The sequence below is a fragment of the Rhea pennata genome, chromosome 1, assembly GCF_028389875.1.
Source record: "Rhea pennata isolate bPtePen1 chromosome 1, bPtePen1.pri, whole genome shotgun sequence".
NCBI lineage: Eukaryota > Metazoa > Chordata > Aves > Rheiformes > Rheidae > Rhea > Rhea pennata.
In genome coordinates this window covers 95,764,449-95,835,846 of record NC_084663.1, presented here as the reverse complement: position 1 = coordinate 95,835,846, position 71,398 = coordinate 95,764,449, and the positions used below count along the sequence as shown (strand labels likewise).

General features: G+C 43.4%; 2 protein-coding genes across 8 annotated transcripts; both read right to left on the bottom strand.

Annotated features, from left to right (window-relative positions):
• Positions 1 to 27,874: 27,874 nt before the first annotated feature.
• On the bottom strand, positions 27,875 to 36,678 carry NFKBIZ (NFKB inhibitor zeta). 5 transcript variants are annotated; one of them, XM_062596559.1, is made up of 12 exons: positions 36,353 to 36,678; positions 35,235 to 35,377; positions 34,337 to 34,373; positions 34,142 to 34,248; positions 33,275 to 34,038; positions 32,724 to 32,829; positions 32,257 to 32,403; positions 31,852 to 31,915; positions 31,030 to 31,199; positions 30,269 to 30,379; positions 29,988 to 30,155; positions 27,875 to 29,317 (listed from the first exon to the last, which is right to left on the bottom strand). In XM_062596559.1, the coding sequence occupies exons 1-12, from the start codon at positions 36,576 to 36,578 to the stop codon at positions 29,264 to 29,266; spliced, it is 2,097 nt and encodes a 698-aa protein (XP_062452543.1). In that variant the 5' UTR covers positions 36,579 to 36,678; the 3' UTR covers positions 27,875 to 29,263. The 5 variants fall into 5 exon arrangements, with proteins under 5 accessions (XP_062452543.1, XP_062452558.1, XP_062452550.1 ...); XM_062596574.1 differs by having other exon boundaries at positions 34,142 to 34,245; XM_062596566.1 differs by having other exon boundaries at positions 35,235 to 35,374.
• A 13,091-nt stretch (positions 36,679 to 49,769) lies between these two features.
• Positions 49,770 to 71,111, bottom strand: NXPE3 (neurexophilin and PC-esterase domain family member 3). 3 transcript variants are annotated; one of them, XR_009957913.1, is made up of 8 exons: positions 71,030 to 71,111; positions 68,452 to 68,707; positions 67,552 to 67,761; positions 59,731 to 60,491; positions 58,245 to 58,318; positions 55,063 to 55,269; positions 53,377 to 54,130; positions 49,770 to 49,805 (listed from the first exon to the last, which is right to left on the bottom strand). XR_009957913.1 is itself a non-coding variant. In XM_062572299.1 (7 exons), exons 3-7 carry the CDS (start codon positions 67,642 to 67,644, stop codon positions 53,580 to 53,582), a joined length of 1,686 nt encoding a protein of 561 aa, XP_062428283.1. In that variant the 5' UTR covers positions 67,645 to 67,761; positions 68,452 to 68,707; positions 71,030 to 71,111; the 3' UTR covers positions 52,248 to 53,579. The 3 variants fall into 3 exon arrangements, 2 of the variants coding, with proteins under 2 accessions (XP_062428283.1, XP_062428295.1); XM_062572299.1 differs by lacking the exon at positions 49,770 to 49,805 and having other exon boundaries at positions 52,248 to 54,130; XM_062572311.1 differs by lacking the exons at positions 49,770 to 49,805; positions 71,030 to 71,111 and having other exon boundaries at positions 52,248 to 54,130; positions 68,686 to 68,708.
• Positions 71,112 to 71,398: the final 287 nt, after the last annotated feature.

Sequence of the window (71,398 nt, the reverse complement as noted above, 5' to 3'; positions counted from 1 at the left end):
GATGCTGTTCCAGTAGCTCCAGGAAGCACACCTGCCCTGGGATCGGCATGGCAATTTCTGTGGTTTGGCCACTGAGGGTGCTTTTATATTGTTTTTAAATGTTACCATTAAAAACAAACAGCTTTTTTTTCCCTCTTTTCCCTCCACTTCATTTGTGGTGCAAAAGCTTAGAGAGGACTGAATAGCCATACCAGTGAAAAAGCCATACAGAAAATCTTCTCGGGGTTGTACTCAAACCTTCTGCAGCCATTCAAGGTCCTTAACCCCCTGGCAGCTTTCCCCCAGGTCCCCTTCCCTGGCTGCCTGCCTGCCTGTGTCTCGGCACCGGCCCCGACGCGACAAACGTGGCCGCTACGGTGGTGCTGCTGCTGCAGCCTGCAGCCAGGCTCCAAGGGGACCTCAGTAGCCTCCGCCCTTGTGTTGCTGATCACAGGGATTACCCAGCCAGTGCTACATCAGCTTGATAGCCCCTGTGAGCTCTGCTGGTTCCCCACCACCACCCCATTTCTGCCTCGTCTTACCCACAGGACAGCTGAGGCACAGCCACCGGCTTGCTCAGCAGCACAAAATCATGCTGGGTAAGAGGCCAAGGCTGGGGTTTAGTCCATCCCATCATTAATCCCCAGGACACGTCTTGTGCTGTGACCATTGCAGGAATAACATCAGGTGATATTTGCTCTAAATGCCCAAATCAAAGGGCGCTCAGCAAAAACACTTATAAAAACATATAAAGCTGCCTTAACTTCCAGACTGCTGTCAAGCAGTCGCTGCAGCAGCTTCCCACAGGCATTGCCAGCGGTACAGAGTCTAGTCCCAGGTCACCATACGAGTGCACAATTCACGCTCAGTTTGGTAGGAGCTGCCTGAGCCAGGCCAGGCACCTGAATGCCAAGGAGAGTATTTAAGTGAGTAAGCATGATTTTCACAGAGTTTGGGATAAGAAAAGTGTGTAGAGTCAGCCTGTGTAAGACAAGCGCCAGAAACACACTTTCTACATTTAATAGGGGTGGAAGGGGAAAAAAAAAAAAAAAAAAAAAAAAAAAAAAAAAAACACAAAGGTTAAATCAGAACGAGGGCCACCGGAAAGAGCATTTCCCCCAAAAAGACATGGAGTGCACCTTGCCCTATAGCCTGCCTCCAGCAGGCACACAAGCACCAGGGGAACCTGCTGCAGCCCGACCTGCCACCAGGATATTAAGAGCAATAATAGTCGAGCAGGTCGTTGCTGCCAGGGAGCCAGCAGCGAGGCTGAAATTGGACCCTGGGATTTGCGTCATCCCTAAACAATTAGCAACCGCTTCAGGTAACTCCGGCCATAGGCCAACGCTTTTGAAAATGTCTGTGGCCGGATGAGGTCTGTCACATCCCTGATGTCAACACACGGGCTCTGCCACGGACTCTGCACTGTCACGTAAGGGTGGCCGGCCGGCCGCCGGGCCGGCAGAGAAAACCTGCTCCCAGATATGGAGCTGCTCGGGTTAATGATAAGACCGACTCCTGAATGCACGGAAGGGGACGTCCTGCCAGCTCGCTTCCCGCCAGCGTGCAAAGTTTGCATTGCAGGGGAGGGTTTCCACGTTTAAAGGCTTATAAAGGTATTAAGCACAGCCATAGACCAAATGCCCATAGCTTGCTGGTGTGCTTGTTGTTCAGTAAAAATTGTGACACAGGTGAGGCTCCCGCAGCCAGGCTAATTTTTAGCCAATTGCTAATTAAACCTATCGAAAAGCCGTTTCTTGAAATCCAGAGAAAAATAATATAGCAAAAGTGGTGCCATTATAGCAAAGAATGTCTTGTCCCCAGTCCAAAGAGAAACACTTTTATTACGTGGTGCAAACTGGCTAATGCAAGTAACATCTGTGGAACACCATGCCTCCCTCTATCCAGCTCAGCATCTCCCAGATCTTTAACCATTGGCTTGTTAGTTGAGCTCACAGGCAAAATACTCGCCAGCTTTTATGGCTTTTGGATTATATCTATAACGGTTTTCAGAACCTGGTATCTGTTCCCTTGTTTACAAACAAAATTAGGGGAAAAAAAATCCTCTTAAAACAGTAAGAAATGCAAAGGAAGACAAGTACAACACAGCTGGAAGGGAGACAGACCATTTAGTAACACTGCTATTATCCAGTAATCACTCCCAGAAAAAAGTAATTATTTTTAATGTGCACGTATTTATTCTAGATTCCTCATATATGTATCCTTAGATGTTTTCTGCGATGTAATCCATTGCTGCTGCAATAGTCTGGAGCTGAATGGAGCTGTGCCTATGATGGTTTGGTTTCCACCTGTTTTCAGGCAAAAAGCCTTCTCTCCATTACGCATATCCCTCTTTCAAGAGCCAAAAGAAGAAGACAAACCGTTTGTGAAAACAATTTGTTTTCATTGCTTCGCCATCCCCCGATTGTATTGTCATAACGTTCAGATCCAGTTCCAAAGGACATCAAAACTGTAGAAAATTGCCAGAATGGAAGACTGTGCCAAGCCGACTTCATTATCCGTAAGCTGCATATACAAATAGATATTTGCTTTATTAGATAGCAGTGGTGTGTTATAAGGAGGTAAAACTATTTCTATGCCACATTTGGAAGTTTTGGTGGGAGGAGAGGAAAGGAAGAGGGCAGAGAAGCTGTTGGACAGCAGTGTTACTGCCCTTCTTGAGAGGCCTCTGTATCGCTATGGTCCTTCTCGTGTCACAGAAGCCTGTGTTTGGGGAACTTGGAGCATAAATCTAGTTAACCTACAACCAGAAGAAAAACTGTGCAGTCTAATGGTAGTCCTCACCTGCCAGCTCAGTCTCACAAGATACTGCATGCCCAAACACACCAGCATCCCTCGCAGTAGCACTGAAGTGACATGATAAAAGCTATTACAAAGCAAACGGGAGGACTGAAGTCCACAGCAGCCCTGTCGTTACACTGGAGACCATCACATACATCCTTGGGACATGAAATAAGGCATATACAGGAATTAGAGAATATCTGTCAAAGTGTGAAGTCTATACTTAATGGAAGGAGGTAAGATGAGCTGCACAGGAAGTTCTGTCTGAATATAATAAAAAGCTTCTTTACCGCAAGGGAGACTGAGCACTGGACCAGGTTGCCTGGAGAGGTTGTGAAGTTTCCATCCTTGGAGACAGACATGGTCCTGGCCAATATGCTTGAGGCTACCCTGCTTGAGCAGGGGAGTTGGACTAGCTGATCTCTAAAGGCCCCTTCCCACCTCAATTGCTCTGTGATTCTGGAATAAGGGGGAAATGGATACCAAGTAAAAAGACCTCTTCAGTAGCATATAATGAAATCCCTTTGACGCAAACATAAAGCCCTATAAAGAAATACAAACCAGGCATTGCACATGCATTTCCAAACCAGCATAGGTATTTTTACTTCTCATTCTGCATGTATGCACCCATACCTGCAGAATAGGTGTTCAGCTGTCTTGATTTTGAAAGTCAAGATATCCTCAGCATCTTGTCCTTTCACATACAGCATGGTTTGGTCAGGTAAGCAGCAGTGTGCACACCTTGCTTCTCAGGAGTCTCCGGCATGTCTGTTTTCTATAATGAACAATAAGCCCTTTTTTATTCCGTTCAGGCAAATCGAGGGAGCATGATAATCTACATGCTCCTAATGCTTCTGTGTATTTTCACTGCTTGCTCTAAGCCTGAAGCCAGGGTCATTCTGGGCAAATATTTTTCTATGTGAGGATTTTTTTTTCCATTCTAAGTTTATAAGTCATTAGCAAACCATGTCTTAGTTGGGAATGAAGCCCTGCGGAAATGAAGAAGTATTTGAAATGCCGGGAAAAGGAAGTGTCTAATCAGAAGAAAATCTCTCAAAATAAAATACAAAAGCAAATGCTGAGCAACTGGTTAGTTTAAGCTAACCAAAGTATCAGTGGAGTATTCGGTGCTTCCTCTTCCTCTAGATAAGGTTTCATATTGATACCAGAGAGATAGTCCTTTAAAAATTGCTTCTTCTCAATATTATTTTCAGCTTCTAGCCCAGAGAAGGTGGTAGAATTGAAAAAGGAAGACAGAGTTTTAGATATACCCATAATCTCTCATTTCAGTTTTCTACTTCTGTGGGCTGTTCTCCTGTGAGGACACACTGGTTGGAGGGCTTTACTTCTAAAGGTAACCTCAGAGTCCCCCCAGAACAACTGTGAAGAGTTCTTTGAAGTTACACTCGCAACAAGCTGCCTTCATGCTTGCCAAAAAAGATTTGCAGTTAAACACTTTCTATGAATGCCTAGCGCCCAGGTTTACTTTTATTAGTCACACTAAAGACATTGCCACACCTAAGCAGATCTACAGGTCCTCCGCAGATTCCGGAGAGCAGCGCGAATCACTTGTCTCAGAGAAAAGAGGAGGAAATTGCACTATACAGGAAACTTTTCTTACATCTGCCAGTGAGCTGGGGTCTTAAGCACTGAAACATGAACACCTGTAATAAAAGCCTCTCTAACATAACTAAAGATGGTCACAGGGGATATAATTATGTGGGTTTTTTTTCAAATATAATAAATTTTGCAAGTTCATCTGAGGAATCCGTCACCACAAGCATTTTTTAATACAAGACTGGCAGCGCTCCTGCGCAGGCTCCAGCGTCCCACACCGCGCACAGGGGCCGACACCAAGGAAATGTGCCTGGGAACCATGGGCTGAGTCATTCCTCCTCATATTCGGGCAAAACTTCCTGTGGTTCAGTTTCTGCCCATTGCTTCTTGTCCTGTTGCGTGGCACTTGCCCACCTGCACCCACCCTCTCTTCACCAGGTCACGAGTGTGTCGGGGCTCAGCTCCCTGAGCACGGCCACAGCATCGTCCTCCCTGCAGCTTCCAGTCCTTGGGTTGCACCTTAGCTCCTGGCAAGCATTCATCTAACATTAATTCCTTCAGCTGGCACCTAACTCCTCCACGTTGCACTCAGGAGCTATTCCTGGTGTGCAGCAAGGCAACCAGAAGTGCCAGCACACGCACACCCCTGCCAGGCTGCAGTTTTGGTTGTGGCAGAGGCAACATCCATTGGCATCATTGCAGGTTTTTTGACTACTTGTTAATATTGTGTACAGATATATATATATATGTATTTCAATAAAGTGTGTTTTTTACAGGCTCTACAAAAAGCTATACAGGGCGAGCTTGCCCTGCTGGCACTGACAGGTATGAAGTACAACCAGGAGCCCAGCCTGAGCCCTGCTCTCCACCCCAGCAAGCATCACAGAATCACAGAATGGTTGAGGTTGGAAGGGGCCTCTGGAGATCATCTAGTCCAACCCTGCCTGCTCAAGCAGGGTCACCTAGAGCATGTTGCACAGGATCGTATCCAGGTGGGCCTTGAGTATCTCCAGAGAAGGAGACTCCACAAGAAATTCCTCCTCATATTCGGGCAAAACTTCCTGTGGTTCAGTTTCTGCCCATTGCTTCTTGTCCTGTTGCGTGGCACTACATGTCCCCATACTCCTCGCTCCCTTAAGGTATTTGTATAGATTGATAAGATCCCCTCTCAATCTTCTCTTCTCCAGGCTAAACAGGCCCAGCTCTTGCAGCCTCTCCTCATAGGGCAGATGCTCTAGCCCCCTAATCATCTTCATTGCGCTACGCTGGAGTCTCTGCAGTAGTTCCACGTCTCTCAAGCAGCTCACCACTATCACATGACAGGCACAGGAGTTAGGCAGAACTACCCAAAATCCTTCATGATTTTTTCCCAGCATCACCAGATCTGTTATTACTAGTTGTTTGTGGAGTTCCATGCTTACAGGAGCTGGTATATGAGATCAAAGGGATCCTTCTGGGGCAACCGCCAGTGCTGGCGTGGAACAGCCGCACTATTTAAGGCTCCTTTTAAACCCCACAGTCCATAAATGGATCTAAATGGCCCCCTTCACTTCTGCGTTTTGTCACCACAAAGCCATTTAGTCCTTACTTATTTTTTCACAGAACATGTCCCCTTCCCGGATTGATTTAGGCTATTTGGCAAACATCTCACAAAGCTTTCACAGCCCCTGCAGAGGACAACTGTCAAATCCCTCAGAGATGAAGTCCATTCAGTGTCTGTCTTCTTTTTATTTTTCTGTGCTGGCTTCTGTGGGACTGTAAGATGGCCCATGGCCCCGGGGAGAGCTTGTTTCATCAGTGTCATCTAGGCCTCTTTCCATTCCCCAGAGGAGCTGCTCTCTCCTGCACACAGAGGCAATTCTAGTTGTTCATTAACGGCGGGTTTCCAGCAAAGGAAAATTCTTCTGAAGCTCTGCAAAGCTCTATGAAATGATCTTTTGCTAAAATGTTGTACTACCTTCAGCCTCCTACAATCTGCTGGGTCAGGACCCTTGCACTGGGCACTTTTTACCTCCTCCATATGGCGACCTTCAAGTCTCCAATGGACTGCCTGAAACCAGGAGATGCCACACGCATCCACAGCCACTGCAGAAAAACAGAACTGCTGGCAGAGACACTGCTATGAAATGGATCCCCACATCTCAACAGCCTCCCATGCAAAGATGATTTCCCAACCATTTTAGGGTGCTGCACACTTCAGAGAATGTCTGTTTCAAGGCAAGACTGTGTTATGGTAGGTACTGGTGCTGCCTTCCAGCCCCAGAAAGGAAATATCAGAAATGATAAAGGCTGGCACGGTTGAAACGATGAGGGTTGCACACGCCTCTGGGAGAACAGGAGAGTAATGTGGGGGAAACTCACTTTCCTCCATTTCCAGAAACAACGGCAGGTTTCTTTGGACTGAAGGGGTCAGCTACCTCTCTGAGCCACCTGAGGAGAGAAATGTGGCAGGAAAGGTCAAGAGATAAGCTAAAGCCTGCAGTAGGAGCTGGTGCCAGCAGGATGTGAGTCAGGGAGCGGGTCCGAGCAGGAGCCCTGGCCTGACTGGGGAGGCAGAGCTGGGGGGACAAAGCGGTTGGAAGCAGAGATCACTCTGGGGAGATTTAACAGTTAGTTGCACCACAGCATCAAACCAGCTCAAGCACCTTCCCTGAGTAGCCGGCAACGTCATCGTAGACCTGTGGTAGGAGAGGGAAGAGCCTCCAGCAGTTATTGCTGGGAGTGCAGCACAGGCATGAGCAAAGAGGCTGCTTCCCACAACACAGACGCCCAGCTTTTTACTGGCATTGGTGAATTGAAGTTGTGTGTTTCCTAATGCTCCTTATTTACCAAGGAAACCAGAACCACAGCTATGTGAGAAGGTTATATTCTACTACAGAAAAAAAGGCAGAAACATGAAAAAATAACCAAAAAAAAAACACCCAAGCAAACAACATACATAAGTCAAAAATAGCACACTTGGTCTTCAGAGAAGGAACCACAGAGGACTAAGTTTAAAAATTAGTATTTTTTGATTCAGCAAATAAACCAGCAGTTTATTCCACTGCAATCCAAAACCTTTATCAAGCAGTATATGTCACCCAGAAGACCAATCTCACGCCAAGAATTAACTATATAGATGTGAATAAATACGTACGTGCACCTGTATAAAAACACTCACATTACCCAAGTTACGTGTATAACTAGGATTTATATAGTGGTATAATATTTCTGGCTCTCAATTTCTTTTCTGTTCCAGCTGTAATACAGAACTATTTAACTGATTGCATGTCATTTCACCTGAATAACTGATAGAAACATCCACCATAGAGTGCAGACAGGGTTTATTCATAATTCATACAAATGCATGTGTTTTGACTTTTTCCCCTGGTAGGATCCCATATGTTGTCCAGCTGCAAGAGCAGACAGAAGATATCAGTTTGTAAATGGATGAGTAGCGAGTCAATAGTCTATAAACTCCCAAAGCTAACCAAGAATTCTTCTGAATAGGCAGAAATCAGCTAAACTTGCGCCAAGCAGAGAATTATTAAAAAGCATAGGTTTAATTCATCTCCCAAAGCCAGCTGAATGCTCACCACTGATTTGCTTTAAAGCAGGAGAGCAAGATCAAACCGCCAGCACTCTGACATTTGCATGACCATCCAGCAACGCTGATTTTAACAGGGCGGAAAGAACCTGGCACAAGATACCGTCTGAATCACTCGAAATGCAAGTTCGCCCCGCGAGACATAGCTCGAGCGCGCACGGCACCGGCAGCCCGTGATTCAAAATTACATCTCCATCGCCAGTTATTCCAAAAGCACCGTGCGCAGCCATGATGCACAGTCCATGGCAGAGTCGGCGTTGCAACACCGGGATATGGCCTGCTGTTTCACTGGCACGGCAGCTATCACTGCTCAGACATCGCCCCAAAGCCTCGAGCTGACCTGCGTGTGGCAGCTGCACCAAAATTTTCCTGAAAGAGGAAGTTGGGTTGACTAAGCAGAACTTCCACGGCAGGGCTCTGGGTGAGACCCGGAGGAAGGTGTTCCCAAATCCTTAGAAAGCTGTGCTAGATACAATGCCAGCAGTCCCAAGAATGACGGGTTTCTCATACTGTGTAAGTAGATGGAGGCAGGGAAATACCCGGTCTAGCAACAGGAGCATCACCCACCTACTAGGAGAAAGGTGAGTCACCTCTTCCACCCTTTATAAACAAAATATTTGAAGCCTCTGTTTATTGGTAAATTGTGGCAAGTGTTCTTAGCGGTTCCTTCTTTTCACATGCTCCCTAGCTCAGACAAGTTCCTCAGACGTCATTCTCCAAGGTAAAGAAGTGCCAGTGGGGAGCTCGTGAGCTCCTTGATGGGAAGAACCAGGCTCCCCGAAGTAAGCGCGGTTTTTCACAGGAGAGCGACTGCATTGAAAAGTCACCTTTTCACCATGGGCTGCGTCTCCATGCTCTGCAAGGTGAGTCAGAGTTTACTAGATGCCTCCGATGACTGTGATACCCCTAGAAACAAGCCAGGCACATGCCAAGTTCTCAGTCAAGGTGTTCACCCCGTCCCAGCATTGATTACTTATAGTCAGGCGTTGAACTTCGGAGAGCCGGAGAGGGGTCGAGGTCACCCTGCCCACCAGCCACCTGGAAAAAGCACTTCCAGGAAACACGACAAGGGAAAGGGAACCCACCAGACTCTTCTTGCAGTAAAAAAATGGAAATTTCTCCACTTAGCATTTTAATATTCCAGCAGCAATTCCAGCTCTAGGCAAAGTCTCCCAAAACTGGGAGATGCTGGTCCCCAAGCACCCGGTAGTGGCAAAACCTGCACGCAGCAGCTGGACACCCGCCGCTGGGTCACAAGACAGCCCACCTCCCGCATCGCTTGCATGTAACGACCTGATTGACACAGCAATAGGTACATCCTGTGTAAGCAGCCACACATTTTAAACTGCATCACGTTGGAAGCACCTCCCCTTCTACGGCCTCCAGATACTTTTCAACCTTGCAATGTGGAGCGCAAAAGTGACCATGAAAAGCGTGCCATTAAAATGTGTTAGACCCCAATTTGCTCTTTGCACAACACTAGGGAATTATAACAGCACGTCACCACGATTTCCTCATGGAATTGTTGTTCAGGCCTCAAATGAGAGACGCGGGAGGTTTGGTAACAAGCTCTCCCATTTTCTTCACCCTGCTTGTGTGGCATTGTACATTTATATTTAAACAAAAAATCCTAGTTAAAATGACTTCCCCTCAGAGTTTCCAAAGGGGGAAAGGCTTGAAAGTGGGACATGGGAATAGCCCCCAAACAGAGGAAAAGAGCAGCACTCTAGATAACGTTGTTCTTCCAAGCCCCTCGGTTCAAGTCAAGCTGAATGTTGGGTTGACAAGGCCAGCACTCTCCATGCGAGCAAAAAGCCTGATGAAACCAGTCAGTCTCCATTTATATATTGAGGTGAGAAGAAAGACGGGGCAGAAAGAACACATGCCTGTGTGTAAAGTCAGATCTGTCTTAAGAAGCTAAGAAACTCTAAGGTTTCTTCATCTTCCACCTCACCTTTCTTTTCTCAGGTGCTTCTTTGGAGGACACATACACCAGGGCGTTATCCACATCCATGGCCATGCTGGGGACACCCCAAAATGAATACAGCCTTCAGTCAGTTTACACCAGCAAGGAGAAGCTAGAAAAACCCTCCCAACCCATGTGGGAACCAGGCCTTCAGTTGGGTGTTTCAGGCAGCACAGCCCAGGTGCAGGGAAGCCCCTGTGAACCACCACATTACACACCTTCCCAAGGGCTGCATGGGCGATTTACAGGTCTCATCCCCATCTCAGCTGACTTGAGCATGGCTGCTGGCAGAGCTGCAGGTGCTGTCGCCTCCTGGCCTGCCCCCATGGACCCGCTCGAATATTCATATAACACACAGCTTAGCATCATTTTGGAAATCATCCCTGGGTTATGTCTCGCCAGTCATGCACCAACACATCAACAGGGAGACAAGGATGTTTCCATGTTGCCATGACCAAACATTTAACTCTCTGGCTGCAAAGAGCTCCCAAAGGCCATCCTGCAGTGGAGACTTGTGGGTGAGGGAGAAATACTGGTGCAAAGTAAACTAGCCCGTAACACCAATCCCAAGAAGTTGAGCAGGCTACAAAGAGTACACGAATCCTTTTCCCTGAAAAATGCATCCATGCCATTCATAGTGAGATTTTAGAGTTTGCTCAACCCTCCGGATCGTCACTGACAACTTCATTTCTCAGAGCAATTAGTCACACAATAAATTGTTTTGCTTGAAATGAGAACCACAGTCACCAGGCTACCACTCATCTAATTAAAACAAGCCTAAGTATTTCACACCATACGTACAGTACGGAGCTCATGTTTCAAACATCAGGATAGAGAGTGCTTTGGAGTATATATTGACGTCAGTTTTTTGCTTCAATCAACATTTACCTTCTAGGTCAGTACATTTGTATGTTTGCCATAACAGAAGCAAGAATCAGCATGCTTATTCTTGTGATATTTTCAGTTAACTCTTCAGGTACTTGAGCGAACAATGTTTTCAAGAAAAATGGAAGGCCGCGTAAAAAGTGTGCAGTCACCATGCATGCTTTTCCTCTCAGTTAAATCAAAAAAAATGCTATTGCAGTTCTGTTATCTGCAAAAATCATACTGCTCCTTGCCAGGGCTGACACAGTGCATGCAACCTCATTGCCAGCAATATTACACAGCAGCCATAGCCCACCTGAATAGCCGGGAGACAAACATTTGGTTATTAAAAATGATGGTACAGAGCTGCCTAATGAAGCCCAGCAGCTTGCTGTTTACAGTGGGCTCCTGCCAGAGGAGGAACACAATTTTACAGCTTTTATCGCTATTGTTTCGGCAGCCAGCTTTCAGATAACCGGCAAAAAACGGTTTTAATTAACACGAGGTAGGTGGGCTCTGTGGCCGGCGCCGGACCCGACAGCGCTGAGATGAGCGGGAGAAGGACGGCTCAGCTGTTTGGCTTGCATGAGAAGCTAGCAAACCCTTTGCTTTCCACTTCCCGCGCAGTGCGAGCCGCCAGGAGAGGCCCCCAGCTGCGCAGAGCGGTTCGGGGGCCACCCGCGCTCGCGCTTAAAGCGGCTTCGGCATCCGACCAGCATCCAGAGATCAGGCCTGATGCTTAAAGCGTAAAATGGGCAGGTTCCTACTCACAAGCGCCCTGCCCCAAAAATATACACGCACACTCATATTCGAGGCTTGTGGGCACGCTATCTCTCTTCATGTATGTACGTATCTAGGTATGTATATATACGTGTGTATGTGTATATATATATATGGTTTTTTTCCTAGGCCACAAGTCTTCCCTACAAGCCCAGAATTGCCCCCCAAAAATGTTTTGCACTGGAGTAACTCCAAAGCGCTGGCAAGAGCAACATGTGTTACGCTCCAGAAACAACAGGGTAGCTAGAAGACAGCACACTGTATATAAAGAGGGAAAGGAGCAAAATAATGCAGAGAAGAAAAAAAACACGGAAAAGGTTTTCCAATTCACCACATCATGGTGGCGTGGGGACAGCAGCAATACCCTGGAGAGCACAACCTGGCGTTCCCAGGCATCTCCTCCGAGGCATTTTGTCCTTTTGCTCCAAGGTGGGGATGCTATCCCCGATTTCTGGCAGGGGCACAGAGCCCTAAGCAGCTGCCCAAGCCCAGGGCAGCGCTCCGACATGGGCGCTGGGACTTCTTTTCATACGGCGCCCATCCCATGCCTCCCTAAACTCATCCCCATCTTAATTATAGCCCATGGAAATGGCCTCCAAGAGGGAGATGAGAGGCCAGAGTGCTCACTCTCAGCCTACAAATCCAGATAAAACCCCAGCAAAACTGGCTATTAAGGCATGCAAGTCAAATAGGGTTTCCCTCACTTTGCAGTGACTTGCTACCTACGTGGCAGAAGATAGACAACCAACAGCATGGCTTCCACACTAAATCACGTTGGGGGCTACGGCTCGAGCCCACTTTAAAGAAAGTAGGCCAACCATTCTGTAAGGCGTGGGAATTGTCAGGCTGTGCTCGTCCTCCTGCTTCACCCAACTGCACGAAGACTGGTATCGTGGAGAAGCTTTTAATGAGGGCCTTACATAGCTCTAGGTCAGGACATTTGCGTTCATGAAGCTTACGTGGAAAGTAAAGGAAACGAAAGAGCATGAGCAAACAGCAGTGTTTTCATCTTAAAAAAAAAAAAATCTCTCTCCGTGGGAATGTGGTACAAGAGACTGGGAAACACTGGTTTCTATTTCCAGTCCTGCTGTCAATTTACTGGAGTCTGAATTTAAGCAAATCATTTTGCTCTGGAACCTCACTTATCTGCCTCGGGTATGTAAGCCTCATTAGTACCCTTACTAATGCATTTCATATAATCATATGCAAAGCACAGCATTTTAGTAGATTTTGGAAGACTGAGATTTGTAAAGCCCTTTGAAATTCAAGATGATGTAGATATGTAAAGATCGCTGTCGTGCTCACTCTCGCTCGCGCGCGCACTCACACACACTCACACACACACACACACACACACACACTGATGTACATGCAATCCAAGTGATGAAGGTAAATCCTTTCTAAAAAGTTTAGGTTCCCAAGCACACACTGTGTAACAGAGTCCAACTTTTGATGTTTTATTACTTCTTCAGGATAATATTGCTAACACAGAGACGTACTAAAGAAACACAAATAGGAGCAAGTTACTGGAACGGCTGGTCTCAAGAGTGCAATAAAAGCCTGAACAAAGTTGAACTTTGGATTATGTGCTTGATTGAGTTATTGAATTTGGCAGGTTCATTTGTTCAGTTTTTTGACCTGATTTATACACTAGCTGGGTACCTGCAGAGCTCGTCTGTGCAGGTGCTACTTTTATACTACTTTTATAGTCTTTGCTCTGTTGTGTCATACTAGTGCCGACACAGCCACCTGCGATGAATGCACATCGACAAGGCTATGTCTTTTATTAAACATTTGTCTGGGGCGAGTTTTGTGCACTGTAAGTACCTGCTTCATCAAGAGTTTTGGGTGTTAAAGAGGAACAATATTTTTGCATGACAGATAAGGAAAAGGCCCCCTTGCCAAGTGAATCTTTGCCTGGGTGAGGAGGTAGCAGAAAGACCACCATTGTACAGGTGATGAAACCAGATCCTTGTCTCCAATCAGTTTTGTACAGCTCATTTTGACATTGAATCCAACTGTGTTACTTTGCATTTATCCTAGGGTAAGAGAAAATAGATTTGCAGTTCGATTTAAGAAAAATTAGGTCAGGCGGGGAGGTCAGGTGTTAATTACAGCCTCACCTCATTAACCAGCTGCACTTGCTGCAACCCCTCAGAAACACCAAAAAGGACCTCCACACCTTTCTAGAGTCAGTCCAAAATCTCACCTCGCTCTGCATTGCGAGGAGCCACATAGCTCCCTCGGGATTTCTCCATGCTGGGAGCAGTCCCAGGCCATCTCCCAGACCCAGGTGACTGCAGTGCTTCTCAAGACAGCATTGCTTTGCCTCCATGGGCTGCGCAACCCAGCTGTGCAGATGGGGGAGGAGGTGACCCCCATGCCACAGCCAGCTTTCTCCTCCCCATTGCCTTCATCCCCACCGCAGCCACTTGTCCACGCTGCAGCGTGGTGCCTCATCTCTTACACCTGCAGGACCATCTGTGGAACCAGACCTATAAGTCGGCCAGAGAAAGGGACCTTCAAAAAATAAAAGTGCGTGAAAGAGTTACTGCAGCCGTGTGACACCCACCACAGCCGAGGAGGTGGTGATAGGCAGGATGAGGGTGAAGAAGGACAGGGAAACCCCAGCTTCCCGGACCACATCCCCGAAGGAGGCAGCGTGGGGTCTGTTTGCATCACTTTCTTACCTCCTCCCTATGCAAAAGGCAGCCCCAGTGCTCGAAACCTCAGAGGTGTTGGTACCAAACTCAGCTTTGGTGGTGATGGAGCTTTCTTTAGGGGAAGAGGGCTGTGCTCTGCTTGAAGAAGTAGCCTTCTATTCCTCGCTAGTGGCTGGCAGCTTGCCACAGTGTCCCCTTCCCCAAAATGACCTAATCTGGCATCACTGATCCACCACCACCACCAAAACACACACACAGGAGTACCCGAAACCCCACGAAACCTTGGAAGCTCTGACTCACTGAGAAGTCACCAAGGCTCCTAGCAGGAGACGCTGAGGACCCTGAGGCCGGCACCCCAGAGCAAGGGTGTTGCCAGCACCCAGTGCTGCGGCAGCCTTTCCTGTGGAGGGGCATCAGGGCACCAAGGTACCACTTGCAGTGATTTATGTCACAGAGTAACAGAATAACAGAATGGGTGAGGTCGGAAGGGACCTCTGGAGAATATCTAGTCCAACCTCCCTGCTCAAGCATGTTAGCAGGGTTGCATCTGGGTGGGTTTTGAAGATCTCCAGAGAAGGAGACTCCACAAGCTCTCTGGGCAGCCTGTGCCAGTGCTCCGTCACTCTCACAGGGAAGAAATTCCCCCTCCCGTTCAGGCGGAACTTCCTGTGCTTCAGTTTGTGCCTGTTGCCTCTTGTCCTGTCGCATGGCACTACTGGAAAGAGTTTGGCCCCCATCCATTTGACACCCTCTCTTAAGGTATCTGTATACATTGATAGGATCCCCTCTCAGTCGTCTCTTCTCCAGGCTAAAGAGGCCCAGTTTTCGCAGCCTTTCCTCATAGGGCAGGTGCTTCAGCCCCCTGATCATCCTTGTAGCCCTACGCTGGACTCTCTCCAGTAGATCCATGTCTCTCTTGTACTGGGGAGCTCAGCATTGGACGCAGTACTCCAGATGAGGCCTCACCAGGGCTGAGCAGAGTGTCAGGATCACCTCCCTCCACCTGCTGGCAACACTCCTCCTAATGCACCCCAGGATGCCATTGGCCTTCTTGGCCACAAGGGCACATTGCTGGCTCATGGTCAGCTTGTCATCCACCAGCACTCCCAGGTCTTTCTCTGCAGAGATGCTCTCCAGAAGGTCAGCCCCCAGCCTGTACTGGTGCCTAGGGTTATTTTTCCCCAGGTGCAGAACTCTGCACTTGCCCTTGTTGAACCTCAGCAGGTTCCTCTCTGCCCAACTCTCCAGCCTGTCCAGGTCTCTCTGAATGGCAGCACAACCCTCAGATGTGTCAGCAACTCCTCCCAGCTTGGTAGCATCAGCAAACTTGCTGAGGAGGCACTCTGTCCCTTCATCCAGGTCACTGATGAAAAAGTTGAACAGGATGGGACCCAGGACGGAGCCCTGGGGGACACCACTAGCTACAGGCCTCCAACTAGACTCCACGCCACTGATGATGACCCTCTGAGCTCTGCCTTTCAGACAGTTCTCAATCCACTTCACTGTCCACTCATCTAACCCACACTTCCTGAGCTTCTCTAGGAGAGTGTTATGGGAGACAGTGTCAAAAGCCTTGCTGAAGTCAAGTCCACTGCTCTCCCCTCATCTACACAGCCAGTCATGCCATCAGAGAAGGCTATCAGATTGGTTAAGCAGGATTTCCCCTTGGTGAATCCGTGCTGACTACTCCTGATCACCTTCTTTTCCTCCATATGCTTGGAGATGACATCCAGAATGAGCTGTTCCATCACTTTTCCAGGGATGGAGGTGAAGCTGACGGGCATGTAGTTTCCTGGGTCCCCCTTCTTGACCTTTTCGAAGACTGGAGTGACATTGGCTTTCTTCCAGTCCTCAGGCACCTCTCCAGTTCTCCACAGCCTTTCAAAGATGATGGAAAGCAGCCTGGCAACATCTGCTAGCTCCCTCAGTACTCGTGGGTGCATCCCATCAGGAACCATGGTTTTGTGAATGTCAAGTTTGCCTAGATCTCTAATCCTATCCTCCTCCATGTAATTCTCCTCTCTAATCCTTTCTCCCCTCCAGAGGTTTCCCTCACTGTCTTGGTGCACCTAAGGCAATAGCTGATGTATTAAGAAATGTCAGGAACAAAACTGATGTAAAAGACCTCATCCCCCAGGCTGTCCCAGCAGTGCCAGCATCACCTCTCATGCTACAAACTAAGTCTGGACTAAAAGGGAGAAAAGACCATAAGCTCTCATTCCTCTCTCCCTTTCTCCAAAGCAGAAAGCATCCTTTTCCTTCCAGACAGGGATGTGGGATACAGCTGTCAAAACTCCCTGCCTGCAATCACAAACGCACTTGCGTGCAGCCTCCTCCTCCTTGAGCCAGGACCGAAGCTGGGGTGTTTCCTACTGCTCAGGCCCAGACGGCTCCGAGGCCCACCCACCCCTGCCTCAGGGAAGGCTTGTTCCCTGCCGCGTGCATGAGCTGGCTCTGCATGCATTTGCATGTCTCCTGATAGCGCCGGGATAGACGCACTTCCCAAATCCACACGCTAGGAAGGCGCCACGAGTCTAAGGTGACATTGCACCAAATTAATGCAGAACTCGGTGGCTTCCACCACGCAGATCTCCATCCACCATGCACACGCAACCAGCTTGCGAGCAGGAATGGGAAAAGCGAGTAGGGGTTTAACAGTCCACATGCCACTCTCCCCATCCCTGAAGTCTCTTTCACTTGCACTACTTCTCCCCCCCGGCACTGCTTCCCTCTCCAAAGCATGGTTTAGCTCATCCAGAAGTGCAGGAGAGCAATGGAAAGGAGAGGAAGAGGCGCAGAGCAGCAGCGGGAGGCAGGGCCCCAGCCCGGCATAGCCGGGCAGAGCAAGCCGTGCCGTGCCACTGAGAGCTCCTGGCGCTGGCGTTGCCTCGCACCACCGTGGTGCGTCCCCCACGCACAGCTCCCCGCGCTAAAGGAGCATGCTAAGGCGGACACACGCTGGGGCAAAGCCAGGGGCAGACTTTGTAACTCAGCTCATCCATCTTTTATTCAGCAGCCTGGTCTCTGCATTAACCCCTCAATCTCAGCATCGCAGCCAGCCCCCTCATGCCCATCACCACAGGTCACAAGGGATTCCCCAAAAAAGTGCACCCCACCCTGAAGCTTCACAAAGTTTTGTTGTTGTTGTTTTGGGGTGGTTTTTTTGGTTTTTGTTCTTGTTTTTTTTCTCCAAGAGCTTCTTCCCCCACCACCCCGCTTTTAGCAGAGGCCTTACAGAGAGGCAACACACCGAGAGAAGCTAGTGGTATGAGAAACTGGAGATAAGGACGGCTGAGAACAGCCACATTTCTCTGCATTGGCTTCCCCCCAAGACATCTCCCTTTAGAAAGGCTTTTTTCCAGCTGCTTTGACAGACTTGGCAGATGAGCCTCTATTTAGCAAGAAAACAAGAGGCCTGACACAGATTTCCCCACAGGTTTCTGATAAGGGCATGACAGCAACCACACCTAGGGTGGTTATTTCTGGGCTTGTCCGCCAGCCCCAACCAAGGACTGTGCCAGCTGGGCAGAGGATGGCTGTGCTGGGAAGCAAACCCTCTGCTCCACACAAGCCACGTGGGGACACCCCTTAGCAGAGGACAGGCTCCTGTCATTAGGCCACAGGTTGGTCCTGGCATGTTGCAGGAAAGCTAGGGACCATGCTCACCTTCAGGTGCATTTCTGCACAGAGGGAGCAATTTCCAACTCAGTGTTTGGAGAGTTTGCTAAGCTTTATCATTGAATCAACAGCACGTTATGCAAGAGGCTGCGTAAAATGCTGCAGGAGGCCTCCCGTTGACAGCTTCTGGGGCACTGCACAAAAAGAAACAGAAAACTGCTTTCTGCTCAAAGTGTAAAAACACTGTGGTATCTCTATGGCATGCAACTGATGTGTTTTGAAGGGACAAGCCACCAGGCCACATCCTGGTGACCCAAGATATTAACATTCCAGAAGAAGGGTGACAGAAGACAAGCAGATAAGGACATGCAGGGACTATGTTGTTAAAAAAAATAGAGAAAATGTAACTGAGTGTGGGAGACATAGTTTCCCCACAGGAAGAAGTAGAGGTTAGTTTTAAGTGGGTTTGTTTTTCTTAACATTACAAGTATTTTGTTTTGAGGAATGGTGTCTCACCTGCAAAACCAGAGTTTGTTTTATCTCCACCCACTCCTCATTAATCAACCTCAAAGAGCACTTTTACAACAAAAAGACATAATATTAGTTAAACTAATGACTTTCACAGGCAGAATCCTTCCCTCAGTCTTTCAGAGTGTTTAGGGCAAGCAGGTAACTCTTGAGAAGTGACAGCACTGGCAGGAGGAACAAGGCTCTGAGTGAAGCTCACACTGCATGAAACACTGTTCCCAGCAAAATTCCCATTCCCTTGTGAGGCTGCTCATGGAGCAGCAGCCTTTGAGTTACATATGGCCAAGGCCATGAATATTTGACACAGCAAAGAAAAATACATCCATATGCACAGAGAAAGCAGCTAGAAATTTTCACAGCCAAGTGTCAGGGAAGAAATGGAAATGTCAAGACAGTTGCTGGACAGTGTGTGGAGGAGTAGGACTCCCCAAAAAAATCAAGGCAGCTATTCTAGATAAGAAAGTCCCACATGAAGGGTGGGCAGAAGGATATCCTGCAGAGTACGGGTACCCAGCAGCATAGGGGCACCAAAACACACATGGGTTGCAGTACTGCATGAACACCAAGACATGGAGCTGGGGGAGAAAAGCAGCACACAAAGGTGGAGTAACGGGCTATAACTGAAGCAGTATTAAGAGGAGAGTAAGGTGGTAGAATAGGGTCATTCTAGACAAATTGGCAAGGTTTGGCTGTTCCTAGCTTTAAATACTTCTCTCCTGTTCTAGTCTCCCTAAATTTAAATTTGCCTTCTCCCCAGCCAACATTTCAGTAGCAGCAAAGGCACAGAAGGAAACATATTGGTGGTGCTAGAAAGGAACGCTTAAGCTGGTAGGACTTGGACAAATGGGCAAACAGGCAAGGGAGCTGTGCTCCAAGGGCACAGCTGAGTAAGCATATGACTGGGGGCAACAACAGAGAATGTGAGTAAAAGGGAGATGAAAACTGAAAGCTGCATCCATGCAGGAAGCCCAACCTGGTAATGAATACAGCTAAATTGATGGAGAGGGATTGGAAACCCACAGAGCGGAGGACCTATATGAAGAAATGGGTTTGCTTAGCACTCACGTGGAGCTGGAAACCAGCTGAGGTGGCGAAACAGGCACCATAAGAGACAGAGGTGAGGCACTCTCAGACAACGAGAGAGACAGGGTCTGAGATGTGTGAACAAAGGCATGGGAGCTCAAGGAAGAGACTTAGCTAGTGACTGGTAAAAGTGAGTGCCAGAGTTAGATGTGGTGGATTGAATACAGTAGGACAGAGGCTGCCCAAGATAAGAGTCACCAAAGAGCTGCCAACACCAGTCCTGAGTGGAAAAGCAAGTCTAAAAACAAAGCTCAGCTGCAAAAAGGAGGAGAAAGTTGCAAAGCATTTCTCACCAAGCTAACTGGGACACCAGTGAAAGGGAACCCTAGCAAAGTGGAAAGTAAGAGAAACGGGGGAAAGTGGACAGAGGACATTGGAGCATGCAGAAAAGCAGCAAGAGAGAAGGCACAGCAAAAGAAACCCACCAACAGCTCCCAGTCCCAAAAAGGCAGGAGGGGACTGCAGGTTGGAACAGGGTGAGGCATCAGCGAGCTGGTGGCAGAGGACAAGAGAGGAGGGTTGCAGCGAGGCCCAAAATGCTCACAGGGGTGGATAGAAGCAAGGCTCCAGAGTATCAGTGCAAGACTGGAGGAGACAGGGAAAAGGGGGCAGGGAGTTACAAGAGCAGCCAAAGCCAGCCAAGGGGAAAACTAATAGATTTAAAGGCAAGGAGGAATTTAGACCATTATGGGAACAATAATTAAGAGGATGTGGCACCAGATATGATGGCAGGGAGTAATTAAAGGTTGGTAAGAGGCAGTAATTTAAGGCTAGTAAGAGGTAGTAATTTATCAGGAGCCAACAAGAGTAAAGAGTCCCGGAGCAATAAATTCAACAACAGAGTTAAAATAAACAAGCAGAGCAAGAACCAGAGCCATCAGCATGATAACAAGGGCAACATCACAGCAGTATATAAACTCTGTACACAAACTGAGAAGCTGATTAGAGGGCACAAATGGAGCTGCCAGGCTTCTTCCCTCCCTATTCAAATCTCATCTCCCCCAAACACCCCTGTCTGCCCTGAGGCCTTTTAGAAGGCATCAAGTGAGTGACCAGGGAAGATGCATCTTTTTGAAGTTGGGCTCCTAGCGCGCTTGTGTCTGCACCTGGCACCAAGGCTATGAGCTCTTCAGGCTGTTACAAGAGCCATATCGTGTGCTGTGGGAACAGTTGAAAAGGCACACAGGGGTGATTTCCAGGGGTCGGTAGTCACCAGAGCTTCCTGAAGGAGTGAGGTACCACTGGGCCTGCAGGGCACAGACAAGAGGCCTTAATATCTTAGCATAATATACTAATAAAATATCTTAATATCCCTAGCAGTCTTAGCTAAGGAGCAACAACTAGGCAATTCCTTGGAGAGTAAAGCTCTATCTTTCTATGGATGTGGAGCAACAGGAGTCCAGGCACTTGCTCAGGCCACAGGAAAGGCGGCAGGCAGGAGAGCCAGACCTCTTTCCCTAGAGCTCTTGCTCTGTCTTCCTGGCAACTTCCTAGAAAGCAAAGGAAGAAAAAAAGGCTATTAGTAGTGTTCCTGCTGGTTCCAGCCCAGATCAGCACAGAACAATTGGCACCACCCCAGCAGTAAGGATGCACTCATACCCAAGGACCAAGACCAAACACCCAGAGGTATGCACCTGCATCATTGCACTGTGTCCAAGCTTGAAAACTCTCAATCCTCAGCTCAGACTGCTCCAAAGTGGGTCAGCACCAGTGGCTGCCTGTCAGCAGTTAGTGTCCTCAAGCCCTCCCTGGGCTTGCAGCTGGGGTTGCTCTCACCAGAGGCCTCTGGTAGTTTCCAAAAGCACCGTGGCCCAGTCTGAATTTAGGGATGAGGATGTGAGGCATGGAAAGGAAAGGCTGCCATGAAATCAAGAAAAGTGTATTGAGACGCCAATGCAGGGAGTGCAGGAAAGAGGCTAACAACATTCATGTTCATCAGAAGACAGATAAAAGCACTTCAGTAATAAAACTTCATTCCGACAGCTAACGAAGAAGAAACAGAAGCTCTTTTCTTGCTGTGCCTCTAAAGTACAAAGATATCACACTTTGCACTACTGGTTACACCAGCAGCTTTCAGCCCTGGGTGAGGTCTAGAGATTGCTAACACACCATACATTTTCCAAACAGCAGCTCAGCCCCTCAATATGTTAGCTCAGCCATCCCCTTACTGCAATCCTCCAAGGCAGAAGGTACACACAATTCATCTTTCCTGCAGTCCTCCTCTTTACCGGAGCACACAGAGGAGACTAAATTTACTAATTTACACAAATTTACTGAGAAAGGCAATTGAGAGAGAAACAGGGAGAACATCAGGGTACTTCCTCATCAATGGCTTAAGATCAAGCCTCAGCCTTATTAAGCATGGGAGAACTTAGGTTGGCACTCATTCTCAGGACAGAAATGCTTTACTACAGGTTTTTATTAGCACATTGAATTTTCAAACTCAAGCGAATAGTATGGGAAAAGTTTCTATTTTTAACCAAAGTTAAAAACTTCTGAACTAATGAAGTGCTCTGGGATTAAAAGTTTAATCTTCTTGAAAGAGTTTTGCTGCCTTATGTACTCCCACACAATACATTTTACATGCTTACATTTTGCATGCATATATATAGTTCTCTTCCAGAGTACAAAAATAAATTGATCCATGTTATAAACTTATTCTACATATGTATTTGTTTTCTTCACAGACATACGTGAGAAAGTTTGAGAAGATGAAAAACCATGCCAGCTTGTGACTAGGGCCAAGAACAAGGACAGGGCTGGATAAGAACCGCATGTTTTAGGTGGTTAATTATCCTCTCCTATCTACTAGCTTTTAAAGACACAAGTTTTTTCATAGAGAACTCATTTTATCTTGAGCAGTGGAGCAGCTGACCCAAAGTATAGCTTCCTCCTAGCAAGTCATTTGTGTCCCAAGATGAACCGTGTCCCTCAAGAGGAAGACTTATTTTATGTAGCTATGCCAGAAAATTCATGGTAATATCTTAAGCAATCCTTTAAAAAGCCCATACCAATAAGAAATGTTGATTTCCCAGTTTGAATCATCTCTTTAGGTTGAGAAACCCATTAACAGCCCAGCATGTTTTATGACTAGCTCTTTAAAATGATGTAACCTATATTATTTCACCTTACGTAATAAAAAACTTTCATATTTCTGCCTCAAATGCTCACAAAATGCAACTAGTAGAGACTTGGTCTAGCTCAGAGAGCTCTGTAGCTGCACCATACTGAATTTGCCTCAGTGTATGTTTTCCTAGTCTGAATCTGCTCTTTCACCTCCTGTTCTAGCAACACTGGCTTAGAAAGACAAAACTTTTGCGGGGGGGGGGGGGGGGAGGAAGAGGAAGAAGAGTTTGCTGCTCATTCCTGAGTTTTTGTCTGATGGCTGATCTGAATGATCCGACAATCCTAGCAGTGAGCAAAAGCAGGCTGGGCCTCTAACCGAAGTGAGTGCACAAGAGAGATGATCTCAACAACATGAATGACCTACAGATCAAGGTGCTGCTCAGTGTTCAGTAAATTTGGAAGGAGCAGGCAACTGGAGGAGTAATTGCAAGCCCTCAATACCACCTTTGGATGAGGTTCATGGAGTCTCATCTATGTCTCATAAAAAGTAGCCCTTTAAATACCTTCCGACAAGCTTCTTTCTATCTCTCTACCTTTGTTTTTTAATCTAGATGATGGGATTAATGATTACTGCCCTTTGAAGACACCTGGAGATCTACTGATGAATAATAGCATGCTACTTTCTTGATGCTTTTGCTCAGATTGTTCCAAAAACTACTTCCCCTCAAAATGCATGTAGGCTACCCACTGAACTCGGTTCTTACTCTTGGATAGTATACCAAACTCCAGCACAGCACTTAGGTCAAGGTCAGGTGGCACTGTAAAAGCATCAAGATCCATCACTGCTGTGACCTCGGATTTCCTTACAGAAACTCCAAATTTATTGGCACAACTTATTGGGCTGCTTTTAGTAGACTGAAAGTCCTTGGGCAAGGACCTGTGGTCTGTCTTAGGACAATAACAAGATGTACCTGCCCTGCTCTACAGAGTTTATTGGCAGGCCACAAACTGCAGCATTCATGAAGTCCTGATCCTCTTGGTAGTTTTACGGCAAGCTCGAGTTTGAAGTTTACACTGTGCAAACATCCTCCAGTGTCAGGCTGCATAACACCCTGGGAGCTACAGCACAGCTCCAAGCAGACTGCTGGCCTCCCTCCAAATGGCCCCAAGAACCACAGAGGCAGTGACTGGAGGTAGTCCTGAAGAGCCATGAACCAAAATCAACTTCTCCACCAGGTCAAGCCAACGGAAAGAGCTCAGCACTACTGACGACAGCCTTTACTTGGGGCTGAAAAACCAACCACAGGCAGCCAACTGGGCAGCATCTGGACCAGTCTCCATCACGTGATTAACACATGATTGAGACCCTCTGAACAGGGCTACAAACTTTCATTAAATACACGTAATGCATCTCTGCATTGTACGCATGGGAACACATTTCACTCCAATGCTTCCCAGGTCCAAATCACAGCCCAAACAAGTTCAGAGAAGCAAAGGCTAACTTCCTGCAATTGTCTCTTCCCACTCCAAAGTCTAGAGCACCACCTTAGTCATCCTTCCCTCAGGCTCTCTGACTAGTAAAGGGGAGGGAAGAAATTTTACCAGAAACAAAGAGGAAAACCACATATGAAGTATAGGTTAGCTCATGCAGGCACTTTCTTGAAACAGGCTAGATCAAATTTTGAGAGCTAATAGAAAGGCTTACGAGGTAAAACAGTTATCAAGTTAGCCTTTTAATCAGTCATGGTAGCTGAAAACAAATACATACTAAGCAAACACATCACAAGATATACTACCATTCCCCGGGTAGGCTGAGATAGGCACCTGAAGGATAAACCAAACCCCAAATTTAACTATTTGAAAAGGCCAACCTCTCACCTAATCTCTGTGCACTAGCGTGGTTCCCAGTTTCACTGGAGCTGCTTTGGGTGTTTAGTAAGATTGGGATGATCTAAAAAAAATGTTGCTACAATTAAATGCTGGTCCATTAGCCAATGAGGAATACCCTCTGGGGAATTTTGCCAGGAAATAGGCTGGACCTCTCAAAATGGCAAACAGTTGCTAGCAAGTCAGCTAACCCCTGCTGCAGCCCAGGAGGCAGCAGGGAAGGGAGGCGAGATGACTGTACCTGCCTCCCAGGAGTGCTGCTCTCCTCTAAACCCAAGCGAAGTCCAGTCTCAGCACTGGCACCAGGCTTGCTAACCCTCATCCTAGTCATGAACAGCAGCAGGAAGAGGCTGGCTATGGATATAGGCCATTGACACTTCAGCAGCACAACAAGGAGTCAGCAGTAAAAGCCATTTGTTTGTCAGGCCAAGACCACCACTGAAGGCAGGAGATAATAGTACTTGAATGGACTGAAGGATTAGATCAGTTTTTCCTCAGCTATTTAACTGCAGGAGCTGAACCTGTTCTGATTTCTCATTTTCACTGCACTTCACTCATCCTCAGGTCTTGCCTTACACAGGAGAGCAGATAAATTTTTTAAATAAAGGCAACCAGGTAAGCAAACTGTCAGGGCAAAAACAAGCAGTTCATGTTGTATCTTTGAATTGCTTCTACTACACCCAGCCTCTCTAAGAACACATTTCCTACATATGTTTTTTCTGATAAAAATCTAAAATGAGCAATAAATGTGGGAAATGTACTTTTTCCATTTTCAGAAACAGAATGTATTTCTTGTAAATCATGAATTGCCACCTTCTGCAACTCCAGCCAAATGTGTAGTCCACAAAAAAAAAAAAAAAAAAAAAAAAACAACCTTTCCTGAGGTTTGGCTTACTTAAATCAGAAACATCCTGGGAACAAAGCTCCATGAGTCTTAATACGTCTCCTTGGACCAAAGCCAGAGTCTCTTCTGTCTCCCTTCCAACCAGGCAGATAAATAATTCATTTGTATCTGCATCAATAGAAGCCATTCGGTAGTTTCCTAGCACCAGAGGTTTTCAGATAAACATTATTAGCCTTCTTTTATTTAATGTCACTTGCCCTTCAGTAAGAAAGGGTTGTCTCTAATAACCAATTGTATCACATCAGATACACCAAATCTTCCCAATATCGTAGGAGAGACAAACAAGTTGGTTATATCTGGAATAAGGATGTTTTTTTGTGTGTATGGAATTGCCTACTAAGCTCTTGAGACAAAGCTAAGTTATAGGCAAAATTAATTAGTTTCAAACACTTCAGCCTCCCCTCAGTTTAAATAGGAGTGCCAGAAGTGGCCTATTAAGGCACAGATCTGCAACACAATCGCCACTGACAAAGCACAGCAAGTTATATGTCTCTCACCCCTTATCCTGGCATCTCATGTTCAAGCATTGACTAAGCACATGCTTAAGCTCTGCCACCCTTAAAAGGCCTAGGTACTTTATCCCTTTAAAAAAAGGGCTCTGTCAACAACACCCCAAAAGGCCTGCCAGGCAGTCACATCAGCCCAATCTGAAGGTAAGGATCTCTCATCAGCATTTTTTTTTTTTTAAGGTAATCACCTTTTATAAAGAAAATCATAGAATCATAGAGTCAGTAAGGTTGGAAGGGACCTCTGCAGATCATCTAGTCCAACCTCCCTGCTCAAGCAGGGTCACCTAGAGCAGGTTAGACAGGGTTGCATCCAGGCAGGCCTTGAATATCTCCAGAGAAGGAGACTCCACAACCTCTCTGGGCAACCTGTGCCAGTGCTCCATCACAGAATCATGGAAATGGAGTGGAAAAAGTATTATCATACTCCTCAAAAACAAGGTAGTTTCACTTCCAACAACAGGAGTACTCAGCTCCTTCCTCCTTCTACACAATCTGGGCCCAATTAGTCATTCACATAAATAACCACCACTTCATCATTGAATACCCAAACTGTAAGTTTGACCTGTTTCCAGTCCCTACCATTATTTCATATTCTTTCATCTGCTGGACTATTTACAGCCTCCTCTGTCACCTTACCTCAGCCAGAAAAGCCATTCTGGAGACTGCCAGGGACCAGTTTTTGCAGAGAGCAGGAGTAGATGAGAACATCTACCAGTGCTCCCCTGAAGCACTCAACTGATTGAAGAGGAGCTTTCTACATTTTCTTCTCACAAAAGGTGCAACAGAAGTCAGAGCAGCTAAATCAAACCCATGAACCATTAAAAAACAAACTGCAATGGTTTGGATAAAGGATATAGTCTAGTCCAGCACAATGTCTGTCACAGTGACCATTAGCAAATCCCCAGGAAAGTGCAAGATCAGGGCAAGCCTGTACGATACTTCCCCAAGTACCATCCCCGCGCCCTTCAACACAGGTGACTGCCTTATGTGGTTAGGTTGTTCGTAACCCTTCACACAAAGGTCCTTCTTCCAAGTGCCTGCCCAGTCCCTCCTTGAATCAACACACTACTTGCTTCTACGACATTCTTTAACTGTCTCAGAATTGCATCCTGCTGTCTGCTTTTGATACACCTTAATACCTCTAGGTTTTATACAGAAAGGAACAGTAATCCCTATACAGTCTCTCTGGTCAGTCATGACTTTGCAGAGCTGTCAAATCTACTGTCAGACACTTCCAGGCTGAAGAGTCCTAATATACTCAGCAGCTCCCTGTAGGAAGGCTCTTCCACACCTCCAGGTCTGTTCCAGTTCTAAAACTTTCACACAAGGGAATACAATAGCAGTAAGGTGGGCGTGAAGAACATTTATACAGTACCATAAAAACCATTCCCCTCCCTTCAATTCCTTTCTTATAGTTTTAGTGATTTGTTTTTGACTGTTGCTGAGCACTGAGCCAGTAAGATAGATGTGTTTCATGACAGACAGTCCTTGCTTCTGCAAGTTCATAATCAATTCAGAGTCCACCTTTTTATGGCACTGGGCCAGTCTTCCCCCAAATGCATAACTTCATTTACTTATGCAGACTGTCATCTGTGCTGAGTTGACCGCTTGTACTTGAGCTGTAAGAACAGAGGTCAGACAAGGAAGTCATGGGGAAGTCAGGTTGTCAAAAGCACTCCCATTTTTCTAAGTATACAGTCCAGAATAAGAAGAGAGGATACTCTGAAAGAAGCAATATTTCATGTGAGAATGTGCAATTTGGACAAATAATTGGATATCTCTTCCCAATTGAGGCACAGCTATCCAAAACATAGGCAAACCAACTGCAAAGTGCATAGCCTAAAAGGCCCCAGTACCACCTACAAAAAAGGCATCAGACAGGAATAATCACCAACACAGGGATGGAAAGATCACTTCATTTCATCCTTTGCAAATGGACCTTCACCCTCACAACATAACTGCTTTTCACACAGTTCTTCAGTACTGGTAACAACAGGTTACTATAGGAAAAAGCACTGGGCTAAACCAACTTATCTCAAACCTGATTTTGTTAATATTTGTAACAGACAGTAGCCACAAAAATTTTAATCAAGATGTTTTATTCAAACAAGTTAATGAGACCTTCCAAGAAATACATCATAACTAGGCCTCAGTATATCAGATTTTCCCACTTAGTTTGTCTACAAGACATACTTCAAAACAGTACAGACTAAACGGTTACAAAAGAGAACTGTATGGGATGCCAAAATAGTTTAAGAGCAAAGATACCATACAGAGAACATTACTGGATTACAGTTCATCATACATTGTTCTGAAAGTGACAGGAAGTTCTCCTGACAGAATACAAGTATACAGCATCACTAGTAAACATTTTGCATTAACAGCCATAGTTATTAAAAATTGGAAAAATATTAACTTCACTATTACTTGGCTATCCACTATACCTATAAGGTAAAACCATAAATGGACTAACTCTGCTTAGGAGGTGAAGAAAGATTAAAGTCTCTAGAATTAACTAGAGCCCAATTCAGCAAATTATTTATGCACATGCTTAAGTCCTACTGACACTAGTGGGGCTTACACATATTTAAGTATTATAATGAACAAGAGATTTCAGCATGCATCTAAAGTACATGCTAAACACTTTCATTGAATCAGGACCATAGTCTTCAAAGTATAACAGCTATATACACTATTAAGTCATATTTCCCCCTCAAACTATTGCCCCATCAAAAGAAAAACCTGTATTGGGTATAATAAAAACTGATATTGTCGTACGAAACAGCAAGGCTTTGTTATATTAATAAACTCAGAGCAGACAAATCAGCATCAGGGAAAAAAAGTCAACTTTGATGCACCTTTGGTCTTCAGTCTTTCAAAATCAGAATTCACATGATTTGCACCAATATAAAATTCAATACACAATTCATAAGTTCAAGGCACTTCTTTCTTATCAGTTCATTCTCCAACCTCAGTAAATTCTATACAGCTGTACAATAATGCCAGTGACTATACAATCTTGCACAAGATACTGGAAGAAAGCTACAAAGTATATAAATAAATTTTCAGCTTCAAAATACTTGATTTCTCCTACACTTGATATTTAAGTGTGATTAAAAACAAAGCTCTGTTGTCAAAATTTAATAGCTCTCTAAAACGTTTCCTGTAGCATTGTCTTTGTCCAGAAGTCATTCATTTTGCTGTTTAAATCAATCAGTCCTGCCGTAGCTATGAAATCCAGGTATCCAGCTAAAGGTTCCACGTACTTGGGAATGAAACATTCCCATTTGCTTAGAGGAATTACATTTGTTTTTCTTATATAACCCACTATATGATAGTGAACAAAATACTTTTGTTTCATAGAAACAACTAACATTTGCCCACACCAGGCAAATGCTCTATTTACAGATACATTAGGACTGCCTAACTGACAGTGAGTGTAAGTTAACTGAACTCCAAGAAACATGGAGTTTAAAACGGCGACACTCTCTGCTGAATCGCCTTCCCTTTTAGGATACGTCTTATCTAGAGAGGAGAAAGAGACAAAAGATTAAGTATTCATCATCCTAAAGCATGTCATATCTGAAAAGACATGAAATACCTAGAGACTCAGTTCTGCATTCCTCATTTATCTAAGGCCAGATTCTCAGTTCAGTTGCACCCAAGTGATCTAATTTTTCATAATTAGAATCAATAAAAGGAACCAGAATTACTCAGTTACTTAGCTTATTAGCTTCTCAAGTCAAGAGCTATCTTTTATGTATTTATACAGCATCTAGGAAGCAGGTTTTCATCTGTGATTAAGATCTAAGAACTGCCATTAATTATCACAAAAACAGCAAGAACATGATCATACCCCATACTGAGACAAACTAGAGAAGGTAGGTCAGCTCCTATAATCCTGCAAGGTTACATACTAGTTTGATAATAAAAAGCAATAAAAAACTTCCAAAAAGGGAAACAAGAGCTATAAATGAATCCTGTAGTTTCAGGTCTGTTTTTAATGTCAGGATCAGACAAAAAGCAAAAAAACTTGAAGAAAATAGCACTTTCCAAGTCTTTCTAAAAACTGTAACTCAAAGCCTAGAAGAACTTTGAGGGGAATAAGACTTTTTTATTGTTTGGGGGATGGGAGTGGGGGATTTGTTTTGCTCGTTTGGGGAGGGGTTGTCTGTTTGCCTTTTTTTCATTTTACCTGTTCTCCTACAAGGCCATCAGGAACAAGATGAACTGGCTGCTCATTCTCCAAATTTCTGGCACTCGGATCAGCTCCCTTTCGCATTAACAGGCGAACAGCATCCAACTGACTCACCCGATATTGCAGGCTGGCAGCAACATGCAGTGCTGTGTTGCCATTGTAAGCCTAGAGAAGACAAATACCATGAAGGAGAGACAGGGAAATTAGTCTCAGGACACTCGCAGTGCCATACATATGCACATACTGCATTATTTCTCCAGCCCAGAAAATCACCGTACCTTTGCATTAACAAAAGACAGACAGTTGGGCAGCTCCAAAAAGAGACGAATGAGCTCCAGGTTCGCTTCTTCTGCTGCCAGATGTAAAGCTGTGCGACCACTTTTACGATCCTACCAAAAAAAAAAAAGTGTTTTCTGCAGGTGCTTAACCTACCCAGCGTGAACACTAGACAAATGAAAGGCAGAGTAACTATACAGAGCTCTTGTGTGTAAAACATCTATTGAAAATATTTGCACTGTAGTTAACCTCAAAGTCAATCCAACTACATTTTTATATTCTGAGCTAATGAACAAGGTCTTACTGAGCAGTAAACTGATACAGCCAAAATATCAAATATGCCAATTAATAGTTTGACCCTTCATGGGCCTAATCGAACAGGGAAGCATTACTGATTAGAATTCACAGTTCAAAAATAGGGTATCATCACTATTCCTGCTGATATCTCAAAGTGCTTCCAAAAACTTCCTGAAGACAGAATCAACTGGAAATCAGAATACCACCATTATTAATCTAGAAATTAAACTGTTACCTCCTTCTTTCCCTATGTTTCATCTGCATTGGTAATACTTCATTGCTCTGAATAAATGCAGCATTCTCATTCCATTCAGGTAAGTTAAGCTATAAGGTACTTAAACCTTTCAAATTAGTGTGCTTCCCTTGTAACAAATAGGCTGAGACATGAGGCAGGAAAAAGGAACATGGTCAGCTTCCATATTTTCTCAGGAGCTTGTTCATTACACAAAGCTATGTTCTTACTTACTTTTGCTTCAGCAGAGGCTCCCATTTGTATTAGAGTCTTGATGGTTTCTACCAGGCTTTTGTTTCTCAGCAGAAGTTCTTGAACCTCTGGAGAGTGAGGTGGTTGATTGTTTTGCAGTTCATGCAGCACAGCATTATGTGCCAGAACAGCACAATGTAGTGCTGTCAAACCTAAACATTAAAAATCATCATTAATGAACAGTGCAAAACTAATTGACTGGCTGCTTTTAGGAGGACTGCTAAAGGAGCTTCTCCCCCCACCAAGACCAGAGATGGTTCCACATTTCCAAGTGATAATGACTGCTCCTGACTGACTTAGTATTTGGATTCTCAGTCACTGGAAAAGTTTAGTAACACACTGTGAGATCTCAGCCAGTAGATAATGAAATAACAAAGTATGCTAAAGTTTGATTCTAAGATTACTTCAGAAAGAGCCATTACATGGAAAAGAGGTTCAACTCAAATAGCTCTGTTGTCAGAGATTCTGTATCCACTGATATAGCTTTGGTACTCAAACATTTTAAACAGTGGCTCATTATGACCTATGCTCTCCATTACAAAGATCACAATTACTAACAGAAGAGGGGAAGAGGAAAGAGGTCCCAACAGGCAGACACTAACTTTTTTTTAAATATAACAGATACGTTGTGGTTTTCAGTAACAGATATGCCATTTGTAATGTAATTTCAACTGTAATTGGAAATTGGAGCGTGGCAAAGATAGACCCCATTTATGGCTTCTCACCTAGCATAACATTCATGAGCAGCTATAAAACATTATAGCATCCAGTAACTCTGTAAATTATAAACTCATAGCTACTCACCATCATAGTTTGTTGCCTCAAGGTCCACATACTGATTGCTTCCCACAGCTCCCTTCCGGATTGCCTGTAAAAGAGGGAACAGATAGGCATTTATCTGTGCAAACCATATTGTTTCCTCAAGCCTGTGGAGCATTGCTGCAATGAAGTTGCAATAAATAACAGTATCAAGAGACTCACTGTTTTAGTATACTGCAGGATTCCACCAAATTAATCCAAAAAGTTGGCAAGAATCTTAAAAAATGCAACATCACTAAGCCATTATTTTTGAGCCCTGGAACATATCTACAAGGCTGCACAGAGTGAAAGATACAGGGAATTGTTGTGTTTTCAGAATTTTCCAAGACAACTAATAAAAGTTTAAGCATCCTGGGTAGGTAAGACCTACATCTCCCGTCTCATCCTTACCTGAAGGACCTGGGCATGCCCCTTCTCAGCACAAACATGCAATGGTGTTCTACCCCAGCAGTCTGTGGTGTTGACTTGAGCCCCCAAGCTAACCAAGTCCTGTACAATGAGATGCTGATTGGCAGCCACAGCCACCTGGAAGGCACTCTGCAAACATTGAGAAGAAAACATCCTATTAGTCATCTGATCTCTAACAGGAAATAGTAACTAAAACAAATAAAAATCCTAGCTGCCTCATATTATTTAAGCAGTGATTACAAATACCAGGAAGACAGGACAAATAAAGTTGAACAGAGTTTTGCCAGCTCAAAGTGATCCCAAAATAGTATTAATAGCTCAAGGATAGTATTGGTATGTAGCTAAATCTCAGGATTAATATTAAATAAGCATTTGTCCACACCTTCCTCAAGGTCCAGACATGCAGAACTCAGGTGCACAAAACAGGTGCAAAAAAATGAAAACCTCACCTGGCCATTGTGCTCTTTAATATCCAGCATGTGCAGGGCAGCCATCTTCCTTGCAAGAACATAGGAGAGAGCTCGTCGGCCCTGGGCAACAGCAATGTGAAGGAAGCTGCAGGGAAAAAGGGAAGCAGTTACACATCCATATAAGCAGGAGCTTAAGTCATAAGAGATCCAAGTGTGCATGATGCAAGGGGTGTTACAGTGCCAGCTTCAGATATCTCATTTAGGTGACTAAGATGGGAAAATAGGCACATTCTTCCTCAGGCAATTCAAAGCATCTAAATTAGAATCTTTTCCTCTCCATTTACGAGATAAATCTAACAGTAAGTGCGTGAAATTAGATGGTACAAATACCTTATCTACTAAATGCACTGCAACTCTGTGTAAAGAGTTGGCCGTTGTCAGCAGGGCCATGTATTTCATTTGATTACAGAAACTGCTGCACTCAAGACATGCTAATGAATAGCTTCCAGTACAACCCAATAGTCCACCAAAAGCTGAACAGGAATACTCCTAAATGCTACTTCAAAAACACTGAAATAAACAGTACTCACGTGTCTCCATCTGCATCTTTTGTGAGGAACTGGTCTTGAGAGATATTAGCCAGTTTGTTTTCCTCCTGCTCCACCTGCCATTGAAAAAATGACTTGCCCAGCTGTGCTGTGCTTCTGGCAGTGTTTTGGTGTGATAAAGATACATTCAAAGCAGCCAAAGAGACACTGTGTTCAAGACTATCACAGATGCTACTGGGAACCAAGCTGAAGTTCGGAGTATGGGTGCTGACATCAGCCTGTGGGTGAGCGCTGGTTGGGGGCTGCAGAGGAGCGGACATATTCTCTGAGCCTTCAGAATCATTCAAGAGAGAGGAGAAACTTTGTGATGGACAATACTGCAGTTCATGGCTCTCAAAGGTATTCTGATGGTAGCTAGGAGACTGGTCATTGGCAGAAAAGGGCCTGTACTCCAGGGATGGATCCGAAGTGTAATTCTGGGGCAAATCCTGGTTCTGTGACATAGGAAACTGGTAATGCTGAGGAGGATCAAGCATATGCTGGGAGGTGTGTTCTTGGAGTGCTTGGTACTTCTGGGATGGGGAGAAAGTTTGTGTTCCCGGGCTGTCTCGGTATTGCTCCCTTGGCGAGTTATGGTTAGAGACTGGGTGCAACCAGCTAACCTGCACTGTATTCAGAGAAACAAGGCTAGACTCGTTCTTAATATTTATGATGTTCTGAAGTAGATCAGAATTGCTCTCATGCTTTGGTTCATTTTTATGAGTCTCCTCCATGTTGTCCACAGAAGTTGGTGTCTGAGGTGGTGTCTGCCAGAAAAATAAAAGAACCCCCCAAAATTTAGATATTATTTAGTTGGCAATTTCTGTATACAAAGCAAAAATGCAGCCTCAGTAAAATTAGTAAGTTTACCAGGAGATGTGGGTGAACAGTAGCTTGGCGTTTGTAAGAAGGTCCATCAGAAAGGTGCTCAGACAGTTTTCTTTTGCCACTGTGACCAAGTATGCTCTTGAGCTCTGCTGAAAAGAAAGTAAATTTAGTATCCATTTTGAAGTTATTCCTACAAGTTACAATATTATTGTGAGGTGTTTAAAAAAGGATTTGTACCTGTATACTGTTCGTAGTTCACCAGTCCTCCTTGTGTCTATTTGAGAAAAAAAAAATTACTCCATTATAGTGGTACTTCAGGAATAAGAAAACAAAAGAAGTTTTACTTCTATAAATATAAAATATACCTTAGAATTATTCTAATGCATGATTTTTAAACCTTAATTAAAACAATTACATTAAAGTTGGAAAACAGAAAGTTTTATAGAACTTGAATGAAAACCACTGTTTTTAAGGCATTGAGCTATTTCTTACAACACCACAAAACAAAACCTAAAGAAAAGACACTGCTCCTTAGTAAAGCCTAAAGGTGTGATGTAAATAAGCCTGTAGATTTTCTCCTGCTTTAGTACTGTCAACTTTTCTGTATGAAAATCTCCCCCAGCAACACTTGTCTAAGAAATCCAAACACTCATGCAAAAGAAGTCTTTTATTCTAAAGAATCTCCCCCAGCTTTTCCTCAAATTTTCTGCCCTTACCCTTCCAGACTGGGCTTTGTTATCACACAACATATCCTGTACAGCATGGAGAAGTGCAATAGCATGACAGCCTAGTAAGCGGTTCTCTTCTGATAAAGTTCCCTGCTCTTTTAATGGATGATCTCACACGAGTTAACAGGGAGTTTTTACTGTTTCACAATATCAACAAATCTATCTGAACTCCCTTTGGAAAATAAAGCTTAGCAAGAACATTGCTAAGTGTCTCCTCTTCTCACAGCAAACCCTCTTACTAATTTCTTCCTGGCTCTTTTTTCCATTATGCACTGAAAAGGAAAAAAACTGACTCCCTTCACATCAGATACCACTAAAAACAAGTCTTCTGTTTTATCGCATGCCTTTTTTGCCAACTTCAGGAGTCATTAAGCCCGATTATGTCAGGACTTAAAAATGTTTATTACCTTGCATTCATCAGTAGCAGAGCCTGAGGACATCTGTTTGCTGCTTCTGAAGTGCAACAGCAGTTCTTTTACTGAGTTCTTCACACGGACCCCTTGGAAAGGTCCTCTGTGTTGCTTTCCTCCCCCCATGTGTTGATCAACTGCTAAGACATGAAACAAAATCAACACTTAAGCCATCAACTCATTTTCATTAGAGGAAAAAAGAAATCATAAACACTTATGGAAAATAACCTAGAACTTTGCTTTCAAATGAGAAGAGAGAATATCTTTGAAACAAGATGATGTTCCAATGAACTCTCTCATTCATTTCAGAAGCATACAACATCCTTCAGTTTATATCAGCCCAGAATCTCTCCCACCCTAGCTCTTGTTGGTAAATAGGTGGAAATATTAAACACAGGCACTACATTCACATTAATGCTTAAAGAACATTGAATTGCTGAATTGCTTTTGTCTAACGTGAAACTAGTATTTTTAATTACTCTTGTTTTTGATGTCCATACTGGATGGTCTCATCCTTTCAGATCCTGTTTGTTTCAAAGCTCCAGCACAACCATCCCTCAAGTAACCTCTCCTGTTTCATGACTTCTCTAAGATCAGATCTGCTTTAGAAACAGAAGTGAAAGACCGGAAATCATGACTTCATGCACTCAACCAGAGCCAAAAAATAATGTGACTCAAGAAGAAAAGTACAAGGTTTAGCAGAAAAATATTATACATACAACATATGTACTATATACACACACATATATGTATACACATACACTCAAAACTGAAAAAACAACTAACAAACCCCAAGATGATTTCAAGCAAGACTCGTTCACAGAAAGCTTTTTTCAGCTTTTTCATTTTTAAGGAATGTTTTTTTTTTTTTTTTTTTTTTTTTTTTTTTTTTTTTTTTTTTGCAAACAAACCTCTCACAGCAAAATGAGGCAGTGAAACCAGCCCGAAAGGCAGACGAGCGGGGAGCGGCCCCTCACGGAAAGGAGCCCGGTGTCATTAGCCAACGGCCCGACCAACGGCCGAGCCAACGGCCGCCCGCCTCGGCGCGCGCCGCCGCCCCCCTCCCCTCCCCCGCCGCCGCGCAGAGCCCCGGGGGGCGGCCGGGCACGTCGTACCTTGCAGCGCGGGGCGGGCGCCGCCCCGGGGGTCCCTCCGGCCGCCGCCGCGGCTGCTCACCGAGAGGTCCGAGTCGGAGCCCGGCGAGCCCGGGGCCGAGTGAGCCGGCGAGCAGCTGCCCTCACTGGAGTGGGGCGAGGCCCCGTAGAAGTAGGCGAGGTTGATGGGGCTGCTCAGGGCGCCGCCGCCGTCGGGCGCCGCGTCCCGGCTGCTGTCCACAATCATGGCGCCGCGCGGCGGCGGGCGGTGGCGGGTGGCGGAGGGCGCGGGCAGGGGCGCGCGCACGGCCAGGGCTGAGCGGGCGACACCACCGGCGACGGCAGCACTGGTAGCAACGCCAACTACGGCCGGCGCCGGCGCCGGCGGCCGCTTATAGCGGCTCCGCCCCGCCGGCAGGGGGCGGGGCCGGAGGGGGCGGGGGGCGGGGCCGCGCTTCCCGTAAAGGTGGCGGTTGGGGCCGCAGCTGGGCTGGGAGGGGGTGACGGCAGCCGCTGTGGGGGGCACCGGGGACGGTCATACGCACTTGCGTACACTTATATAGATGCTCACACCCTGCTCCTCTTACCTAGTTTGGGGGAGCCCCTGGCGAATCCGCCTAGACCCTACGGGCCCCCTTCCCCCAGGGCAGCGTCGGCGCCCGCTGCCGGCCCAGGGGAGGTGTCGAGGCGCAGCGAGCGTTGGAAGCAAACGCGAGGCCCAACGGCCCCCGCCTTGGACACGGCGATGGAAAGCGTGGGCTTGGCACGTGGCACATGCCAGCGCTCACATCCCCGGCGCCCAGGCGCAGCCCTCGCCGCAGAAGAGGCTGCGCAGGCCCTTGCTCCTGCTCCTTTCGGGCTGGGGTTGAGGCAGCGCTGGCTTGCCCGGCTGGGGTTTCCCTGGTCATGTGCGTAAGGTGGCAAGTGGGCAGCATCCAGAGAGAAGGGAAACGTGCGCGGTTACTCACGACACGCATGAGTCACCTCTCTTCATCTTCTCTCTGAGTGTGTAGTAGGCAGGGGGCAGATAGTCCTTGGAGACTAGCAGAGAGAAGTAAATAAGTAATACTGCGCCGAAACTAAAAGCGGGTGAAACTGCATGCCTATGACTACTATTAACAACATTACTGATTTATCAGTTGCATTCACAGGGGAGATTCAGATTTCTGCTTTTTAAAAAACGTTTCTGCTTTCTTGGTTTCCTCTGAGGTCTCCATCTTCGAAAAAACAAGCATTAAAAGTATGGGTCGGTCCACTCAAGGATGTGATTAGGATGTTTTTAGCACTCTAGCTGCCTCAAAAATACACAGTAGAACACCATAGTATTTCTAAAGTACATCATGTAAATTGGAGGTCTATAATTTAGCTTATTATATGTCCTTTAATGCTATTAAAAAACAAGTGACAGGTGCAATGTAAAATTATATTTATCAATTGCAAGGATACAGGAGGGAATTACTTCATATTTTTCAGATATTTTTTCTCCAGACAGGTAAAGGAAGAGTTTCATTTGGAAATAAACACAGAGTTTTCTTTTCCAAAGACTGTCATTTTAAGGTTTAGTTTGAATTCACACAAGCACAGTAAAATTTGCACTGTAATCTATAAAATGAAAGCAGACATTCAGTAATGCCAGAAATGGCACAGTCTAATAAAATTAAAAGTTTATTTGCTCCCTGATGAGGCGCTGCCTCCCATGTGAGTATTCACACTGATTTCAGTGACTCTCTTTAGGCAAGGAAGAATCTGTGAAATCAGGCCATGTGTCTTAAACATGCAAAAAGATTCTTCTCTGTTGTTCTCAAAACCTTAGATCTCAATGAAGATATTTTAGCCTTAGGTAGCTATTCTAATCATTTCTTTGTTAGAAAGCATTTGCTGATCAGAGATCCTTCAGCTCAGGAATGCGCTTTGCACACTTGGTAGCTGATGGATCCGTAACACAGCTTTTGGGAAAACAGATCTGACTGATCAAACTTTACATCATTGCCACGTAACTAGGAAAGCAAGCAGTTTTAAATATAACGGCAGCTTAATCTAGTTGGTAGGGTCCCCCAGTACTGCTGCAAATGGAGAGCTTGTCTTTTAACAAGCAAACGATAATGTGAATCACAGAAGTAAATAATCCAAAGAATTAGATTTGGCATTGTAGTGGTCTGTAATTATCTTTAAAATTTCAAGATAAAAAGTGAATTTCATACCAAAAGTGGATTTCATTTACACAACATACAGGGAGAGGTGGACAGTGTCCTCATCATTGCCATTCAGTAGTAGTCTTGCAATTTACTTAATTAACGATTAGTCTCCCCAGATAAATTAAAATTATTCTATAAAGTAATATTTTTAATGTGGTTTTTATTTTAGTTTAAAGAAGAGGGTTTGGGATTCTTTTTCTATTCTGTTCCGATATTCTTACTCTACTGGGGGTAAATTGCTGACTTGCTCTCATTTTACCAAGCAAAGTCTACTTCAGGCAACCCTCTGATACCTTAATTCATAATTCTTTCAACAACAACATCTTATTTATCAGGTCTTCTGACATAAAACTACTCCCAGTCAAAGCAGATTAGGACAAGTCTAATTCCAGTGAGCTGGGTAACAAAAGCCTCTTTCAAAAATAAACACACCCATCTATTGCACAAGATGAGTTGGCTCCTGACAATCCTGTACTCTCAAAGTGCAGTCCACGTAACTTACTGGCAAATTACTGCTACATTTACACATTGGAATTATTAATGCTACAGACCTTGATCATCTTGAGGGGTCCAAACACTACGTAACATCTGTGGCAACCAAAACCCTGGTAGAAAACTTCAGCGTAAGAAAACTCCTCCTGGACAGGGTAGCAACAAAAAGTGACTGTCACCTCCTCTCCTCACTGGAAACCCGACAGAGGCTGTATCCGCAACGGGAAACCAAACAAAGGGAGGTTGGCTGGGAAGCGACACGGCGACTAGGCACCTCCAGCTTCCTTTGGCTGTGCTGTAATACAGCATAATCCATCACCATTCAGAGCCAGAGAACGCGAGACCAGAGGAGCATGCCCCAGGTCTCCAACTGCTGGCATCACAAGTTTTTATTGCACCGCCTTCATTTATAGCAACGTATCAATAATGCCAACTAGCGGCCAGTAACATTTAGTAACATTTTCTCGGATAGCTTTCTTAAACACATCTACAAATAGTGAGATATGCTTATATTGGTATCTCAGATCACTGCAAAAATATGAAACAAAACACATTTGTTTCCAAATCAAAAACTCTTCTCTCTCTTCAAAATATAGTCCAGGTAAGTTTTGTAGAGTTAAAGATTATCAGTCTTGTTTTAGGTTATACCTATATATTTCATCACTGAAACAGCTTTGATCACTGGTTTTGAGAGTGCAACCTGTGCACACGTCTGCCTCCATTGGAAAAATCAGAAAGGTTGAAAGATGAGATCTTTGATTTCCACTACCAACTCACAGCTAGGCTAGTCACAGTTGTAGGTCTCCATTTTGCTATCCTATTCAAAGTGAGCGTTGAGAACAGATGCACTGGTCATGCTGTACTGGGCTTTCTCATCACGAGGCCTCAAATAACTGCATTCTTATTACAAGGAAACAGCTGCCCTAATTAGAAGCAAAATCAAGAAGCCTATTTGATTTGTTGTTATTGTTAAAATATATTTCCATTGTTTTCAACCATTTTTTAATTATAACAGTAAGATTTTTTCTCGTATCTGGGCCCTCATATTGAGAACAGTATTTTAATAATGATAGCATAAATTCAGACTGAGGGAGAAATTTTGTTTTGAACAAACTGGTTCATCTTTTCTGATGTGAGCTTTATGGTCTGAGCTACACTACCACAGGGAAGGGGAGATCTAGCCTGTACTGCAAAATGGCAGTAAGGAAGCTTGTTGGAAATGTCCAGGAAAGTTCCTTTAACACTGAATTGCTGCACAGCTGGTGTAATTGGACCTGCAAAGCCTGTAACATAAGGTGATAAAGGAGGTACTGGGTAGAGACCACCTGAGCACTCTACTCTGAAGAGTAGAGAGCTGGTTTGCTCACTCTGACTGCGGAGCACAAGCAGAGATTTGTGCATGGCTGGAAGATCATCCTCCCCATACTGAACACCATCTTTTATAGTTTATTATGGAAGTGACCAGCGCCAGTCTAATCCTACATGTGACTAGCCTCTCTATTTATTGTCAAATAACTTGGCTCCACAATTTACCTTCCTGTTCTGGTCCCCAGCTGGTAATGGGGCATTTACATGAGCTTAATTCTGGATCTCTTTTGAAGCAAGCAAACTAGTTGCTTTGGATGAAACCTGGGCACAGTTTGCTCCAAGACCACTCCCCAAAGGCAGGATGGGCAAAACTGTGCCAGAGTTGTTTCCCTGTATGTAATATTACCCTCTAAAAGGGTATCCTACCTGGCCTCCTAGCTCAAGCTTCAAGTCACTCTCCAACATATGCAGCATCTTGTTTTTAAAACAGCACAGTGTGGGCTGTGACACATTATTTCAGGCACATGGAGTTGAAAAACACAAAAAATGTGTCCTAGGAAGACCACATGGAGTTCAGAGGAGACCAAGGCTAAGAGCTACACTGTGTGGACACGGCCAGTCTGCTATAGGGAACAGGCTAGCCTTTATAGTGCGAGAGTGCCTGCAGTGTTTGGTCCCTGAGTCACATACTGGGGTGAATGCTCTAAGGGCTGTAGACTTAAAAAAAAAAAAAAAAAATCTAGTAAGTGGAACTTTCCTTTTTCTGTAAAGCAGCCTGTGGATGTCTCTGTAGGGCATGTGGTCTCCCCTAAGAGTGGGGAGCGTGCTGGCTCTCAGAGCATTGGCAGGTCACAAGGCATCAGAGTGGAATAAACATCTCTCTTGGGCCTCACCCAAGCAGTGAGGCTCAGTGTGCCCCACTTCAGCTAAAGTGACAGAGCATGAACTACTAGTAACAAGGATCTGATTTTTCAATGCATTTCTTCTTGTGTAGCCTCTCTGGTATTTTTTGAAATAAAAATGTTATATCTCACAAACGAGTTGCTTCACATGGGTGAGTATTTGCTGTACATATGCCCTTATTCTGAAATAGGTGTAATTAGCCTCCTGCTGCAGACTTTGAGTCAAGGTGCATGAATACAGCTGCCACACATCTGTATGCTAGAAGCATTTCCACACAGCACACAAATTCCACACAATCCAACATAACATTGAATTTGCTTTTAAATAGCATCAAGACAACTGGAGATAAAGGCATAGTAACTATTTCACTTGTGGAGGCTGTTTAGGATCAATGAGTGGATTTGCTTTGCCAATTTAGGAGACAACATGTCAGCATACTGCTATACTTATATTGCTACATTTTTCCTAGTTGTTGGTCTCCAATACTGTCATTGTAGGATTAACCTAAACTTCAAAATCAAGCATATGTAATTCTTCATATTAAGGGAAAACTCACACTATTTATTTCTGTGTATCTTTTGTGCTTGCTCATTTGATCTGAAAAGTGCCATCAATTCTGCTTTTTTTTTTCTCTCTCTCAGGGTGTTTGATATTTTAAAAGGGGAAAAAGAAAAAAAAGCAAGCTGGTTGCTCCTATGTAGATTCTTTCACACTGTGGCTATAAAGCAGCTAAAATCAGTATGGAGAAAAAGGAACACCAAACCCAGCAAGTGTTATAAAGCTGCCTGTGTTGATCTGAGTTCTTTGCAAGTAAGCAATTTCCCTGCACACCTTATATTTGTGGACATTCCTCTCAGCATACTCAATGCCATGAATCAGTCATGATTTCTCATAAGCTTCTCTATCTCATTAGTTCATAAGCACCTTGCAGTAGGCATTTATTACTAAGGAAATGCACGCACCATGGATGTCACGGCATATAAATAAGGAGCAGAATGCTCTTTCCCCATACCAAAGGGCAACGTCAGATGTCAACTGTGTACCTAGATGAGGTAAATACTGCCTGTTCTTGCCTAGAAATATTTTGCTTACTATTTGCACAGTATTCTAGTTTAGAAAGGGAGTTAGGATTCCCAATAGCAATGACCTGCTAGCAAACATTAACTTGTCACATTTCTGCAGTCCCTCAGTGCTGTTAAGGAGTCTCCTTGTAGGTCTAGAGGTTTAAGCATGAGCTTTGCTCAGGTCTCATGCTGAAGGACTTTTTTCCCCAACTCGGGTGACCAGTTGGGCCATAACCTGTCATCCTGAGCCCGGAGTATTTTCTGAAGTGTGCTGTCAGCTACACGAATCCGTGCTGTAAGCATAGCAGGTGAGTTAGGCTCAAGCAGACTTTGATTTCAGTCTTCTTATGTTCCACAAACGAGAACCATTTCAATCACCTGTAAATCAAAATCTAGTAGGGAATGTAGAGATGTCCTCTGCAAAGCAGTATCACTGTTCAACTGTTTAGTACAGGAAGAAGGAAAAACTGAGAATTGAACTAAGAAAAATACATTTTTTTTAAAAATGTAATCTGCCCAGGACCTTTGCTTTTCCAGTCTCTCAGCTCGTATGTACAGTACTGGGTGGGCTGTCTAAGGTTAAGGTTGCCTTATATTCAGGCATGCTTCTCAGACATGTCTCTTCTTCCACTCAGAAATGTTGTCCAGGCAGATTTTGACATCTCCCTCAGTTCTTGGACATGGCAAACCAGTCCTTTTTGAAGCACAGTGCTTCAAACTTGGTTGACATCTGTCCAGAAATCCTAGACATATTGCAGCATGTGTGCAGATGAATTGTATAGTACTTGTATGGCAGGCTCAGCACCTGCAGGAAGCCTCAGCACTGATTTGCACAAGCCTACACAGCTTATGAGCATATACTCGACCCAAGTGTGCATGTCAGTGTGCAGGAAACCCCAGAGGGAAGTAAGGCAATCGCAGTAAAAGAAGGACACTTGTACCGTGTAAACTTGAGACAAAGCTTATTGAAGTGAATATAGCTGTTCATGTCCTATGTCTTGATCTTATTTCATTATGATTTTTGTTTTATAGATGTTAAATGCCTTTAGTTCAGACTTCCATTTACTAAACAAATCCCAGTTTTCAAACCATATGGCTATCTAACCTCAGGAAAGTCCTGAAACTCAGCTGTAGAGTTATCTTCCATTAGTCAGACCAGAATTCAAGAAATTGGAAATTTTCTCATTTAAAAAGCACCTAAACCAGGGCCACTAAATAAAATTTTACTATGATAAGGAAAATGCTTGGTTAGGAGTAAGGGTTAGGAGAATATTTCCAGGCAGTGGTGCAAAAAGTTCCCTGGTGCTTGGCATGAACTATACGCACTAGGGTAGGTTTTGCCTTCAGTTAAATGTATGCAATCATCTTCAAGTGGGTCAAGGTCACTCCATCTGTGGGTCAGATTTTGCTACCACAAATGTCTGAACAATAAGTATGATATGTCAGCATAGAGCATATTATATGATGTTTGTTTTTGCTTCTACAATCTTAACAAGCAATTCCTACACATTAAAAAAAAAAAAAAAAAAAAAAAAGGATTCCATGATAGTGGATAGTAATGACAAATTACAGCAATATTTAAGTTGCTTATCAGTTAGCATAAAGTATCAAGAAACATGGAAATAAACTCTGTGATTTAATGGGACATCGTGCAAAATTTAGTTCCTACACAGTGGCTTTCTCCTTCAGCTCTCAGCTAGGAAAACACACAGACTACAGCCAGACACATCCTGTCTTACAGGTGCTCTGCTACACCAGGTGCCCCGAGCTTCGCCTGTGCTCAGCCCCAGCACCAGGCACCCAATGGCAGAGGGAACTCGCCGTAACACCACTAAATGCAAAGGGAAACATGGCTTTCTGTGCCCATGAAATGTTTAACTAACCAGAAGGAAGTCGCCCCAAGAGCAAAACTGGTAGAGGATTTTCATCAGGAGCAGAAACACAGCCTCATTGCCCCTGGCCTTAGGGGCCATCTGTCCCTCGGTGGCCAGGCACTGGGACTGGCAGACAGAGAGCCCAGGGCATCACACATCCTCGACTTGGTTCATTCCTCCAGCCAAGGCAAGATGTCCAAGCTGAAAATACGGTGCTGCCATCTAAGGTATTTGTAAGCTACCCTGCCCAGCGGTACACGAGTCTCAAACAACTGTTCTGCGGTGGTACAGCCATGCCCCCAGCCTACGGTAGTCTAAAGTCCAGACTGCGTTTTGTCCTCTGCAAGAAGCTCAGTGCTGAGCTCCCTTCCCTTCCTCTCACATACAGGAGACTGTTAATGAACTGGGCTGCTGCTCTGCCAACTTCATGTGATGATGAAAAGTATATTCCTTCGTTTATTAAGCTTCAGGGTGTAGTTTAAGTTTGTTAAGCTTTTGTCTTTTCATTCTGCCAAAATTTCTCTGAACTGCAAGAAAGTAGACATAGATCCCTATTTTTACGTGTGTTTGGTCACACTCTGAATGCACCATGGCCATATACTCCTGAGCTATAGGAGCTGCCAGGCTTGCAAGTTAGGAATGCTCTGCTTTCCCAGAATTGCTGATAAGCTGCCAAAAAAGAGCCTGTAATCAGGATTATCCAAAGCACTCACCCCCACTAACCATGTTTCTTCTGCGCAGCGCTCTAAGAGTTTAGCTTCCCATCCATCCCAAGTCTTGAGGGATACCACATCCACCCCTGAAGAAAAAGGTTATTTGAGCAAGAATTGCCTGTGACAGCTAGGTGATTGAGGGGTAAAAACTCCAGCCATTTCCACTGGTACTTTGCTCCCAAATTTCCTGGGGCCTTCCTGGGAACTCACAAAAATGTAGTTTCTTTTTCACCCTTGATCCTTGCCCTTTAGCCTTCCCCAAAGCCAACTACCACTCTGCATCCAGTCCCAAGATGCATCCCACTGGCTAGTTACAGCACAAGCCACTTCCAAGGCTATTAGGAATGAAAAAGAATGATAATAACAAACGTAGCAAGCTAGTATCGTGTCCAGTCAACCACAGGTTTTAAACAACAGAGCAAACAAAACAGTAGCGTACCTTCATGTCGGAAGAGCAAAGTGAGAATTAGCTCTACGGACAGCAAGCCTCCACGTTGCGCCCCACAGGCACCCAACTGTCCCTTACGGCCACCTCCGTGTGAACGAGTGAAAAGTTCCTCTGAGGTTTAACGGTATGAAACAGAGAAGCAGCAGTAGGGAAACTTTTTTTCTTTTTTTTTCCCCCTCCCTCCTGAACGTCCTGCTTAAAAAAAAAAAAAAGAACAGGAAAAAGCCCCAACAAGGCCCCCCCCTCCCGGGGCTGTTGCACCTCCCAGCCGCGTGCCCGCGGGGGACGCCTTTTATACGCCCACGTTTTGCTGGGGCCGTTCAGGCGCCGCTCACCTCCGAGCCCCACGCGCACCCGCCCAGGGAGGGGGAGGAAGGCTGCGAGCGGGGCCTCTCAGAGGGGCTCCTCGGGCTTTTTGGGGCACGGAGGAATTTCCCAGGCAGGGCGAGCCCTCTCGGGGACATTCCCCTGCCGCCGAGGCCGGCAGGAAACCCCGCGCTGGCGTAAGGCCGCCGGAAAGGAGCTCGAGCGCGTTCGGGTTTCGCGGGAAGAGCAGCAAGAAGGAGCCTCGCGGCGCCGGGGCGGGGGGAAACGCGCGGCATAGCCCAGCACGATTGCTGTCCCGGCGCCAAGCTCGGCACTCTTCCCCTAGCGCACACCGCTGTCACGGCGTAGCCCTTCCCCGCCTCGGGGGAGCAGTTTGAAACCATGGCCCCGCGGGCAGGAAGCGCTGCGCAGGCTGCCTCTTCCTCCTCTCGGCCACGTTATGGCGCGGGAACGTACTTGGCCCTTACTCTCGACGGGGCTCGCTGCTCTTCCTCGAGATGAGGGCGGTTTGCTCGGCCCCGGCTGTGCTTGGCATGTGCCGGTGTGCTGGGCTGAGCGGCCGCGGTGCCCTCAGCCGCCCCGCCACAGGCTCCCTGAGGCCCGAGAGGGGCGCAGGCAGACCTCGTGTGGGCGACGGGGGCAGTCGGAGGGCTGCCCAGCTCCCTGGGCTCCCTCCTGTGCAAGCAGAGGCGCTTCCCCTCGCAGGAGGAGCCCGAACAGGGCGAGAAGGAGAAAGTGGGGCGCAGAAGAACAGAGGAACAAAACTGGGGTCGAGCAGCGGACGTGTGGCAGGGCGGGAGAGAAGAAGCATTGCTTCAGTCGGAAAGCGCAAGCGTCTGCGGCATGTTTGTGGGGCAGGAGATGCATGGGGACAACAGGGCATGGAGGGTGTAAATCTGCTGACACAGAGACCCAACCTTGCTACATCTCCGGTGGGCGATGTGAAATTGTTGGGAGCAGGAGAGAGTCGTGTATTGGACACGTTTTATGACAATGTAAAGTAATTGCAATATTTGCTTGTTCCTGAAACTCCTGAGTTTTGTCATTAGATTTTTTGAGCCAGTATCTTCATCTTCTTTCATTAAAAAGTAATTTTCTATTTCTACCAAAACAAGCACAAGGATGAGGCACGGCACAAGCAAAAATAGTAATAATGCAAGCGCCAAGGACGCAAGTGATAAAGGTGAAGCAGAAACAGAAGAACAGATTAGAAAGAAAGAAGCAGCTGGGCTCAAACTAGCTGCCTTGCTGGTGGCAAGGGACAATTCCCTGCGAGAAGCTGATTCAGGCAGAGAGAAAGGGCAGGCAGCACTGGAAAACCTGACTCACTCGAACCCGAGAGAAAACCAGAGGGCGGGAAGGAGCAGAAAAAGCTGAATGTAGGATGGCAAGAGAGGAAGAAAAAAAAAAAAAAAAAGGTGAATTCTGTGGGGTTCTTCTACTCTTTAGTACTTTTGTCCTGCTTCTCACTCGCTGAGCTCCAGAGGGTACGTGCCCTTTTGAAGCTCTCTTGCAAGAGCTGTGCTGGGAAAGAGCATTCGTGCTGGTCACGTAACTAGTCCCAGTTGTTGCAAATATAACCTGCAGCAGAAATTCAGGCAAAGCAAAGAGGAGAGTCCAATACTGGGCTGAAGCAAAAATAGCAGGTTCATACAGAAGTGCGGAGGGCCCAAGTCTGAGAGCAGCGGGTGAAAAGCGCTTGGGTATTTTCAGGGCTGGAAAGAGAAGAGAGAGGATAACAAGTGGAGGGACAAGACAAAATTCTTAGTGGGTAGCTGAACCAGGGGATACCAACTCCTGTACCGTGGCTTTGCTGTCAGATCACACAGCCTGCTCAATTTTCCCTATTCCAAGCAGAAATGACTTGGGGTGGGTTTTTCTATCCTGATAAGGTCTAGCCCTCTGGAGCCTTTGTGAAAAAAATAGTCACATGTAGCAGAATATGTACAGCAAGGTAATCAGCCTTAGAACAGTCCTAAGCCTACCTGAAGTTGTAACATCTATTTTATCAACTAAATTTCATTCTAAAAAGAGTGCCCAATAAGAGATGTTCACCCAGTGGTGTTCATGCCATTCATTTCTAAAATATGCCACCTAGGAGTGAGAAAACAAACTGTCGTCAGTGGCAGCAATGAGACTGTTATACGTTGTGGAATATATTTTTCACTTGAGAGTCATCACAGCCTCTTTTTTTCAATGCCTCAAAATCCTCCTCTGGCCGCATTCATTGACTTTTCCCTGAGGTTTACTGGTCTATTAAGCCCATTCCAGCTGACACAGTTGGGATGTGGGGTGAGCGGACGCAGCTTCTACCTTCACTTGGGTTTAGTTATATGCTACAACTGAGGCTCATGCGAAATAACTCATATACTCATAATTCTTTAGCCTCTTCCAACAATATTCCTCTGTTGTATTCCAGGCAGAGAAGTTCCTACCAAGTGATGGCAAGAAAATCACAAAACAGATCAACTTATTTCAGCCCTGCAGAGTATGGAATATTCCCACAAGAGGTTAGTGGCACCAACAGTGGAAGAGGATAGAGTAATGTGAGCAGGCTTTTCGACCCTCACTGCCCAGGCATCAGCTAGGTTAACATCAGAGTTCAGATCTGCATGACAAGCACCTGAACTGACATCTCGGGAAAGACTCAAAGATCCATGAAGATTAAAAAAAAAGAAAAAGAAAAAGCATTGCCTTAAGTTTAAATACGCTGATCCTGTATTGTTAATAGGACAGCACATATGATAGAAGCTATGTAATACCTTGCCAGTTGGGGATGCAGTGCTAAACACTGGAATTAACACAAGACGTCCCATTTCAAAGGGCTCAGAAACCCTGCAGTCTCAGCTCCCTGCCAGCTCTGGTGAGCCCCGTCTACCGACCTGGCCTTACTAGGCTCTAGCCTTGCTTTCAGGAATCCACATTCAATCCCTTCTCTGTGAGGCGAGTTATGTGCAACCAGCTCCAAACAGCAGATAACACGCAGCGAAAGCCTGCGGCGCACAGCTCCTTGTTCTCATTGCAGATATGACTCCTTCAGCAGTCAGCATCAAACAGGAGGGGGGAACAGAGCAAGAGCAAACCCTTCATGCTGCTTAGCGCGAGCACGCTCTCCGCTCATCTTCAGAGATTTGCGGTTCAGGGATTTTCTGAGTCAAACAGGGTATTATTGGGTGCATCTGCCTGAGGAAACCAGTGCACTTGGCACCTGTTTCCCAGCTGTAAATCCCAGCTGCAGCGTAACTCTGGGACAGGCCTGTAGTGGCTCCTTCCTTCCTCCCTCCTGGCCCTCAAACCCCTACCACCCCCAGCCCGAGAGGCTCCCAGGCTGTGCCACACACAGCTTCTCCCTCCCTCCCTGCAAATCCCCAAGTGCAGCTCAAGGCCTCATGCGGCAGCAGGGACGCAGCCCTTCAACACAGCAACTTACTAAACAGATCTCCCTTTAGTAAAATCTCTGATTTTACAAGTCACAGCGATCGCTGTGCAAAATCACCACCTGTGATTTTTTTCTTCAACTTCTTAAAGTACAAACTGTTTGGTTAGACGCTAGGGAAGCAATACCCACACTGCCTCGGCTCCATGTTCTTCACACTGCTGTTTTCCCCTGGGCAGATGGGTTTCTAAAGCCCTTAGCAAGGTGGCTGCATTATGAAGCAGGTTTTCTTATGCATCAGGCCTGATGCATGGCCAACACGAAACATCACGCTTTTCAGCACTAGGTCTTATGCCAACCTTGTGCTGCTTGCAAACATTGTTCCTCTCCAAACACACAGCATTGGGGGGGGGGGGGGGGCGGAAGAAATCTTTTCAGCGTGATTTTAATCTCTAAGCTGTTGTGTAAAACTTCCACCCAACAGGCAACACAAGATGTAACAGTGAGGCAAAATTAAGGTAAATATGATACACTTCTAGGCAATTTTAAAAATAGATAGGAAAGTATGTGGGGTTAGATAAACAAGATACACAGAGACTAAATCAGAGAAAATGGCTTTAATAAGAGAGCAAGAGACTTGCCCATTTCATTAGGGATTTTTTTATTCTTTGAGTATTTTGGTGATAAAAATTTCTTTTTTTTTTTTTGATTACACCTCAGGAAAAAAAAAATCATGAGAGCCGTCTTTGTATTGTAAGCACTTCCATAACATATCTATATTAGGAAAAAAAAAAAGAGATTGTTATTTTTCTAATATACACAGTATTTCACTGTTACTAGCAGATGACAGTCTTCCAAATAGCTTAAATATACATAAGAGTGCAAGACTAAGCATGAAGTTATCTGAACTTAGCAAGTAAGGGCTTTATAAGATAAATATGCATTTGTGATTTAACTTTTTTGCTGTTACTTGAACTACCATGAGTGAAAAGTTATTTTAAAAAACCCTTCTGCAACAAAAACAAAGCAAAAACCCCAATACCATCACCGTTCTCAGGGAACGAGTTTAAATCTTCAGTTTTGCTAAACATACAAATAGAAGTATCATCTTTAGTACATAAGAAGGTATACAGACACTTCTAAGTTAAAGTTCCCATTTTTGAAACACTCACCTTTAATAATTAAAAACATTGAAAAATGGTAATTTGAATCTCATAAAGCAAAGGTGCAATAGTACGTAATGGATGAAATTAGAAACAGTTGAAAACTTGAAAAAAAGATAATGTCAACCTTCAATTTTTAGCCTTTCTTTTTTACCAACAATTAAACAAATGTTTTCACTAATAAACCTACCTAAGACAATAAAAAGATTCTGAAAGTGATCAGGAGGGGAAAAAAAAAAAAAAAGAAAAAAAGGAAAAGAAACCACTGTGCAGTCTCATCTGTAAAACAGAGATTAAGCTTCACATCAACCATTTTATAAATTGCTCTGAAATCTTCCGATGATCACTGTAAAAATATGAAGTCTTTTCACTGGTATTTAAGTGAGCTGAGTATTGAATAATAAAAAAAAATAAATAAAAAAAAAAAAAAAAAAAAAAAGAAAGAAAGAAAGAAAGAAAAAGGCAGGGAGGATCTTGCTCCTGAAAGGTTAATAATCAAAAGGCTCAGAGTGGGAATGCAAGTATCTAATACAATTTCTTCCCCTCAGCTGAAGAAAATGGGAAGAAATAGAAAACAAGGCATTGAAAGTCTCATGACAGATGAATTTTTACATGTGAAAGAAGGTATCTGACAAGCCAGAAATTCCCTTCCAGTCCTGTTTCATATTAATAAACTTGGAAAAAAAAAAATAACCAACAGCTTAACCTAAGTCCCCATTAAAATCCATTTAGAAGCTTAAGGACAGAAACTGATTTTAAAAATGTATTATTGCCTGTGATATTTCTACAGACAGTACATATACAACTGGTGCAATTTGCAACAAGAGGAGAACAGAAACAAAAACATGTTTACAGTTCAACTGAATGACATATAAAAGCATAGTGTCTCCAGCCTTCAACTTGTTTTAACATTAATAATTCTTCAGTTTCTCCCCTTCTCCTTCCTATTTTTGGGCCCAAAATAAATTTAATATTGATCCTCATTCCAAACTAACTAGCAATTTCTTTCAAGTTCATGACCTAAAAGTTAAACTGTTATTAAAAAGAATTAGTCAGAACCTTAACTAATTAATAACTAGAACCTAGTTAACCTAAAAGAGAGATTCTACCAGAAGCTGATTAGACATCGTTGCAAATAGCAATCCTATTCTTTCTCCATCAATTATCAAAACATTCAGAGATTTGTTCCTATCTATTTACTCTTGGTAGCTAATAGCTATAAATAGTTGCTGTTAGGGTACAGGAGTGAACACTGCAACATTCAACCCACAGCACATTCACACATGATATGGCTTTATGAGGAAAACCAAAGGGCTAGTCCAAAAATTAAGCAGTTTCCTCCAAAGTCTGTACCAAAGTCAGTACCTTCTGTTTATTAACATTATTTGGATAGATTTGTTCTTCAGGATGAAAGCCTTACACTCCACCTATTGTAAAAAAAACACACCTGGAAAACATGAAAGGTCATTTTGCATTGTGGTGGTTTACCTTCCCAGACCTGAACTGGTGTGGTCTCTTTTTAGCGTAGGATAAATTTCCATTAAAATATTAAAGTTAAAAAAAAAAAAAAGAAAAAAAAAACGATGCTAGCTGCATGTATCCATCTCATCCTGTCATTTTTAAACTTTTTAAACTTAGTAAGTTTATAAGCAGATGCTAAAAGCATTTGTTTTTAAAACAGTTCTCAATTGTCCTTTAAAATGAAAAAATAGCATAAGATACTGTCCCTGTAGCTGGTAGCATTAGTTCGCTTCAGGTTTCAGCGATAAGAGCACAATCTCCCTAAACACAGGGCAAAATCTGGCAGAGTAAAAACACACCTAATATGATGACATTTCAATTACTCCCACCAATTTATCTTATTAATTTTTATTTTCTCAGTTTGCTCCCAAAAGAATCAGCTTTCATGTTCTCTTTAAGCATGATGAGCTTCCTCAGAAGCACTCCATTACTGTCTTGACACATTTCTTAGTAAAGCCACTGGCAAAGACTATCTTTGCCTTGAGCAGGATCAGAAATAAGACAACATAGAACACATCTCTGTTGCTTTTTTTGGTGGGCTGAATTTAATCAAAACACTAAAACAAAGTGCAATGAGTTAAAACTATAGACAGATTCAATCAAATTAGCAGCAGAAAACACCACTCCAAGAGGCCTCAAAACCTCCAACTTTACTACTGGTAAAGTAGCAAACATTTACAAAGCATCCACATGGAAGACAACACTGGACATGTTTGGCTTTGGGGTAGGTTTTTGTTGTTTTTTTACCCTCTATATTGGCAGCAGTGAAGCTGATGGATAAATGATAAAAGAATCACTGAAGACAGGGGGAGGAATGGAACGAGGGAGAAAGCTGTTGTATGACCTTGACACTAGTGTGTGACAGGCTCATACTGTTAGTCATTCGCCAAACATTGTCAAGTGCGTTCGAGTCAGTTGGCTCCTCCACACCAGATGTAGAAGCCCAGCTTCGCAGCAACATAACAGAATAGGTTCATCTAACAGAGAAATAAACATTCTCATTAGGAAGTATCTTAAGCTTTGAGTGGGCATACCTGCCATTTTAATTTGATCTTCCAGAAACTACCTGAGACAGTGCCTTCGCTAAAATAGTCATATACACATTTGTTCCTTACATATAAAGCAAGAAGTAGACAGTGTATCAAAGCTCAGATGAGACACAGTAGTACAGGAACCCAAACTAAAGTGCTGGGTATTTGCATTATTTAGCAGCTACCTGAAAACATCAAGTGTGCCTGATTAGTGTGCTCTATTAAATTCCAACAAACACTCTTGATGACTTGATAAACATTACAGACATTTTAGTTGTGCTTTCTTGATTGATATTAGTAGTTTTAGGACAACCCCTTCAGACTTCTAATTGGAGCTTTGAAACAAGAAGAGACATTGCACACTGTGCTTCACTGACATGCGACTGGAGGAGACGTCCCTCCAACCCTGGAATGTCAGGAGGAAGACTGCTCCCAGAAAAGTCTCTTTCCCAGATTACAATAGTTCTGGGCAGCAAGACTCTGGCAACAGAATCAGTGTTGTACAGATTAAGTACGCAGTGCAGGTAACTAGTGAAGCTAAGAACCCATGTACTTTCCTATCATATCTTACCAATTTAAGGAACTGTCTAATAATCTGAGATATGAATGATAAGGCTGAAAGGAACCAACCTTGCAGGAAGATATGGCCTGAACAGTCAGTTCCTCTTCACTGTCTTTCAGAGCTACCCAAAGCTAAGGGCAGCCAACTGGCACTGCACACAACTGCAAAAACCAGAGTTTCTCCACATCATCCAGCAGAGATTGCTAGCTCTGACAAGGAGCAACTTCACCTCAGCTACAGCAAAACATGATAATAGGGATACCTAATTATGCTAAGTTTGTAGAGGACATACATAAGATAGAAATGCATCTATCTGATTCTTAACAATGACTTCTTTTGGGTGCAAGTTATGTGGCAAATAGTGAGCCAGAGACATCTCCCAGGCGTCCACAAAGTGCACAGCAATTCCTGAGAACATTTTCCTCATGACAGAGTCAAGCTGAAAGGAATACCAGTCACTATTGAAGAGACTCACTTCTGGCCCAAGCTCCTGAACATTGGCAGTTCGAATGACAATTACAGTCTTGGGGCTACGATCCAGCAGTTGAATAATTGATCTGCGAATGTTCCTCAGCCGCCGGATATACACTTCCACAGGAAAAGTGCTGAAGTGGGACCATATAGTTATGGCTATCACAGTGTTTCTGCCTCCCACAATGCCATTCAGCTCATTAGCAATATAGCGCAGCTCACTGCTGAAGACTGTTGTAAAGCGAATAGGCGGCCCATGGCAGCGGAACTTCAGTAGGATATTGCGCTTCAGGTCCACAGACATGAGCGGGCCCACGTTCTTAGGACTCCCCAGGTTAAATTCCACTAGATCTAAAAACCCAAGAACAAGTATTAATTTTTCTCTCTTATGCCACCTTGCACTATGCTATGGCTATGGCCATAGGGCAACACTAACAACAGACAAGGGAACACAAACATAATATTCAGCACCCTAAAATGAAAGAGAACGCAAGCATCATACATGTGCTAGCTACATATTTCAGAGTGGAGCTGATGTTGACGTTTGCAAGATAGCAGCTTCACCAGGATGCCAAGGCCTTTTACTAACTTTCCAGCTTGCTTTTCTTCTCTCTTGTAAAAAGGGATCTTTCAAAGTAAATCCCTTCAGTCAGAGCTACCCTCTGAATCCAGTGTTAATAGGAAGCCTTCTGGCCACTTTGGGGTTCCATTAAATTCAAAGTCTACTTAACCTGTAGGCATCAATGATTCTCGAAGTCTGCATTTCAACAAAACTTAACTGCTTGCAGGGGCCAGGGAGGGATTGGGAATGACAGAGTAATGTCTAATTGCCTACTGAAACTCTGTTATTTAAAGAAAAGCTAGAAATAAGGGAAATGGAAGAAAGAGCCCCAAACCAGCCAACATTAACACAAGTCAATTACTACTTTGCTCCAAAGTTACTGTGTTTTGGAGCTCCTGCAAGGCCTTACACAGGTACCGTGTGCCACCTGGTGGCAGGCTAGCTCACAGTGCTAACAGCAGCCTCCTTCACTGATGGCACTTTTTATAATGACAGCTTTGCAGTTAAGTTGGGGCCCTCTTTCCAAAGCAGTTGAGCATACATTTACAATATCCGCTCAAAAATACGACCGACTGCCTTCCTGCCAGCACCTTTGATGTTTTGACTTTCCTCTTCCTTTATTTTGCCATTAGCATTCAAAAAGACAAGCTCTGCATCTGAGATGTAAGAAATAAAGCTCTGCAAATGCCTTACAAGGACAAAACCAAATAAAAAAAATAACCTGGAACAAATCCTGTCAGATATTCAAACCACTGCCTTATTGTAGAGTCTCCAAACAACTGGATTACTTTTCCATGTAAGCACTTGGTAATATCCTCTGACTCGTTAAAGTGATGGATCCTGTGTGTTCTGGGCTTCCAGAGGTCTTGATAATAATAACCAGAAGGGGAAACATTGGGATCTTCAGCTTTGTCCATATCACTTGAATCTAGAAGAGGAAAATTCTTTTAAGTTAACATACAACAGCAAAAATAGCCTCCATAACCTCCATGGGCATATAGCCATTGATATATGAACACTTTCCCTAACTTAAAGCAAATCAACAAAAATATACCATACAGATTAAAAAGCTCAAAGCATCTCATTTCTTTGCAGCCCAAGTACTTTTCCCCCCTGTTTCTGCAGCAACACTCACAATTACTGACAGAGCTGCTTGGCCACTTACAGTTTAAGTTAACTGCTATCTTTGATGACAAAAAAGTAAAAACCAACACCTGCCATGTTTTGCACTTTAGACAGAAGTGCCCAGTCTTGAGTGCAAAAGGTAGAGGGGAACATGAGCTGGAAGATCAGAAGAGAACGTATTTCTCCCAGTCTCAGTAGGACCCCAGAATCCCCAAGCCTCGCTATTCCTCTGTTGTCAGTACCTGTAGTCCTCTCTGCCAAAGTGCACTTCTTCCCTCTAGTGGCCAGGAAAAAGAAAGAAAAAACAAATCCACCTATGCAATTATGCACATACTGACACTCCTGCTCCATCCACACACATGGAAAAAATGAAGTCTGAATAGTAAGGACTCCAAAACTAGGAAATGCCAGTGCTAAAACTATCGATAAGAATTTTATATGTGCCCCCTGTACATATGAATTATGATAGTCTTTAATTCCATAGATTTCAGACTTTCTCTGCTACAGATCCCTTTACCCTTTCTCTGCCTGGGATAGGCAGTCTGAACATAAGAGTTCTCAATGGCTACATCTACAGCAGCAAATGGAAGAAGCACAGAGCTGTTCCCTCACACCAAATCCAGCTGCATGGTACAGCCATGTCCATTAATTTAAACTTTTAGATACCTTAGCATGGCAACTACTTATAAAGAATAGTCTTTGGCATGTCCTAACTTGCAACTATTTGGAAAGGTATAGGTTGCCATAGCAAAACAAAACAAAACAAAACAAAACAAAAAAAAAAAAAAAAAAAAAAAAAAAAACACAGGGGACCATTTTAACTATGTAAGAGTACAGGCAGCAGAGTTCCAGTGCCTAGAAGCATCCTCTAGTACATGCTTAAATTATAGCATAGATGTAGCCAAAATCTCTAACCACACATGCACAAAAAAAAGAAGAAAGGACTTTAGGCATCTTTAAATATCTACCACTAAATGGCATTTTTAGACTTAATAGTTTTATGCAACCTTCTGTCGTGTCCTACATGAGTAGATCTCAACCTTCTCATGGGGATACTGTAAAAGCATGCTAATGCTGTTTGCATTGCTCAAACTATATAATGAGTGCCACAGAAAGAGCCCTTACAAAAATGTTAGTAATTTTATTTTCAGAAAATTATTTAAATACTATGAAGTAAATAAGGCACTAGGCCGAATGAAGGAAGATAAAAAACCTCTGATTAGTGAAATTCAGTCATCCAATCTGAATGAAACAGGAATCCTATAGGGAAAGGAAAAACCCTAGTATATGATTAAAGACTAACTCATAATGTAAATTCACAACTTCACTTCTGTTTGTTAAGTTTTCATGTAAGAAGTGTGCTTTTTTTAAAAAAAAATGATTCTTAGATAAGCTGTATACATATATAAAATTAGAACAGCTTGTTGGCGCCTCACAGTAAACCTAACACAATCTCGGTCTATTTTCAGTATCTTATCAGTTCTGCTTCAGAAGTTAGAAAGTCATTACTTTCAGATTTCAGTTAAAAGTTCCAATCTGAATAATAAAAGCAGAAACTTGTATTTCAGAAAAGGTACTAGTTAAAAAAACAGGCTGTGATATAGCAGGAGGGAGGAAGAAAAGATAATTTTGACACTGTTTTAAAAATAAGCTTTACTACGTTTCCTCCGAAACAGAAACATGTTTGCAACAAATCAAATGGCAAAGCAATTGATTTCTTAGGACAGACGCATAGTTAAATTTAAACATTCACGACCATTATTCCATGGTATTAAGTTTATTGTATATAGACTCTTCTGTTGGAAGGAGTTTCCCTGAGAAATACTGTGCCTTCTTTATCAACATTTTCTAATCCATCATTAATCCTCAGGAAATGCAGACAGGCATCAACCTTGGTAACTCTGCCACCAAAACAGAAGTGTGATACCATTAAATCTTAAATTTAATTAGTTTCTAAGAGGAAATAAAGAAAAACTAAGCAATTGCGTGGGGTGGGGAGGGAAGACCTCATCCAAAGGGAGAAAACAGAGAAAAATGTTGCTGGCCTAACAACAGCGCTCTACCTTTTAGTGTCTGCAATAGCAGAAGTAAGAGATAGAGATGCTGTAGTCTGTTTTCTATTAAGACTTTATTGCTGAGTTCAGGAACTGTATCTTTTAACATTTCCTGCAGCCTCATAGATAAACAGTTTGAAAAACTTTCAATTAAGTAGGAATTCTCTGTGTATCACATATTTTGTAGGGCTTTATTTTATAGGGGTATAAGACAATTAGGTTTTGTAAGTCGATTAGGTCCAATTAGGTCGACAACTGTAGGTTCCTAGACCCTGCGGTAACACTAATGATGATAATACGTATTGACAAATTACCAAAATTTATTACACAAAATTCTTAGCAACAGAAAAATTATGAAACAAAACCTCAAAGCTGGTTTGGTAGATTAACTTGAGAGTTTATGAGCAGTTATAAGACATTTTACATCTCTGAGTAAATGCTAGAAGAAAAAGGCATCTCTGGCAAGAAAATAGCAAACTTGGAATTTATTTTCCAAAAAAATCCTGTTAAGCTACATAATTTTAGACACACTCTGTTAATAATCCTGAGCTTACATTACGTTACAGTAACACTGAAATACCTCTCTTTTCTCAATATGAATTTAAACATTTATTTCTATTCTTTACTATAAAAACAAAACAATTTATTATTAACTCATGACTGTTGGTCTTTTTACGATTTTAAATATGAATTAAAAACAAGAATCTTACAAAGTTTACTTTACCTGAAAATGCCTTGGGCTTTACAATCACTGAATCAGGTCCACTGGGGAATATTGGCCTTTTGATATTCACATCACTTGAACAAAAATTGAAATAATAATAATATAGTAAGGCTGTAAAATTTCAATGCACATTTTTACTAACACAAACCTAGATAAAGCAGTATATCAAGCTATCAGAAGTCTGTTACATGGGGGATTTGCCGCAAAAATGAGATATTCCCCAGCTTGTGGTACATGTACCTCTGCCAGGAGGCAAACCACTTGAAAAGGGGTACACGGCAGCAGCAGCTCCCCGCTCTGCTTGATCTCTGTGGGTGCTTACCACAGTAAATACCTTTTTGAGGTAGTTACCACCTTTGGCCTCGCTCGCTCTGCAGCACAACACAGAGCTTGCAGCCCCCCAGCACCACCAAGATCTACAATTCCAGCTCTAGGCTATGCTACCAGTGTGTGACCTGCCATAGCACCAGTCAGTGTCCAGCCAACTTCAGAGATGACCATCAAGAAGATCATCTATTAGTACAGCAATTTACTGCATACAGAAACACCCACTCCCATCTGGGAACACCACCAATATCAGCCATATTTTATAGCTGCTATCTAGAAGTCTTTCCCAGTCAAATGTACACACTGCTGAAATTCAAAATCCTCCTATGCTCCCTTTTTTGGGGGGGGCAAGACAGTAGCCTATAACTACATTTTTGACACTACATGGTAGTCACCTCAATTTAATTTCACCTGACAGTATTGACAAAAAAAACAGTCCTGTTACATCTACCTACACACTAAAGATAAAAAAAAAAAAAAAAAAGCAAAAGACTACTTTAGCTTGAGACTTTATATAACATGCACAAGCTATTTCCTTTTATGCATCTACTGCTCAGTAGTTTGTTTTACCAATTATTTTTTCATGACTGACGTAAAGTGATGCCTAAGATCTGAAGGTCATACTGAGCAACAAGAAACACAATGCAGCGTGTTTAAGATGACCTTTGTCATTAACAGTTTGCGTAAAAATAAGCTTAAGAACCGATTTTTTTTTTTTTGAACCAGGTAGTTCAGACTATCAAAACAGTCTCAAAAGTATAGTTGTTGGTACTGTAAGCATAGATGGGGGGGGGGGGGAAGGGAGAAAAAAAAAGAAAAAAAGAAAAGGAAACAGTCCCTAAAACCATCACCAGATTTAGACAGCATGCTCTTATGAAATTAAGCAGGTGCACCCAGGGCTGAATTCAAAGCCTAGGGACAGAACTACAGTCAAGTTTCTTTAAGAACACTCTGCTCTTGCACAGCTGCATGGAGGGAAAGGGAATATTTCACAACTCATATCAAACAACTAGATAAAATGAACAGCTAGACAGAATTAGATTACACCTCCTCTAAGGCTGACAATTTATCACATTTCACCAATAACCTTAAGTCTGGTTGAATTTATATGCGCTCAGTCAAGTAATATATCCTTTCTAAAAAATAACAACAGACATACCTCTGGAAAAACAGACTTTCCTCTTGTGTCAGAAGACCTTTTTGATATCCACCCTTGGCATGGCTGATTCGACTGGCACATGACAGTTTCCGTGGCTTGTAACAGAACCACGGCTCACCCGTATAGAGATCTGTGAAGTTACAGACTGGGAGATCTCCAGGTAAACACACATTGCACTCGGTGGTTTCCAAAAACCTCCCAGACTTGAATGAGCTTTTAAAATAGACTCTGTCTGGCCTTTCTTCTCGTAAGCGCAGGAGGACTTGGATTGCTTCACTTGGGTGGACAAGCAACACAGATACTTTGACCTCTCCCGGCCAAAGCAAAGTAAAAAAGACCTTGTAAAAGCCATTATGGCAATCTACAACCCTTCCCACTGCTCCAGCTTTCAGCAGAGGAGAGTGAATTCGTGCTTGTAGATAGTCTCCACCATACTGCTTGGGTTTTCCTTGGAAATCCTTCATCCGGACCAGCACCTCTAATTGATCACCCACCTTGAAGAGTGCACTGGGTTTCACAATCACAAAATCACTATGTGCAGGATCAGTGCTTCGTACAAAAGTGATTTTGCCATCAGGAGGTTTTGGCCACTGTATAGCAGCAAGCAACGATTCCTCTTCTGCTTGTTCTCTCTTGGACAAAGTCTGCCGCTCATAACCACAGTAACGCTTCCTGGCAACTTTAGTTGTCTGTGACAGAGTATGCTGGTCATTGTTTTCTGTTATCCAATTTGACCCTGAAACTGTGATGTCATCTAGGTGCTGGGAAGGGGGAAAAAATATAAAACAAAACAAAAAAAAAACCTTCTGAAACCATGCTATTATATGAAACATTATGAATAACAGGAAATGATCTTAAGGACTGTGTTTTGCTTTACATAGACTTGAACACAAATTCATTACCTTGACCATGGTTTTCTACGAAAACAGATATGCAATTGGTGGTTACGCAAAGGCCATTTTATCCTTCTGCGGAAAAGACACTTTTTCTAAAAGCAGGCCAAATATTTTCTGTGGTAATATTTTGGACACTAGTGTATTCTGTAAATGTCACTAATGTGAAAATGGCAACAAGGTCCTATGATTAAACAGTAAAGGATAATTAACACTTAACTTCCTTACTACAGTAACACTTCCGTCTTAAAGCACAATAAGGCCAAATATCTCCCCAATGCCATACAAATAAACAGGGTTCCTTTAAGACACTAAACTGTGGACAAATCTGATGCAGCCTTCACACATCCTTCTAGGAAGGCATGCTGCATGTAGCAGCTGTGGTCATCTGTCACCTTCACATTGCTTCTTACTAACTAGCTGAAGTGTGGGCTTCCTTGTCAAGTACAGATTGAAAGAAGGGGGTGGGGGGAGAGAAAGCGCATTTTTCCATACAATACATTGATGATCTGGAGGGCAAGTAAAATAATGTAGGATAAGCTAGGACTATACAGGCTAAAAAAGGGAGGAATGGAGAAAATTAAGCCTGTACACATCCACTTCTAGAGCTACATGAAACACAGGCAAAGCAGTATTCCCCAGTGCACAGAAGCATTTAAAAATGTGTAGTTATACTACATTAGGCTAAGAGAAGGATATTTTTGCTGTGACTTCAGAGAACAGTGTCCCAAACCATTTTGATACAAAAACAGATACCCTCCTCTTCCTGATTTCACAAAGTTGTGTGGGTTGGCATTAAGAAAAAAATAAGACTTGACACAGTCACTAAGATTCTAAAGTTACCTGAAATTTCTAATCAGCACACTCAACCTTACACCTCAAATACACACAAAGTCATCAGATAATGAGCACTTAATTATCAACTGTATATAACGTAAGTTATCTATGCTCACATTTCATATAGAAGCAAACTACATTAATCTTTGCTTGGGAAAAAAAACTAATTTATACAACATATCATTCATAAGGCATCAGAGATTACATTAGATTTGAGAAATTGCAAGAAAATACAGTATTTGGGGTTAAGTTTAATTTTATGTATAACCTAGTGTTTTCTGTTCACTGTCTTTATAATTTATTGTTGAGTAATGTACTAAAATTCTCAGTGCTCACATTAAAGTTAAAACGATCAATGAAGTTTTACTTAGTCCATATTTAATGCCACATAGCATACATGTATGTATTAAGTAGTTTTCCCCCTTCTGATTAATACACTGACAAATTTAAATAATAAATCATTTGAACAGCACAGATTCAAAATATTTTTCTAGAAAAAAGGTAAATCTAATAAAGTATTAATAACTCACAGGCTTTTGAAGCCTGTTACATAAGTCAGTTTTTATTTGCTTAAGAGAAGATTCTGCACATACATTCAACATGCCAATGTGGTGATAATCCTCTTACTTTGTCTGATATCCATGTAAAATATAAAATGCAACAAGTTACATTTTAACTGTTAAATTTAAGTTGGTGTGTTCACAGTTACACAAAATCTATTATATTAGAATCTTCTGCCTCTATTTTACATTTCCACTTAAGACTTACAGATTTTCCCTGAAGTCTGTTGAAGTAATTCCTAAGTATTTCCATTTTCCATCACAGCAAGCAAAAACACAGATGTATGACTCTACACTACTTCCATTCATCCAGTAAATTTCAGGTAAAGCTGGGAGTGAAACACTGGCATGTTTCAACCCTCAAATCTTGCCTCCATTTGTTCTCAAATTAAGCCACATGTCTATTTCCAGATACAAAATTTTCAGCACAGTCTTCGCAACCTCTTCCTTTCTATAGTGCATGCATATAAGTAGCACAGATAATATTTGTTTATCAGATGGGCACTGCATGGAAAGCTTTTTAAACCATGAACTATATATTTTTAATGCACCCAATAGGCTGTCAATTATGCATGAGTCAGTAAAAAAAAATATTTAACCATTTTCCTGTGGAGGTGGGAGGGAGAAAAATGTGCATTTGTGCAATTCTCGCATTCAGAGTCAGCTGTCAAGAGGAAAACACTGCTCCTCTCAGGGCTTTATTGATTTTTCAACAGTTAGCATTTTTTTTCCATCCATTGAAATACTTTCTAAACAAACAAGAGACACAGCTATTTAAGACAACCTTACAACAGACCTATCACTATTTAAACATTCTCAAAATTTCCTTGAGGTTTAAGTTAGCCTTTCCATCAAAGATTTACAGGCTGTTGTTCATGAGCTAGCTAGCCTCTGTGAAGTCTCTCCAAGGTCATATCTGTATCTTTCGATGGAAAAGGGTGCAGACAACAACATTAAGCCAGTGAACCATTGTTCACAGAACAGAGCAGAGAATATAGTTCAGGGTCTCTAAAGCAGTCCCCCTGCACAGTGTAGGCCTAGTGCCATGCTAAAAAGACTCTTAACTTGCATGCAGCTGAAGTCCCAGACTAGCATTGCCACTTCAGCTCCAACATCCCCAGGTTATGCTTCATTATGCAGAATGGACCACACCACAAGTATTACCTACATCAGTCTTCATGAGAAAAAAAATCTCTATGAAGGTAAGACCAAAGCTTCTTCAACAACCTGAAGGAAAATTCTTCTTAAAACATGCTTGTTCACCTTCACTTCCTTCTTTCAAGCCCAAACAAAACCAACTCTTACTGCAGCATTATAAACTAACCTGTAAAAGTAAGCTACATTATGCATGCCATTCACAGGAGAAAATATTACAGAGATTCTCTTTTCCAGTTAAAGCAGTGAAAGCTTCAGAGTAAATTATAAGACCAAAAGGTCCATGAATAGGGCAGAAAAGCTTTCCCAACTGTCTTCTTTTCTGAGGTGCTTCCCAGGATCATCTTTAAACAAGTGCTCAAGCTGTCCCATCCCTAAGATGTACATGGCTTGCTCTGGGGCAGATTAGTACACCACTCCATTCTCTATCCCATCTGTAGCTGGCATTTCCAAATCTCTCTTGCTTCTTTATGTTAGGAAGTCATATGAAGCGCATTCAGAAGCCTTCCACACAGAAATACGTGCTGTCGACTCTGGTCAGCAGCAAAAATAAAGTCAAATTTCTTACAGTAGGGCAGATAAATAGCATTTCTCATCATTAGAGCCTACTTCCTTTATCTTATGGTAAGTGTTCTTTTAGTTTTTCCTACAAGTTCTATACTGCCTAATACTTGCCCTGCTTTATTTATTTCCACATATATTCCATTCAAGATGTCTTAGTTTTTGAGTGTAACACCTAATATTTGTTTATTTGCTGCATTCAGCAGCTAACTAGAACCCAAATGTGATCAAAAAGTAGTTTAATGGATGTTCGTTGAGCAAAGTAGGCTGGGCAGAATGGAGTACAGGTCAACAAAGCATAAACAAGTCAACAAGCTGTTACCAGTGCATGAGAGACATGGAATGAGCAGGAGAAAAGGAAGATGTATTTTCAGGAGGTCTAATGAAAACTTCAGCTCAGTTATGCTGGTTTTAGCTGCATATTCACTGCCAACTACACAAAAATAAGATGTAACATGTAATCTCACATAGACAGTCATACAATAAAAATTTTCTAGGACCACAGCGAATTTGGGTTAGACATGCAAGGAAGACCCATGCTGAGTCAAATGGAAAAAAGTAGGTGGCTGATAAACAGAAAGTGCTGAATATTTCAATTATCTCTGCAAAGGTAGAATTCCATCTATATCAAAGTACAACATCCTCCATCAGGTATAACTCTTACCATGGGCTAGTACATTTAGAACAATTGCTGTAAACATGTATATGTCACTGGAATATTAAAGCACAGCACATATCCAGATGACAGATGTGGGGGAAAAAAAACACTCAGGTTCCCCCAATGGTGATTCTTAATTTGCGTAGTAGACAATATATGAAACTGGGTAAACATCAATTACTGAAGGTCAGCCATCTTATTTTCAGTAATTTTACACTCTAAGTACTTTATCCTGATGTATTGCCTAAAACAGATATGAAATCAATTCACTGTTTTTACTGTCTGTCTCACAGCACTAAGAGGGTCCTAAGTTATTCTAAATATCAAAGACAATCTAGCAAGCCATCACTCGACAGACTAATGGCATCATCTTATTCAGATCATTGATGGAACATTATCCTTTGCAGGCACCTGCAATTTAATAGCAACAATGAAAAAAAACAAAGCTTTGTTATCTTGTTCTTTTGTTCAGTTTCAGTTGTTTAATTTCACATATATCATTCTTCTTTCATCCTTGCAATAGACTTCCCTCTCCCCACAAACCCTTTTCAAAGTGCATTTAAATCAAAGGATGCTCACAGTCAGTCCTGAAGTGGTTCTACTGCTCCAAAGACATACACAAACTCTTGTATCCTAAAATCACAACATTAACTCATAGCAACAATCTGATACTTTGTAGAAAGTAATTAAACATTTTTATCTGTGCTATTCCATCCACAAGAAAAATGGCATTTCTTCTGGTACTGTAAGGCAGTGGCTAGCCTTGGACCTCAAGGGTGAGGTCACAGAACTGCAGAATTTTTGAAGTTGGAAGGGACATCTAGTCCAACCCCCCTGCTCAAGCAGGAGTAGGGGATCAGGATCACAACCAGGCAGGTTTTGAATATCTCCAGTGAAGGAGACTCCAAAAGTGACTCCATACTAAAAAGTAAGTTACACAATAAACAGTCTGTAATTTTTTTTTGTGGTTAGCTTGATTTAAAAAGATAGCCAGCTAAAGAGAACTTGGACTAGAGGGTTTGGTGATCAGAGGAGCGTTTGATGTGTTTACAACACATTTTCAACAATAACCAACAATAAGACTTCTTCTAGAGCCTCAATGGATTTGATTATTGTTATTCTGTGAAAGTCTTCTAAAACTTCTTCTGGCTGTGACTCTGAAAATTAGCCAAAAATCTATACTAAACTGCCTGGAAAGCTACACCAAGACAGAGACCCATATCAGAGCAGGCCCATTCAGAAAAAAAAAACAACACAGCAAGAGGGGTTACAGTTGCATGTTATGGTGTATGACAACATGAAGTTTTACAGAACTTTTAGGATTTTGTCCTTTTTCAGGCTAGCATTTTCCTTCTTGAATCCTTGAGCTACTGACGATCTGTTCTCAACAGTCCTACACCAGTCTGATTTTTACTTATCTTTTTACGGACTTTTTCCATAGCTCTTTCTCACCACTTAGCAATCTTCTTAGAAGTCTGAACCAAGATTATACAGCTGGGCCATATCAGAGCTCGGCTCTGGCACACACTTGCTCTAGCTGACTCTGCTTTGAGCACAAGGGTTGGATGTAGGTAACCTCCAAAAGTCCCTTCCAACCTCAAGCATTCTGTGCAAGTCTGTATGATCCCTTCCAATATTTGATGTCAACGGACAGCAGATTCCAAACTGATCTGTTAGAGTGCAGCAAGTACTCCATAGATAGTTTGCAAACCAGTTGGAGTTAGAAGTTTGATAATATGAGTACATGTTAAGGGACAATTTAACATACCAGCTATCCCTGCCACACATCTACTCAAGGCTGAACTGAATATACTGGCTGCAACTTGTGAATGTTATCGCAAAAAAAAAGTGATGGGAAGAGAAAGTATGTTAACAGAAAAGCATGCCAAACCACTATTTTACTTGTATTTCTCTGCTAACTTTAAAAGCTTTAAAAAAGAGACAAAAATAAATAAATAGGAAGTCTTGGTAAAAGTCACCTTAGTACAATTTGCATAAGTTCTTCTTGGAACAGGCAGATAATAGCTAACTAAAAATAATAAAACAACACGTACATACAAGCCCCAAATGAGATTTATAGAAAATAAGCAGCGTACCTTTTAGATACTGCCTAAAAGGGAGGGAAACAGCTCTGCATTAAAAATACAGTAAGCTTCTATTAAATCAATCAAATCCAGGAGAGCTGGCACAACGCCATAGCAAGGCTTGACAGCACAAAATCTTATTTCAGTTTGACATGGTAAGTTAAATTTAAAAAAAAAAAAAGTTATTTAAAGGTATATTGACTAATATACTACATTTGAAACCACTTCTGCATTAAATTAATAAGCAAAATGAATAAGCATGCAAGTCAGACACAGTAGAGGGGAAAAACAAAAACACACACACGCGCACACACACACACACAGAGAGACACCAGTCCAGGCCGCAGACCAGCTAGACAGCTAACAGCTCTGCAGAGCAGGACCTAGGGATTCTGGTGGAGAGCAAATCAAATGTGTCAGCAGCATAGCCCTTACAGCAAAAAATTAAAAACAGCATAACCAGTAAATAGATTGAAATGATAACTCCCCTCTACTCCACACTTGTAAGGCTGCATCTAAAACACCGTGTCTGGATTTGGGCCAACTAGTACTAGAGAGTCAAATCAGAGAGACCAGCTGAGGACCACCACAGTGATTTGGGGGCTGGATTACATCACATAAGATACTAAGGCAACCAGACTGGTTTAGCCTGGAGATGCTGAGAGAGGATTCAATTGCAGTCTTTCACAATAGAGAGACTGGAACTAGACTTTTCACAGAAGTATGCCAGAAAAGGACAAGAGGCAATAACCAGAAATCTCACCAAGGGAATTTCCAACTGCACATGAGAAAAATATCATCCCCTACGAGGGTAGTGCAGTCAGCTGCCCAGAGAGGTTGTGGAATCTACCACCCTCAGAGACCGTCAAAACTCAGCTGTTGAAGACCCTGAGCAACCCAAGCCAACTTTGAAGTTTGCTTTTTGAGGGTGTTGGACTTACAGACATCCCTTCCAGCCTGAGTTTTTCTGTGATTCCACGTTGTAGATAAAAACTGTTGATCACAGTCCTATCCTTACACTTAAGGAATAATATTGTTTAAGCCCATTTGAGGAAGAAACAAGCTTCACATACCTCTAACTGAAGAAAGTTATGGACCAGCACCACAATAGCCAGTACTGCCAGAAGCAGGCAGAAAATTTGCAATCTGAATGAGTCCTGCCACATTGTCCACTCATGTCTTTCTCTCCCATGTTAGATGTTGCCATGATTTCCATTCACCACAAACATGAATGTCATTGTGTCTCTGTAGCACACAGAATTCATTTGACTTCCACTTCATACCTGCAAATGCATTTTCAAAGATTATATGAAGTCCCCAAAACATATTAGAAAAAGTTGACTTTAACATTGAAAGTATTAACCTCTGAACTTTGCATTGTAGTAAAAAATGATACAATAAACTTGTTCAGTTGAAATAGATGTTTTGGCATTAAGTACTATCAGTTACATTCCTTAATTTTCTTGGGTAGATCGTGGCAGAAGCTTATCATAAAGCCAGTCACACCCATATTTAATATAAAAAAAGCAAAAGTGTACAAGACTCCTTTCTTACAACTGTGAAAAAACATGCCATTTATCCTTTAGCTGAATCACACTATCACCATCCTGACATCACAAACCCAAGAGTTTTAACAAGAGCTAGTAGTGCTGGGCATCTCCATATTTACCTGATTATAGATTCCAGTAAGTTGCTAGTAAGGATTAAGGTACGAAGCAAGTCCAGTAACTGACATAAAAGGTGCTTTCTCCAGCTTTCTGCCAGAGAGAGGAAAGGAAATATCTAACATCTACCAGTTAACCAAGAGATGTCTACCAGAGTTGGACACACTGAATGACTGACTGAATTAAAACTTCAGAAATCCTCTAATATTAAACTATATCCTCTCTAATTTGCTATCATTCTTTTCACATCACTTATTCTTACATAGCTCTAATAGTAAGAAAAAAAAAAACAAACAAAAAAAAACTTACAGAAGCGTGCAAGGTTGCCTAATAAAGTAGAATAGTCATGTTCTATCAGACTTAACTTTCATGAAATATACTGTTTCCTTGATGTTGTTTGACAGATGATCTGTTACAAAACCATGGACTTGAAAACTGTTGAAAAACTGTTCTCACTGCTTGATGCTTCTTCAGTTTGACCCTTTATCTTCCCTCTTTAAGAGACTATTTCAAGGCAGTCATTTTTGCAAGCATTAGACATACCATTCTTGCAGAAGGAGAAGTTCTAAACTTGGAAATAGACAACAGATTGAGCAAGTCAGAAAACAACAGTCTCTTCAAACTTAATATGCTCAATGCAGCATTAGTCATACAAACATCTATCAAGTACATCAACATAATCAAATGAAAAGATAAACTTTGACTAAGAAGTTATACAATTTATTAAGACTATATGAAGAATATTGCCTGGACTTAGATTAGACATGATATGTTAAACACCGATAGAAAAAATTAGCTAATAAAAGTCAGGCATAAGATGTGCATGAAATAGAAAACTGAGAAATATTACCAATATAACCAGAACAGTTTCAAAATAGACTGTACATGGAACTGCTTTGTAAGGATTACATGAATTATCACTTCAACTGTTTTGCAGAGAATTACAGAAATTGTATTTCTGACTGAGGAATATGCATTGTAAGAACAAGACACCCATTAAAATAAGTGTTAAAATGATAGAATGCAACAAAATATGACTCTGCTGGAACAGTTTTGCATTAACTACTAATATTAAATTCATAAAAAACATTAATATACTTAGATATAGTCATCAGTTAGTGTTTCAAGCTCTAGTTAATATGCTAACTTAGGGCCATATATAACTATTTGAGTAACAGGAAAAATACATTCTAGAAAAAACAAGGTTTTTTTCTCTCTGACCCGAGAATTCCCTTCAAATCACTGGAAAGACCAAGATGTTGAAAATTAATATAAAGCCACTCTGTACACCTAGAAAATACAGTCAGACTACCTCCATATATTTTCATTACTTCCTCCAAATGCTGTCTGGATCAACTATAACCACCAAATATCATAAACAGAGTTTCATGTATGACAGAATATAGCTCTGTTACTGACAGTTTATTGTTATTCAATAGTCTCTATATTTGTGACCCATGTATTCTAGAACACATAATTACTAAAAAAAAAAAAAAAAAAAAAAAAAAACTAAGGCCTTAACACACTTCAGTTTCATTACCCATGAATAATAATAGGTCTAGTTCATTTTTCATATGATGGTAGCACATAAGCATATCAAAAAGCCTTCAATTCTTATCCTATCTTTGGAGCATTCTCTGAAGCCATCCACATAAAAGGCAGAAAATAACCTTGGTAACAATACAGCAAAAAAAGTCATTATACTGGATATATAGGTGGTTTGTTGCAGTGCCACAAAGTAATGCAGCATTTAAAATTCCTTAACTGCAAAGTTAATTTTATTGTTTTATAATAATCTAGGGTTAGGGAAAAAAAAATGTTGACTTAAATTGTACACAATACATAGCAGAAAATTCAAAAGTGAAGTATTATTCCTCTCAGCTTTGTTTTACTTCAAGTTATTATCTATCTTGTCCAAGGTTAAAACCAGAAAAACAGCTTGGTGACATTTTTATGAACCGTCTTCAAGTCCTCTGATGCCCAACTATGGGACTTTTATTTTTAAACCATTAAATGTGGTCAGCTCTCTATCCTAATATTTCTCCAAGCCAGTAATATTAGAAGAGCATGTATTAGTGTAGCTACTTGAAAAACCTCGCGTGCAATTCCCTAAGGCAGACGAACCACTGACTCTTGTGATTTACTGGGGCAAAACCACTTCATAGAGGCACAACATATCCATGCTAGACGTCTGCGTGGCTCTAGTTACACAACAGCACGTTTGCTACAGTTTTTTTTTCTAACCCACGCTCACCTCCTGCATAGCCGAGATATCAAACCCCTCACTCTGCCCCCGGTAAGCGGGAATCCAGAGGTCGCCACAGAGCCTTTTCAGGGGCTCGCCTTGGCTGCAGCTTCTTGCACCAGCCTTAGCCTGGGCAAACGCGCCTGCTTGTTGTGCATGTTGTGAAAAAAAACTGTCTAACCTCACGTTTAAAGAGCTTATACCCGCAAGTCAGGGACGGGAAGAAAAGCAAGCAGGAAGTACAGCTACTGACAGTTTAATTTTTAAGGCAAACCCACTTGTTACCCTCCTCTTCCGATCCGGCACGCACCGCCGGCGGCAGCTCTGCAGCCCCCCGGCGCTGGCGGCGCGCACACCGCGGGGCCGCCCAGGCGCTGGCTGCCGCAGCAGCTCGCGTCCCGCGGGATAACGGCCGCGCCACCACAAAGCGCCTTCAGCCGCTGCTGAGATAAAAACCGAGCGACGCACAAAACGCGCCGCTGCCGCCCGCCATCCCCAGCCCCAACCCCCGAGGCCGCCGGGCCTCGTCGCAACGGCCCCGGCCCCGCTGCCGCCCCCTCCTCAGCGCGGCTCCGGCTCCACTCTCGGCCCCGCGCCCCCTGCCAGCTTCCCTCCCGCAAGCCCCGCCGCCTTCCCCCTCACCGCAGCCGGGGTGCCGTCCGTCCCCCGGGGCCAGGCAGACCCACGCTCGCCCCTAGCCCGCCGGCGGCTCGCCATTTATCCCTCGGCCCGCCTTTCCCCCGCCCCCGGCACCAACCGCCGCGGCCATCGCACCACCCCCCCGGCACCGCCCATACCCGCCCCGCCCGCTAACGGCCGCCCCCACGTCACGCCCAGCAACGGCTACCCGCTCGCGCCCGGCAACGGTCGCCGCCGCGCCCCGCCGTCCGCACGGCACCGCCGGCCGGGGGAGCCTTGCCCGCTGCCCAGGGAGTCGGAGCGGAAAACCGACAAGCCGATGCGTTTGTTACGTGCGAGGCAGCAGCCCGTTTCTGTAACAGAACTGGAAGG

Bases quoted from the DNA above. Each gene is read 5' to 3' on its own strand.
- NFKBIZ (XM_062596559.1), bottom strand. From the start codon at position 36,578: ATGATTGTGGACAGCAGCCGGGACGCGGCGCCCGACGGCGGCGGCGCC. The intron at 32,404-32,723 runs GTGAGGTTTTCA...CAATGTTTGCAG, and splicing joins TTAAAGAGCACAATGGCCAG to AGTGCCTTCCAGGTGGCTGT. The intron at 30,156-30,268 runs GTACGGTGATTT...TGTCTTCTCTAG, and splicing joins TGTCTTTTGTTAATGCAAAG to GCTTACAATGGCAACACAGC.
- NXPE3 (XM_062572299.1), bottom strand. From the start codon at position 67,644: ATGTGGCAGGACTCATTCAGATTGCAAATTTTCTGCCTGCTTCTGGCA. The intron at 60,492-67,551 runs GTATGTGAAGCT...CCCCCTTCCCAG, and splicing joins ATAACTTTCTTCAGTTAGAG to CACCTAGATGACATCACAGT. The intron at 55,270-58,244 runs GTAAAGTAAACT...TTCCTCTTCTAG, and splicing joins AAAGCCCAAGGCATTTTCAG to ATTCAAGTGATATGGACAAA.